Below are 72,089 nucleotides of genomic sequence, written 5' to 3'. Positions count from 1 at the left end.
GGAAATAAAAGTTTTTATTGATATCTTTTAGTTAAAATATGTTGCGGATTACCATAAAAATAATATAAAATTTAATGATAAATAATTTCATTGTTTAAGTTTCTATTATTAGAGTTCTAATTGTCAATACATTCTAGATTGGAAATAAGCATATGTTAATTTTAATCAAGAATGTATATAGATCTGTTAAAGTTTTCATAAGTTTATAATCTTTTTAATTCCTTGAATCAATAACATTCGTTTTTGAATTGTACATTTATTTAATATTAAGTTCAATTAGTTTTATGATTTGAAGCATGGAGATTATTTAGGAAAAAGTTCAAGAAATACTTAAATACTACTAAAATAATGAAGACTAGTTGAGTTATAAAGCTAAATGTGCCTTCTAGTTATAAATGAGTTTAAATTAAGGTTTGTACATATAGATGTGGGACATATTTAGAATAAATAAACAAATTAAAAAAAATCATGGGATCTTGATATCGTGTGATACACCCAAAAGATAAGATAGTGGCTATAAAGTCTAAAATGGCATTAAGATCCATTTCTTCCTTCTACTTAAAACCAAGTATTTTTAGGAACCTCTACAACTCATGATGATGATGTTTTGCAAAGGTGACCTTGGATGTGCTTTTACTACCATCCCTCTTTTCATTAAACATTTTGTATAATAAAGGGATTTAAATCGGTGGAAGTAGAATTTTGATATTAACTTATGGTTATCTCCCCATGATTATATTAGGCAAATAGTATTTAATTTAAACTAAAGTTGTTTATTGATTTAGTAAATTATCAATTTAGTCACTAGGTATCATGTTTAATTATAAGAAAAGGCTTGTTCTATTTACTTGTTTTATCTCATATTGAGATGGATGACTTGAAAGGTTGAGAAGTAGGCGAGGATAATCTAGGTCCGTAAAATTATTTTGATTTATAAAAAGATATTATCTATTATGTGATGCAATCAAATGCATTTTTAATGTGGGGCATATGCAAACATATATTTATATCTATATAACTCATTTAAGTATTTAGCAATGAGGTATTATTTATTATTGACTATTTTTCCTCGAGTGTATGATGTGAATAGAGGCCAGATGAGAATAATGAAGGGAGGGTTCACTATGGATGATCTAAATGATGATCTCTTGCATAAGCTTTATTATTGTTGTACTTTAATGGGGATAGGTTGTTCGTACTTATATGTTGGGTTACGGGTTGGATGGGAGGGTTGTGTGTGTCATCTTTTTGCTCTAAAATTACTTGAGAGATCCTTTATGTGTTTCTATTAATAACCTTAGACCCCAACATCCTTACTTCACCGACTTATGAAAATTAGGGATGCAACTAAAATTGGTGTCTGTCATCTTAATGTTTAAAAGAGTCAAGCCTCCTTGGAATGTGTTAGTATAATATATCCTTAACTAGGATTTCATCTCTACTTCACCTAAGTGGGTGACAGCCAATGAGGAAACTGTTTGGGAAAGTTGACCCTAGAAAGGGTTGCATACCCACTCTTATAGCATCATATTAGATGGGTTTTAAATTGTTTTACGAACTATGAAGTTTCTAAGCTTTCACATAGGCAAGGCCATCTGTGATGAGCCCCCGAGACACTAGGTCTAGCCCTTAGGTCTTTCTTGTCTTTCTATGTTTTATTAATCTTACCTCCCCTTCCCAATCTTATGCATTCCTTATTCATCTTAGCAACCTTATTAGTTTACTATTGTATGATTGATCCAATTAAAGTAATGATATTATTTGTCATGTTGATCATGTACCTAATGATCCATTGACCTTGTGTTGAATATAAAGCTTGCAGGTGCAAGCATGGAAAGAAAGGCAAATACATAACGCAGGATTGCAAGAGCAACTTGAGTATGAAGGAGGTACCTTTATTTGTAATAAGAAGAACCTTTATGTTATAGTATAAAATTTAGTCTTGGTAGGAATGATTATCTGCTATATTTTACTATTGCTTGTAGTTTTACAAATGCATTATGTTATGATTTAAAAATATATAATGCAATTTACTTAAGTTAATTTGGTGTAGTTTATTTATGTTTTGTTGTATCTCTAAAGTGTGTACATTATAGCCATTGCAATTCCTTTTAAATATTATATATTAAAAGTGTTAAAATTTTTATAAAAAAAATGTTTGTGTTGTGTTATGTCCACTTGGGTAAAAAGTGGGCACGGCATGAAAGAAGTGCAAATTTTAGAAGGAAAAGGGAGCAGCCATCTTAAGAGATAAGATAAAATCATTTAAGTTATAGGAGTGAAGGATGAAGAAGCGAATTTTCCAAGAAGATAATAAAGATAAGTAGGTGATGTGTTTAAGTCATAGGAGGATAGATAAGAGAACTGTAAGTCTATTGGTACCTGTAGTGTCATAAAATTGTGACCCTAGCAATTTACGACTACATTAGGGTCCTCATGCATGCGAACTCGAATCCTCTATCCTAATCAAAGACCAAAGAGTGGTTGGCTTGTGAAAATTGCTTCTTCCTTGGCCTCTGCATCACTCTGTCCACACTCTCCCCTAGAGAAAGGGGTAGGACCTTTCTAGTGCAAGCATTGTGGGTTGTGCAGTGAGTGGGAAATCTCCATGATGTCCGCCCGTGATGAAATTCAAATCCTTCAAACATGTATTTAAGGGGCATTCGTCCTCTCATTTGGATAAGTTGAATAAGTTGGATAAGTGGGAAATTCACAAGCGATCAAGCCACTAATACATTTGGACTAGATTTTCGACTGAGGTTTCCAACGGAGAAGGTATATTGTGGCCAAATTTGATTTTTTTTAGAAAAAATGCCTGCATTCATCATAATTCCAATGGAAATTACCCATTTGGTTTCGACGAAGAAGGCATTAGCAATGAGAATTTTCTTTTTCTCAAAAAAGTGCTCGAGTTCATCGTAATTCTGATGATAGCGGCCATTACAAAATAAAAAAAGAGGTGGGGAATTCATTTGTGAATTGCAATCCTGCATAGGCATCCGTGGTGACTTCAGCCCCCAAGAACATCAAACCCGTGTCGAAGGCAATCCCACGCAGGAGGTAGATTCAAATTGCCCTAGTTTTTAATTTCATGTTGCAAAAAACATACATGTGGTGGTTAATTGTCCTAGTTTAATCTCGTAAAACCATAGAACTGTGATTGAGGAGTGAGCATTCAATTTTGTATCAGCAATCCCTTCCTCCCATATACGAGCATGTTGATTGTTCACATGAGATCACATCTCTTTGCGACATCGTATCAAACAATTCACGAGCCTTGTCCATGTTTCCACATTTTGCATTCATGTCAAGCAGGACATTTGCAAGTACAACACCTAACAAAATTCCTCTATCTGTTATGCTTTGATGGATGTCCATACCTTGTTCTAAAGCTCCCATTTTTGCACAGGCAGGGAGGATGCTGGCAAAGGTTGTGGAATTTGGCTTTATGCCTTCCAATTTAATTTGCTTGAAAGTGTCTAAAGCCTTTTCGACAAATCCATTTTGTGCATATCCAGCAATCGTTGCAGTCCATGAGACAACATTTCTTTCAGGCATTCTATCAAATAGTTCACATGCCTTGTCTATGCTTCCACATTTTGCATACATGTCTACCAAGGCAGTTACAACTACAACATCTGACAAAATTTCTCTATCCTTTATGCTTCGATGAATGTCCATACCCTGTTCCAAATCTCCCATTTTGGCACAGGCAGGGAGGATAGTAGCAATGGTCGTGGAATTTGGCTTTACACCTGCCGATTGCATTTTCTTGAAAGTTTCTAAAGCCTTCTCAACAAATCCATTTTGTACAGTTGCAACTACATCTGACAAAATTCCTCTATCTTTTATGTTTTGATGGATGTCCATACCCTATTCCAAAGCTCCCATTTTGGCACAGGCTAGGAGTAGGCTGGCAAACGTAACTAAAGAAATGCAATGATCAGCTCCAAAGACATCAAACCACTACTAACAAAACCAAGAGTCTAAAATATGCTAGGGTAATAGTCTAAGCTATCCTGAAATAAAATATTTTATTTTCAATTTCAACTAAAACATAATTACTCAGCCATTTAATGTTATTGATAAGTGTTTAATTTATGAAAGAGATAAATGGTTGGCCACAAGTACATGAGTTACTAAATGCACACAAATAAGTGAATTTGATATTCAAAACTATCTACAATGAATTCAATTCTTGTCCATTAGTCATTTATGTTTGCAATAAGCATCTTTCTTTGTTTTTCTTAATCTTTATTCATAGTTATGTGCATATTTCACATTCTATAATTAGGATATCAATTGCTATGGCTAAACACTAGCATGATGTTTGTGTTGTGGTATAGATGCATGGAAACATAATTATGGGATTGTTATATTATAGAGATCATAAATCTAGATATCGCATATTAGTTATAGCTCTTCTTGGATTGAGTCTAAAGTTGACATATAGTCATAAAGCCATTATTCGCAGATCTATCCATTTCTAGTAAAGACAATTGAGAAAGTCATTTTGATATTGAGAGTTTCTTATCTGTTTACCTATTGATCATTATTAAGCCATAATATTTAGGTCTATTTATCTCTCTTGCAAAACCTATGTAAGTGTCCTAGATTGTCCCTACTAATCACTCTTCAATTCGGAAAAATGGAGTTCTAAAGATTTGTTGCACGAGATGGTGTTGAACGTATCAACAAGGCTAGCATGGAAGGAATGTTCAAGCTTCCACTTGTACAACTTACAACAAATGATTTGTTGATAGAAGAAATTCTTGAAATAGGGATACAATCGAAAGACAAGTACATACAAACCTCCTCAATTGAAAGTAAAATTTGTGTATAAAAAGAGTACATTGAATCCCAATCCATAAACACAATAGAGATACTGATGGAGACTTAATTAGATGTAGCATGTCGCACCAAAGTTGTTAGAGTAAGCTAAGCTAGTACATAATGTTTCGTAAAGCCACATTAGTATTTTACCCAGATAATTATCTACCAAAACTAACTATAGTAATCCTTTTGAGGATTAATTTCACGGTGCTAGATCTTCATTTAGTTCCACTTCTTGTTGGAGAAAAGAACAGTTATTTCTTGAGGTAGATGAATATCCCATCAACAAAGGACAAGACCCTTTCTAGAATATAACAAATTCTACTCCAACAAAAGATCATGGGGGTTTCACTAGAGATATTGAATAAGAGATAGACTTCTACTGCTGCATTAAAAGCATTGGCATGTTCTTCATTTATTGATGTAAACTCTCTGTGATGCCACCACAACCAACAAAGGTGTAAAAAGTTGTTTGCAATGCATGGATTTTTAGGATTGTCCTTTGAGAAAATAGAATTAAAGTATGGAAGCAGGATCTGCCAGCTCCTGAGGGAAAGACCATGTCAGACAATAATTTCTATTTTCTTGCCTGTGAAGAAAGACCATGTCAGACAATATCAATGAACAACAAAATAAGGAGACAATTGCTAGATTGTGGTCTAACTTGGAAAGAAAAGGTGATGGAAAATGTTATTAACCATGCAAAATTTGTAAGGGGTTAAAGACTAGAAGACATCTAATCAAAATAGCGAAGAAACATTGTAGGCTGCATGGTCACATTGAAGGTGGACATGATTATCATCCATTGGTAAGTTTTTCATTATATCATTTTGACAATTTATATACATAATAAATCACGTGATGATGAGATCATGATCATGTTTTATTTATGTATATCAATTTTATATAGGTCAAGCACCCCGAAGCACATGGTATGGATCAACACAACCCTGAGAATATGGTTTTCGAAGTGGACGAACATGGAGGTGTGAATATCGAAGCTAAAGATAATGATCACATGGAAGATGACGATCATGAGCCAGAAAACACAATTGAAGATGATGGTACAAATACATTGATCCATGACTCATTTAGTACTTGCGTAGCTGATCATGATGATGAAGATGACCTTGATGTTTTTCATGATGTCCCTCTACTTGAGAAGGCATCTGAGGCCCTTTATGAAGGCTCGCAGGTAACTCTTCTCTCCGCTATATTGTTGTTAGTGAACGTGAAGGTTATGAATGGTTTATCCAACATAACAATGTCATGTATGTTAAGGCATGTCATATATGTCATAATAAACCGTGAATCATGTTGTACCATTAATATTCTTTATTATAACAAATTATGTTTTGTTGTTGTAGATTGATAGGTGAGTTTTTGTTACCACCATCAAATATTTTACCTCGCTCATACCGAGAATTATCTATCGTTATAAAAGATATTGGAATGGAGTATCAAGCAATAGATGCTTGTCCCAATGATCATATTATATATCACAAACAACATGAATTTTGAACTGAATGCCCTGAATGTCATATCAGTAGATATCGAACAAATCAAATAACAAAAAGGGTTCCTCGCAAGGTTCTTCGCTATATTTCCATTATTCCACGTATGCAACAATTATTCAAGTGCACTAGCTTGGCACAATTTATGGATTACCATGCATGCAATGGAAGTCGAGATGACATTATTTGAATGCCTGCGGATGGTTCAACATTTATGGACATAGAGGAAAAGTGGCCACACTTTAAAGAAGAACCTCGTAATCTCAAGCTTTCATTGGTAGCGGACGGTGTCAATCCATTTGGAGAGATGAGATCTGTTTACTCAGTGTGGCCTATTTTTGTTATCAACAATAACATCCTCCATGGACGTCAATAAAGAGGGAGCACATAGTGTTGCCAATGATTGTTCCAGGCATTTTATCATTTAAATATAGTCGTCTAAATTTAATTATAAATATTGCAGTAAAATGGTCATAATAATTATGTAATGTTTTTGTTCATTTGATTAGGTAAGTACCAAGTTAAAGATATGAATGTATATATCGAGCCTCTTATCGACAAGTTGCTAGAGTTATGGAATGTTGTCACTATGTATGACGTCTCTAGACCAATAGGACAAATACAATTTCAATTCCGTGCGATGCTTCTATGGACAATACACGATGCCCCGGGGCTAACACATTTTTGTGGTATGTTATAGTGTTTAAGTTGTGCATGAACATTATAATTCAAAAAATTATTATATTTAATCCAATTATACATTATCTTGTAGGTCTTCAAACAAAGGGAAAATTTGCATGTCCTGTTTGTGGTCCAAAGATGAAATCTCGTCATTCAAAAAGTTTAGGAAAGAAGGTGTTTGATGAGTATAGGCACTTTCTCCACAAAAATCATAAGTATCGAAATACTGAAAACCATCTTTTCAATGGGAAATAAGAGAATACATCAAAGCCACGAAGAATGACACCTCACCTGTGGAAGTTGGAATATAATAGAATTAATCGTCAAGGTAATGCCATTCCATCTATTGGTTTGTCATAAAACATCTTTTCTATTTTTTTTTGTTTACTGATGATGTGATTGATGATCATGAAGGTCATGAAGGCATAAATAACCACCTTCCTAAGGGAATAAAAAGTTATCCTCAACAATTTAGTAGGTTGCCCTACTACGAGCAGTTACAAATTGTTCATTTGTTTGATAGTATGCATATTGGAAAGAATATAACAGAGACATTATGAAAAATATTGGATGGAAGGCATGACAAAGAAAAAATTGTCAAAATATGTAGTGACATTCAGGATTCCAATCATGCAATGATAAATGTCATTCAATCAAATAGCCATGGAGACCAGATTAATATAAGTGAGCTTCCTTGGTTATTAACGGACCAGCAAGCAATGCTATAAAAGAAGTCATACGAAAAATTTGATTTCCCATAGGATTTGTTGTGAACATAAACAATCTCATATCAAAGAAAAGTGAATTTGGGCCAAGGATGAAAATGCATGATTGGCATACCTTCATAAAGGTAATTCATGTTCTTGTGTTTTTAGTATGTATTTAAGTACTGAGCGTATGTGTACTTTTCATTATGTTACAAAAAAAAGAAAAGATAATTTTATAATTGTTGTAGTACATTCTACCTCTATCTCTCCCAGACAACTTCGACAATAATGTCAAGCAAGTCATATATGATCTTGGAAAATACATAAGATGGAAAATACATAAGATGAGTAGTGATATTTGTTTAGTTCGTTGTATAGATATTATATTTGTGATTTGTTTTACTTCTTATGTAATATATTTTTTTGCATCTTGAATACCTTGTAGGTGGTTGTCATGTAAAGAAATCCATAAAGACGATATAAAATATTGGAAGAGAAAAATTCCTCATTTAATGTGTGAAATGCAAAAGTGTCTACCTCCAGCTTTTTTCAATGCACAAGAACACTACCTCATACACCAAGTTGAGGAGATTGAATTGTGTGGACCTATACACACTAGGTCAATGTGGATAGTTGAGAGGCACTTGAAATTTTTGAAGGCTTTGGTTCGATAAAGAGCACATCTTGAGGGTTCTATGGTGGAGAGATATATGGTATACCAGACTATGGTGTACATTTCTGAATATCTTCCTAAGTTTGTAGCAAAGATCCATGTGGATCGCATTTGGGATCCCAACACCATTAACAAATTCGAAGGGGAGTACTTGACAGGGAAAGGTAGATTGAGGAAAGTGAGAGGTAATTATAAGATGTTATTGTAGTTAATTAATTCTTAATCTTCAAAATAAATCGATTGTAAGACATCTATTTATTTTTTGTACAGTTGGTCGAGAGTGGGATGCACTACATTTGTATATTGCAAACAATCTTGATTGGACGACAGTATGGATTGAACGTTGTCAACATTCTGGACGCACGTTAACATGGGAAGGTGTGGCTTCATTGGTTAAAGAAGCACATCGTAATGGAGATTCCAATGTTACGCAAAGGGAAACTGATTTAGCATATGGTTTAAGAGATAAATAGGTACGTATAAATTGATTAATCACCCATATGTTTATTGACTCACAATGCAATAAATTTTACATGTTTGACATATCGCAGGTCAAACACCACAACGCTATGTGCCGCAATGGTCATAAATTTTGCATAAAAAAGTTGGATGACACGAAGAAAACTTGTGATTATGGCATCACTGCAATCTTTGAGGTGACAAATATTTCATCGAGAAATGACATTCATCCTCAACAGTCTCAAAATCGATACTATGGCATTTTGGATGATATACTTGAGTGTGACTTTAATTCCTTCAAATTAGTTTTGTTCGTCGTCAAATGGTACAGGATATGATTGAATAAAAATGATCATGATAGAACTGTTATTGAACATGATAATGGTTTTATAATGCTAAATACAAGGTCATTTGAACTAGTTGGGGATGAGCCCTATGTTCTTCCAAGCCAATGTGAGCAAGTATTTTACTCAGAGGTTCCACATAAACCGGGTTGGTCATTTGTTGTTAGACATGATCCAAGAGGAAGGCCGATAAAGTATAATGTGATGGAAGAAGAAGATACCAAAGAAGTAGAAGATGAAGTGGATGATGATCATGATCGATAGTTTCACAATGACGATGAAGAAGAACAAGAAGATGATGATGATGATGATGATGATGATGATGATGATGATGATGATGGTGATGGTGATGATGGTGATGATGATGGTGAAGACGTTGATGATGATGATGATGACGACGACGATGACGATGATGATAATGATGATGATGATGATGATGATGATGATGATGATGATGATGATGATGATGATGATGATGATGATGACAGTGATGGTGATGATGGTGATGATGGTGATGATGATGGCAAAGACGTTGATGATGATGATGATGAGGACGATGACGATGATGATGATAATGATGATGATGATGATGATGATGATGATGATGACGACGATGATGATGATGATGATGATGATGATGATGATGATGATGATGATGATGATGATGATGATGATGCTGGCGATGATGACCTTGATGTTCATGATCATGAGGAATGAAATGTATGAGGAATGTGATTAGTATATTATCTATTGAATATTGACTTCTTGATAGAATTTTTTTTACATAATTAATTCATTCTGTTTTGAATTCTAATGCCATTACATAATTAATTCATGATGCACCTTTTAATATGGAGATGGAGATAGGGGTGTGATTATTTATGTGACAATTTTTAAACTGTGTTTATTTATGGAAATTGGATTGTTTATTAGCTATGTGACTATTTATGTGACCATTTAGTTGAGGATCTTGCATAGTCTACATAAAGTAAAGGTAAGGAATTACAAAATTTACAATGATTTTGATGACAACATCTTTTTATTATTTAATACTCTTTTTGTCTACAAAGTTCATGTTGTTCATGTTGTGTATGATGTAATTTCGTTAACGTTTTTTATATTTTTTCTTTGTCATAGGCCGACATGGATCCATCACATATCGCAGACAGAGATGTACCTTGTGACACTTCTACTGAGCAGGTAAACCTCATTAATTGTACAAATTAGGTAGAAGCAAACTATTACATTATTATTTTCTTTTAGTGATTTATACTAATTTTGTAATTGTTAATAATATTCTTGACACAGATGGATGTTCGGGGAAAGGGAAAGGGAGTTGCAATACCTGAGCACCTTTCTATGGATGTGGAATCATTAGGGTTAAGCAATGATGACCCTGAAGATCCCACAGACCTTGTGAAATTCTTTAAAATGCCTCTTATAAAAATTAGAAAAGAGATTGTTGCTTTGGCAGCCGTGCATCCTACCACTGATGAGATATGACAGAGGGTGGAATTATTGTATAAGACAGTAGAAAACTTACAAGTAAGCAGTAATGAAAGATTTAATTATAATAAAAGTTCAATAATGGTTTATATTTTATTCTCTTTTTATGTCATTAACTAAAATATGTACGTATTGTTTTTACAGTAATTTATCCACCCTCATGAAAGTCATTCCTATGATTAGGGTGTTGCAGGATTAGGTGATGACGATTTTCTTGTATTATCACTTGCTTGGCTTATCACTCTGAGTACCCAAAACACATCATACTTGATACTGTCAATTTTCAAAATAAAGGTTCATCCTTGCACTTTTCATATATTTAATGTTTGATATATTTAATGTATTATTCTTTAGGTGCTATCAATGTTACTGTCCAAATGTCAACGCCGCCTCATTAGAGCTCACCCTCACCTGTATTGCCGACTGCAATGTCGGCAACACGTAGCATGCAGACATCCTCTAGTGCATGTCATATTGGCCCGCCCACTATTGGTAGATCCCTCTTTTGCTCTATCTTATGTCATGTGTTTATTTCCCTTCAAGTGTTATTTCTTGAATTCTAATTCCATTTCATAGTGGATTCATTTTTTGCAGGAGGAGATGCACGTGAGGATGTGCCAGAGGCGACTACTGCTGATAACATAGCATCGTTTCCTGGATCTTCTTGTATTGCTAGTACGGGAACATTGCAGGCCACATTCGTGGTGAGCGACGAATAAATGCTTCCCTTAAAGATACAAAAGGTTCCAAGTACTTTAAAATTATTATTATATATACTCTAATTGTAATTTATTTTATGATCACTCGTTTTGGACTAATATTGATCCCATGAATTTTTTGCAGGCAATGATATTTTCTATAAACATCTTAGTGACATTGCATTGCAGATATTGGGGCCCACCATACGTAAAAGGTGGTACATCATATGTGAACTAACCCTTATCCACTTTTGATTTCATATCATTGCTAGAATACTTTTCCTTTGATCCATTTCTTGAAGTGTAATAAATGTAGCTTCAATTCATTTCTGAATCTAACAGGTTTGTTTTTGCTTTAAAAGGTGGAATGACCAAGAAAAAAGGTTAAAAGATGAATCGACAAACCAAATGGTTGAGTGGTTTGGAAATGACACCTTTGACAAAACCAAGCTCCTTGAAAAAGCTGTCACATATCTAAAGTATGTGAGGGACCAATACAGGACCCATTTGGAGAGGAACCTAAAGTACGAGCATCCCCCCATGATTCCAGAGAGGGAGTGGAAGGACATGATTTTGGATGCCAAGGAGAGAATTGAAAGGAAAAAAGGAAATACACCAGTAGATGCTAGAAGAAGGTATGGGATACTATTAAGAATGTAATTATGTACTAATTAATTACTCTTTATATTTATATAATCTAACATATTTCAAACTTTTTATAAACTGAGTGACATGTCAAAGGCAACCAAGGCAAGGCAAGAAAAGCACGGGCAACACAAACTCAGCTCTGGTGGTTACATGAAACTTGCTACATGAATTGTAAGTATCTTATGTAAACTCCCATATTGTCTCAAAATATTAATAAATTGCAAATGTTTTTTTTTAATCAAACAGTGCAAGCAAAATTCATGGTACCAAGCAAAAATGCAGGGCTCTGAATTCAATAGAGTGCCCACAGAAGATGACAAGAGAATTGCCTACCAGCAAGGCTATTCAGCCATGGCTGATCGGCTACGAGAATTGAGTGGGCATACACAACATTCGAGTGCATCCGTCACACAGGTAAATATGGTAAATGGAAGTTGTTTCAAATTGAATACTTTACCAATAATCTAATTGATGTTGAGTTCCAACATAAAGTGACTATATTTGTTTTAAATAAGCAAGCAATGATAACAATGTGCATGTCATTGGAATGCAGCTTGCTAATTCTGAAACACCACCTGCACATGAAGGTCCGAATGTGCATCCCAGTAGTGGAGGTATTCATTTGCTATTCAAATTTATTTATTTAGCTATTAATACAATTAAACATCTTAATTTGTAATTAGAGTACTAATTAATGTAACCTTTCTTGTTAATATTTTAGAGCATGTAGTCAGTGGTGAGAAAGTGGAGCATGATCTGGGTACACAACCTGAAGAACGTGATGTTCTCCACTCAGGTGAAGAGGATCGTGGTGTTCAGCATGTTGAGGTTGAGGCTACACAAAATGATGTGGCCCCATCAGGTAAAGAGCACAACAATTATGTTCTCTAAATTAATGAAATACTTGTAACAATAATAATTTTTTTGTTTTGAATTTAACCCATTTCTTTGTTATTGCAGAGGACCCCCCTTCACCTCAGTGTCCTCGTCCTCAGTATAGGACTAGGCATACATTGAGATCACGAGCAGTTGGTGGAACATCTGCAGAGGGGTGAAATGATGAAGACACCAATGTTCCACTTAGTCTTTTCATAGCTTCAAAGAAAAAACAAAGAAAGAAATGATTGTAATCTAACTTATTTGATAATGATTGATTTTTATGTGTTAGTGAATGTAATTATGTGCTAATTAATGGTTATGGATGATATGTGTTAATTAATATTGATGAATGTTGCATGTTAATTAATGTTAATCAATGTTATGTGTTAATGAAGGTTATGTGATATTAATGAATGAATGCTATATTTTATTAATGGTAGAAAGAATTAATGAATGAATGTTATAAGATGTTAACGGGGAATTTAGAGTGATGTTAGGGGGGGAGGGGCCAAATGAGCTTCCACCTTCACGTGGTTGGCCCTGTTAAGTAGAGAATATTTAACTATTCTCAAAACCAAGTGAAGCTCAACAAGGTAACACACTTTTCAATATTTCATTATGTTGCACAGTTAATCTTATTGAATAATGTAGATCGATTCTTAATTGCAGGGTCCAACAGAGCCAACACGAACAACAACACCACGAGTTGCTGGGTATAATGAACTCCCATATTGTCTTGTCTGTACACGAACAATATGAGTTGCTTCTAGTGTTGATATCCAAGGTGGGACTGCAAAAGTTATGAATATGCCTCATCCTCGTAAGTTTTTTTATTACAACTCCTAATTCTTGAGACTAAACTTTTTGTTCTTGATGTTTTTCACTAGTTGTCATAACCTCTGACTTTGATGCTTGTGCCTTAATAGAACTAGATGTTTCTTGTATGCATACTTGGTCAAGGACTACATTATGATGCTATAGGGCTACAAACTAAGATTATTTATTGTATTGAGTTGCACATTTGATATGACTTGCCTTATGACTGCTATGCACATTTATGTATATACACTATTTCTAGTCTATATATTGATATTAATTTTGATAAAATATTACAAAACTCAGAGTATTCTCCATAAGTCTAGAAAAAAGCTCAAATAAATTTCTGCAGCATTTTCTTACAATTACTTGCGATCATTTTTTTAGGAGTCTTGGTATCCATTTATAAGAGTATGGATGCATACAAGCTTTGGACCCTTCAAAAGAAAGTTTGTTACAAACAACCAGTCATTTTCAAGAGGCGGTTATAAGTCATTTTCAGCATCTGCGGCTTCCTCTTCTTGTTGTTATGTTGTAACCTCCTATAACTGCTCCCAAGCATCTTCTTTCTGTCCCATATACTTATCTTTCCACTCTTGATACACATCATCACTAGGCCAAGTAAAACTAGCAATCTTTTGTTTCATATCTTCTAGTCGCTTCCAAGTGACTCGTACATGCCCAATCTCTATTTCTATGAAACCATAATGAGATTTCACTTTTTCAATTTCCTCAATTGTTTGGAAAAATAAGAATGTGTCATCAGTACTAATAATCTGAATGATCCTTAGGGACAAATTTTGGTCCACCTCCTTTAACCAAGTCTTCTCTTCCTTTAGTTGGATAGGACCAATGAAACCTCCTGGAAACATTTCAAATTTATGATTTGAATATTCTTTCCTATAAAGTTGGGCTTTTTTTTTATACTTGCTCCTTCCACTAAAAGAATATTCATCTCTTTTATAAACTCGCATGTGGACCTTAGATTGTCATTCTCTTCTGCATCTGCATGGGAAGAACACATGAGCTCTAACTCTTTACCTCTAGGCACCCACTTATTCAGGATTGGTTCCAAAGTGGCTTCTTCTTCTCTCAATTTGATCAAAATCTCAAGAATCCTCTTCATATTTATGTATACAATGGAGGTTTTGACTGAGTCAACAAACTTCAAGATGTTGGCTTTCACCTTCTCCTCATATTTGTTTGCATACAATGTCTGAGCTTGTTTCAATTTTTCCAACTCATGTTCAACATTTTCAGGTAATTGGGAACTAGAAGGCATAGGAGAAGGGGGATATTCAATGATGGGACTAGTAGGAGGGTGTCTTGTTGGAGAGGAGGCTATCATGAGTGTAGAAGATTCGCCGGGATGATATTGATCTGCCAGTTGACTCTAGAGTCTAGCAATTATGTTGTCTCTGTTGGCTATTCCTTCTTTAGCATCATTGTAAGCTTTTAAAATAGTCTCCAACTTCAATTGGAGATTAGCCTTTTCTTGTGGCTCTTTCTCTGCCACCGCAACGCTGAATTTTGCGGTCTCTAGGACTGTTCTTGTAGCTTCCACTACCCCTGTGTCTTGGACTCTTTTAACTATCATGCCTCCTAAGAGGTTAGAATCTGATGCATCCTTCCTTCTTTTGTTTTCATCCTTCTTTAAAGACCACATGACAAGAGTGGCATTATCTTTGCTGAATGTCACTCCTTCCATAGGCTTTGTTTCTTTCCTCACTGCATCAAGCACTAAGGCATCAGCTATATCCCATTCAGGGAGAATCAACACACCAACCTTTTATACCATTTGTCTTCCTTTCTCAGGGGTGATTGCTTTGAACTCCTCCATCATTTCTTACTTAACCTCTTCTTCTACCTGAGTTGTATTTTTAAGAGGCTATTCACTTGTCCTCTGTTCACATCTATTCTTGAATTGATCAATATTTTGCTTCCATAGAAACTGTATAAAAGCTCCTGATGTGACAAAATTACTGTCAGCTAGGAATTCTTCACTAGCTTGCTTAACAGTAAGGTCCATTTATTGGCCCTTTAACTCACCATCAGTCAAATCCATTTCAGCATTAGGTGGCTCTTCGGGCATCCCCTCTTGGGTCTCCTCATAGGTATAGGCAATCTCACCGAGACTCCCTAACTGCAATAATTATTTAGCCATAGCTTGTTCATCTCCAATGTGGATAGGAGACTGAGATGGAGAATATTGAGGCTCATCAATTTCAATTTCCTTTCCCACTCTCTACTTCTTAGGGGAATCCTGGATGTCAATGACATCTTCAATTTTCCTCTTCCCTTTTGAAGTGGAAGACTCACCTATCACTGGCATTATCACAGTGTACTTTGACCTTTTATGCATTACATAGTCACCACGTGGGATATCTCTAGCAAAGGCAGGCTTAGCCAATATCATCTTAGCCTTATTAGGCTCATTTTACATTATGGCCTCCCTCTTTTCTTTTAAGGTCTGCATGAGATCTTCAAAATAAAGAATTGGGAATTTTATTTTCTCCTCAAATGGATTGAAGCTAGAAAGGGGGTCATAGCCAGTGTCAAATTGATGGATAAAATCAGGGGCTTTCTTATATGCCACCCACTTCTCCTTCCTCGGTTCTTGCTCATCTAAGCTGAATTCATTTCTAATTAGATCTTCCGGGAACTGAAATTGATGTGGCCTACCTCTACACACTGCTCTTTTTCTGAACATGCCATTGAAAAAATCCTCGAGGTCTGCACATCTTGACACTGCAGTAGATAGCCTATATGGCTTAAATAATTCTTCAAAAAATCTCCATCCACCCTTAGTGATCACAAAATGGTGAGCCATGGTAATAGTTGGGAAAATAGTCCCTTTACCTCTATTGGTTAGCTCTACTTCTTATACTCCCCCAATTTGTCTCAGGACTTCTGCAATCCCTATCTTCAATGGGACCTGATAGGGTAGTAAAAAGGGGGTGCCTCTAAATCCAAACACTCTAAAAATAGTAGACATAGGGTACAAATATATGTCTCCCCAATTGTGAACAATCTTGATATCCTCTACAAACTCCTTTGGTCTGAGAAACTCCAAAAGAGCCTTAGGAATTCTAGGGTTTTCTCTACATAGAAAAATCCTAATTTCAGATGAAAAGCATCTATCAAAATTTAAATAACTTGCATCTTCTCTATCCCAAGATAGAACAGTACTCCACAATTGCATTGGCATCTCCTCTTTATCCTTGACCTTAATCAGGTCCATCTCCTTTCCAAAATAATCAGCCCCTTTGAATAGAAACATATGCATTAACATGGAGTACCATCCAAATGGCCTATCCACCTTACCACTTTTGATTCCTACTAGCCCTTTATGAATTGCATCAGCAAGGTATGAGGCATAATCAAATGTTATTGCTAGGGAGGGGTTTAGAATTTGTGCAATCATTAACATATAATGGGTTGGCATATTCTTTTCAGCATCCTCTCCAAAAATTTGGCATAATGCCCAATACATACTGTAGTCACACAAATCTGTTGTGATCACATCTACTTCATACATACATCCATCCATCCAAAACCATGGCTTGTTATTCATCTGCAATTATGATAGTACTCCATACATCTTGCATCCCGTTTTTTCATAGTCATGTCTAAAACTAGGGGCAATGCCCTTAACCTATTGATGGAAGTGGATTCTACATTGTCTTATGATTCATTAAGTTCTTCATTCAGATAATCATCAAAATACCAAAAACATTCAAAAATGTCTCAACACAAAAACAAAAAAAAAACAAAAAAAAAAACAATTCAAAATCCAAAAACATCTAAAAACATCGAAAATCACACAAAAACATGGCAGCACCTTGTACATACTCATCCATGCAGATACCAAAAACAAGCATTGACAAAATACTCACACGATGACCATTTACCAGTCAAACCACACAATCAACATCAACACTCAAAACTGTCTTCAACAAGGATGCATCCTTCCTTACCAAAACAAGACAAAAGTGACATTTTCTTTGACAAGAAAATTATGTTAAGCTAGCAAATACTTAGTTGATTTATGAGTATAGTCATTCGTTTATCTGTATCGGGATCTTTCAGCATTGTTTTGTATTGTTTGCGCATTATTTCCAATGAAGTTCTGGGGCATGTACTAATGGTGTCTACGTGGGAAGTTCACTAAGTTACATGATCATAAACAAAAATACAGTCATAGATCACTACGGCTTGCTGACTACAGTGTATACCTTGACCATATGGGCATGAACCATTACCAAGGATCCATATTCTTTATTCTTTATGTATATACTATTTGTTTGCAGGTACAATGCTCATTCTTTGGTTCCTCCTAATCCAAATTGGATGGTTTTATCTCTTAGTACGGTATGCACTTGTCTCAGGATATGATCAGCCTAAGATCAAGGAGGATGATCCAAGTCATGCATGAACGACGATAATCCTTGTCTGTTCCGCAAGCAATACTCTGGTCGACTTGACCCTTATATCAAGTCGTTTGTATTAACTTGCTCTATTAAAATCCATGAAAGGAATACTCAGGTCATCTTGGATCATTATGTCAAGATGCTTGTATTCTCTTCCAACATTTTAAAGCTCAATGATGAAAATAGAGCACTATGGATTGTCATTTCATCTCATCTATTTATATATTGCATTCTGTTGCATATCACCCATCCATTCACTCATTCATATATAGGCTTTTTATGCACAAAAGTGACCATTAAAAGCTGGTCTTGGATACAATCACGACCGAGTACTCTGATACATCATCAATGCATCATGCAAAGTCTTACAAACCTTGCATTCCTCATGCTTATATCATCCTCACATTTAGTTGCATCTTGCATTAAACATTCATGTCATTTTTAACTTTGCATATAGTTTTCATTAATCATTTGCATCATTGTATCAATCATAAATAAGTAGATTTATTCATGGGATTAAATTGTCTTTGATTATATTAAGTCCTTTACTAAAGCATTCATATAGTGTCGATTATCCATCATCATTTTGTTATACTTTATCATTTATTATGGTATACATTCATTTATCCATTTAGTGAAAAAGTGCATTCGTTCATCCATTCCCTAAGTATCTTATTGTGCTCATTTTAGGATTCATTCGCATTGCATTCATTATATTCTTTTTAATTGCATTAAGGTGCAGTTATTAAAACATTAGTTATAGTATCATCACATTATCATTTTTACTTAAAACATATTTAAGTATTTAGAATCATAAATCCATTTGTTTCAAAAACATTGGTTCATAACATTTTATATCCATTACACATATTGCATTCATTTAACACATTATCATATAAACATTTGTACTTTACATTTTGTTTATCCATATTGCATTCATTTGACAAACATCTAGATGCATATTCACCCACAACATCATTCATTAGACCATTGCATTAACATCATCACATAAATCATCTCATCATTATATCAAAATAGGAAACACCAAAATCCTATTCATATATCATCATAAGCATACATCATCATCATGGCATTACATACATAAAAGAATTACATCAACAAAACAAAACAAATCATACATATATAAACCTGCATTCATATGTCAGTATCATCATCAAAACATGCATATAAGGAACATCTCATCAAATGCATACATGTACACACATCCATCTAAGCAATAAACTCATCATCCTGCATAAACATCCATACATAATCAACTACATATCATCAAAATATGGGATCTCCTCATATATATCATCTCATATATCAGAGTACAATGAAGTCTACAAAATCGGCTACCAAGAGCCATCCAAGATACAGTCAAAATAAACAAATGATACAATACATATATGCATGCATGAATGCTCCCTCAAATGCCACTCTGGCCAGATGCTGTCCCAACACCTCCCCCTGCTCCACCACTAGTGCTTGCACCACCTGATCCATCTCTCCATGGAGGCCTCATCGAACCACCACTCCCTCCTGCATCCCCTAATCTCTCCCTCCTCAAAGGACCCATCACACCCCCACTGCTCTGCATCCTCTGTGATCGCTCTAATCTTGCCTACTGCATCTATGAATAACTGAGAGCTCGCTGACTCACTGGCACCACCTGCTCATATAACCCCCGCCAGTACTCTATCTCCTCCTGAGCTCACCGCATCTCCCTCATCACCTCCCTTGTAGGCCCCTGCGCTCCTACTCAAACGCGGACTCTCTCCTGCAGCTTCGCCAATCTCTCCACTGCAGTATCTCTCTCCCGCAGCACCACCGTTAGCTCTGACTCCCGTGCAAATAGCTGCACATCCCTAGCTGCCACCTCTGCCTCCGAATCCTCTATCCACATCTGCAAGTGCACTATAATGTGATCCCGCAGATCTCCAGTGGCTCCCTCCCCGGTGTCCATAGTTGCCTCCCCTACACCTCCCTCTCCAGTAATCCCCTCTCCTCTGTCCATCGGGATCTCCCTCTCCATCCCCCTCCCACTCAGCTGAACTCCTCTCACTATCAGTGGTCCCTGGGATATCTGTAAAGGCAGTCCACCTCTCCCTCTCCACTGGCTCCGCATCCCCAGTCCTCCACCTCCACCTCCTCCACCTCCACCACCTCCATCTCCTCCTCCACCGCCTCCATCTCCTCCTCCTCCTCCTCCCTCTCCTCGACCTCTTGCCCTCCTCCGTCTCCGTCCCCTCTCATCCTCAAATGCTGGGATCGGCTCCGTTGGATCCGATATCCATGGAATCGGGTGCGCCTCCTGATACTGCGTGTAATCATCTGTCACCCCTGCATCAACGACCCTCGGTCGTAGGTCCCATGGCCTCGCGTGCAGTGTCTGAAACTCTGCCAATGCCTGATCATAAGGTAGCACTAGACCCCATGCATACCTCTCTCGAATCACCCGCGCATACTCTTCAGATCCGCTAAGCAGTCCCTGCTGCCGTCCAAACTGTCTCATCACTCGCCCAGGCACCTGTCTCTCCACATGGTAGGAGGTCCTCCCAATGAGGAAACGGGTCATGAAGACATAAGGTAGTGCCTTTGCGTCATCATCCCATGGCTCACACTCCAAGTATGGCCGCCATATCACTGCATCCAGGTCATCCAATGCCCGTCGCCACCACTCTAACTTCCCTAAGTGGGGCTGACTTATCATGCCACTGTACATAAACATGTACGGTTGATCCACAGCGCGGAATCTCAGATTCACTGGTCGAGTCACTAGTAGGTGCTCTCACGCCCAAATATGTAGCAGCATCATGCCCACTACTAAGGAACCCCTCCCTCGGTATACTACCTCATGGAGCTTCTGATACATGTGCGCCAACACACACGGCCCCCATGCAAATCGGGTCCCCTCGGTCATCATCATCTCGATAACCTATCCCCATCCCACTGCCAACCCATGTGACCGCCTATCTGGACACAACAGTCCTCCCACGATCCCTGACAACACTGCTGGAAGTGGCTCATACAGTGCCGCTATATCCTCCCACGCGATCGAGCCATCATCAATAAACACATCCTCATCAAAAATCCTCTGCACTACCACAGTCCCCCAGGATCTATCGTATGTGACCAGCTCTCCTCGAATCGGAATCCGTAGGATGCGCCACACATCCTCCAAGGTCACAGTCATCTCCCCCTGTGCCACCGCTCTGCTAATGCTGTAATCAATCTGTGATTCATACGAATCACGGGCATGTGCATCACCTCGTATAACCCAGTCGCAGCAATGCAGTCTATCTCCACCTGAATCAATTGGTCCCGCAACCCTTGTGTCGTAGGATGGCGCTCACGTAACTGCAACACGCGCAGATCCTCCTGCACATAGACATTCATCAATCACTATCAGTTGTTTTGTTTTCAAACTTTCTTAAGTTTAAACCTAGACTATCAACAGATACTTTGATCAAGTATCTTCGGGTCTCAACAGGTAAGCAATCATGGCCACCTAGACTTTAACGGGTATTTATCCTAACAAAATGACCTAAGTCTCATCAGGCTGCTATGGTTCAAAACAACTCCCACTTCACATCACCAACCATCCATCATTAGGCATTGGGAGATTTTCTTCATCCAAACTGAGGCATTTCTTTATCCTAAAGCAAAAGCGCTAGTTTTCAACAATAGCGCTACAACCCTAACAACAATGCTCAATCAGCTATACCATAGCGCTACAACTGCAAAAGCGCTCAAACCATTATACAATAGCGCTATTTAACACAATAGCGCTCAATTAACCCAACAATAGCGCCACTTAATCAATAGCGCTACAACTTGCATACAATAGCGCTAATGCAGAGTAAAAGTGCTCAAACAAAGGGACAATAGCGTCATTGCGGCACAATAGCGCTAGTTTATGGAGCAAAAGCGCCAAAACCAAAGTTCCAGCGCTCTTGCTCTGACTTGACTTGGACTCAGCTAAAAACCTATCAAAAATGCATAAAACTTAAGTTTTCAAATTTGCGTACCGCTGGTCTGTAGTCATCTGGGCACTGGAACCGTCGGACTCGCTCGAATCTATGCTCGGTGATCAGAATCGGCATCGTAGCTGCTGCTTGCTCCTCCAAACGTCACTATCAGAGCTCTCATTTTCAACTGGTCGTGGTCACAAATGATCCTATTTTCACCCCTTTCACCCCATTTATACCCTTCGTGGTCACCGTACCTTCTCCCCGCTCACCGCCGTGGTCCCCGTGAACTTCCCGAGCCCCCCATTTCTCCATGTTTACCCCATTTTTGTCTATTTTTCACTCGTATGGCTAACTTATTCTCTTCTACCACCCTACCAATTTTCATTCTTTTTCGAGAGATCACCCGATTTTTCAAAAAAATTTAGCTCATCTCTCGAGGGGGCATACCACCCATTAAATTTACATTTTATGGGGCATTTTCTTCACACCAGTTTTTCTTTCTTTGAAACGATGCGATAAACTGCACTGTCTCAAAGAGGGGCAAATGTAGTCACACAAATCTGTCCAGCTTAATTAAATAAATATTCGCTATTTATTTGATTAAAAATCCACTAGCTATCAGTTAATTAAATTAATATTTAATTAATTCATCTCCAAACATTCTTCTATTAATTAAATAAATTATTCAATTTATTTTAATTAATTCATTAAACCAAATACAAATCAATTAAATAAATAAAATCTATTTATTTAATTAAATTCCCCATTTTCCTATTTTAAATAAATTAAATAAAACATTTATTTAAATCATTATCCCCCACCCCACTTGCATTTTCCTACAAATGCAACTTGCACACATTTATTGAAATAAATGAATTTTTATTTTAATAAAATCCTATTTTCCCCCACCCACCAAATCCACTTGCAAAATCTAATCCCCTTCTAGATTCTTGTAAACCCTTCCTAATTAACCTAATCCATCTCCTAATTATTGTCACATTCCTAAGCAAAATGGAGTCACTTCTCAAAGACTCCAAAGTCTTTGAAAAGCATTTAATGCTTTGTGTGTTCAACAAATTAACCCCCAAAGTCTTCCAAGACCACTAATGGCTCTTACATGACCATTTATGGTTATTTCAAACTTGTCCCCCCAAACATTTATTGTTTTGACTATATTCATCCATTTCACATTTGCACAAGAATTTATCCATTGGATAAAAGCTTTATTCTTTGAATAAAGATTTTATTCATTCAACCAACCTTGACTCTAAAATCCCAAGGTCATATCAGGCATTTAATGCTTATTCCCTCCCCTCTCAACCTATCTCACATTGACACTTGTCATCCTGGGATTGGGTTGAAAGCCCTCACATGAATTTGAAATCATTCAATCCTGACCCTTGTTGAGATTGCTCAATCTCAACCATCCATTGCTCCATTTTTCCTATAAATAGAGCCCATTTCTTTATAATCCAGATCTTGAAAACTTGTATGCACTTAAGTTATAGGCATTTTAAAAGAGCATTTTAGCATAGGCAATCTAATATCTTGTTATTTTGGTTAAAATATATCATTTTAGGATCAATAGCATAGCATTAGCTTTTTATTTCACATTTAGAGCTCAATACTACAATCTCAATTCTCCATAAGCATCCATAGTGCAAAAAGTTGCTCAGAGCTACACTATTTTGGAACTTGGAGAGGAGAGAAACAAGGGAGAAGAAACTAAGAGCATGTTAGGAGGTATTTGGAGATGCCTCATTATGTTTGCTTTGATAGTTAATTTTTAGTGTCTCTCTTGGTATGCCTTTTTAGATTAATTTTTGATTGACTAACACTAACGGTTTCGTGTCTTTTGTGTTATTTATCATTTGCTAACCTTGTGCCATTTAGGAGGGCATCACATACCCTTAGCTCTCAGAGTGAATAGGTTGAGAGAGAATGGTTCCATTGTGCTGGGGCCTACAACTGTTAACGCCCCTATCTTTACAAAGAATTCTTTCAATGGGCCACTTCTAAGATGATCCCTTTGTGTGTTGTAAACCTGGGCTAACGACTCAAAGTCAATAGGTTCTAACAAATTGGAGGACTCACTGAGTTTAAACACTTTCCTAAATTCATCTTCATTTATCTCAATCAAGACTGATCCCTTTATGTTCCTGATGCATCTTGCCACAGATTCATAATTTTGTGCAATCAGAGCTAACAAATCTACATCCATAAAAACACCTGGGACCACAAGCTTTCCTACATCCTGCTCCCATATGCCATTCAAAGGAGCTGGGGAATTCCTCTGCCCAAAACCGACTTTGAAGAGTCCTAAGCTTGACAATCCTATTTCAGGGTCCCTCAACCAATTACCCTTATCATAAAGGCCTTCACCAATTTTTAGATGAGGGTTCTTAAGTACTAGCTCTTTGGCCTTAGCCCTAGCATTGGTGGACATGGTTAATTGCTCTAAAAAATCATCAAAGATATTTTGGTCCTGGTAATTCACTTTCCTTGTAAATTCTCTTCTAGGTGCCATTCTGGTCAAACAATTATACCACTAGAAGCTAGCACAGACCTCTAATGAAGTAATTCACACAGCAGTATTTGAGAACAAACCAAGAGTTATCAAGAAAAGCATAAGAAACCTGATTATTCACTTGAAGAAAATCACTCTACAACAATTCGCTCTACAACAAACTTCAATGAAACAATACTTAGCAATCAAGTTGATGCGAACTAAAAAGGGCAAGTTGGCATTTAAGTTTTTAGAAATTAACTTCGCATGCTTCGGCTTTCTTTTCATAATTAAATTCACAAAATCAAATTCAAAACTGGCTCCAATAGGTTATAATTTCTCTAAGTCTTTCCTCTATTTCACTCTTTCGCTACTTCGCAGAACATAGAACCCGTGCTCTTTTCTTTCGTGAAACAATGCTAGCCATTGGATCTCGAGAACTTACATCGCCTTTATCTCTGTTTAATCTCTTTGTTTTAGTGTCGGGCCCTACCTCCTTTTCGCCACTTCGCGGAGTTTAATAGTCATGCACTTTTCCTTCACTAGGCCGCGCCAAGCGTTAGATCAAACTCAAATCACCCAGCATTTAACTCCAACTGGGATTGTCAATCCTTTTAACTAACTGCACCTCATCTTGACGGCTAATGGTTTTTGCCATTTCGCTGAGGTTAAGCTGCGAGCATCTTCGGGTCACGAAACAACAAGAAGTGTTGGATCAATCTTGAGATGAATGCCTTTTAAGTGGGACCTTTATCTAGGAATTACTTACCCCACTTGTTATTTGGTTAATAAATGCCACATGGCAGTTGGCCATTAGCCTTGGAAACTCCTTTTGGTTCCACCCTTAATCTGCCACGTGTTCCCTTTTACTATTCCCACATAACTGCCGGTTACACCTAGGCGGGCCCTTAACCACTTTTTTAAACCACGTGTCACGTCACTCCTCCGTGTGATTTCCACCTATCTTTCGCGACTTTGCGAACATTATTCTTCATTTGGCTTGCAGCCACGAAACCATGAGAACCGTTAGATGAAAACAAACCTTATTTGCTTTTAACTTCATGCCATGCCTGTCCCTTGGGCCCATCGGCCTTTTCGCTACTTCGCAATGACTAACTTTCTAGCATCTTATCTTCATGAATTCACGTGAGCCGTTAGATCTCAAGAACTTGCTCGTTGTTTACTATTTTTATGACAACCTTTCCTGGACCCACTGCATACTGCAAACTCAGTGCCTTGTCACCGCCATGTCATCGCCAACTAGGGTTACCACATTTACTACCACTCTTAGCGGGACCCTCCACCTTTTTGCTATTTCACTAAAGGTATAGTCGTTCATCTCCCAACCACAAAACAATGAGAAGCCATCGATCTTTTTCCAACCTGATCATTCTTTAACCAAAGAAGACCGCTTATCTCTGGGACCCACCAAACCCTTTCGCCACTCCGCGAAGCTTAAAACACGTTCAGCTTGATCTCACAAAACCATGCTATCCGTCTGATCAGATGAAACTTGATCGGTGTTTAGCTTTGGTCCAAACCTATATGCCGGGTCCACCTTCGCTTTTCGCTACTTCGCGAGAACTAAGTTTCGAGCACTTTTTGGTCGTGAATCAATGCGGGCTGTTAGATCAATAGAAAATCACATGATACTTATAAGGCCCGACGGACATTAGAAAAGGCAGATTAAAAGCGAGCAAGAATAAAATATTTAAAGGGACCGCCTAGGTAAATGACAAGAGGAGAACACTTTTATGATAAATGGACCCATCGCTTAAGTGAATATAGTAATGCCAAATTAGGAACCAAAAGGGTTTTTCTTAGGTATTTAAGCGACTTAAAACCTAAACCCTGAACCCCTTAGGATTTAAAACAAATTGAAAGAACTTCCTTCCTTCGATGGCTCTTTTATATTTATTTTTTTTATAAAAATGATCATCGTCGGAATTACGACGAATACCAAGCTTTCAACCGACGACTTCTTTGACCATTGGCAGAGTCCATTGGATTGTTGAATTTCTGACAGGCATGGCATTGTCGACCAATCCGATGCCAAGTTTTTGACAATGGATTTTGTCGACACTCCGACAAAAATTCGTTGAAAATCCGACAAACGGCTGTCGGAAATCAACTCTGAATGTACTAGTGAGCGTTCAAGCATTCTTTTCTAGCATTGAGCATTCTCAAATCTCCCTTCAAGGCTAGGTGTTGCATTCAAGTCAAGGATTCAACCATTGAAGAGGAGCTTACTTTCAACATTCAATTCCACACAAGCATTTCTATCAACATTGCTACTACAACCTCCCTTGAGGTGATTTACAATTCAGTCTTTCATTTACATCTACTTGCAAGTACTTTCTTTCACTACTTGGTTAATTCCAAAACTGGGGTTTGACCTAAAGGAAAACCTCCAATCCCAACACGTTTCCCTCTCTTTTCTATGTGTAGGTTGCAGGTGTGCAACTGTACTTTTGGATTTGGGCTTCATTTGTAGAGGTGAAAAAACCCTTTTCATTTCGCGGATTTTTCAGAGGACCATGTACATTCCTGCCACGGTCTGGACAATTTTTCCTCAAATTTGCAAGGTGACTTCATCTCAACATTTTACTATCAAATCCAGGTGCACGGCCTCATCCCATATTCATATCTCAAGTTATAACCGATTCTTTGTCACTTTTGCACTACATAATTCAATCAATTTCCATTTCAAATCAAACAAAGGAAATAAGGAGATCATCATAACATCCTTAATTCATTTAGAATTCAATCTATAATCTTTGTGTGGAGATTGGATCTAGTGAATTACCCCTTATCTCCCTAATGTAATGGTGAAAAGTGCTTGAAGGATAATCAATAGTGAAACTCTCATCTATCTTTGAGGGAAAGGGTTAGTTTTCCTCTTGATCTATCACTCACCATTTTCCCACCATCACATTTTGGTGAACCCGACGTCTTCCATGCTATTTTGAGGATAAGTTATATGAGAGTTTAAGCTTTAGTTTAAGATATGTTAATATTTGTTGGAATGATATTTTTGTTTGGGTGGAAGGTTTGATATATGTAAAATGGTTTCATTGTGTTCATATTATCTTTTATATTTAAGATAAAGTTGGAAATACAAAAAGATTTCATTTATACATAGTATTAATGTAGAATGAGAAAATATTCAAAAGGATAAAGTATGGTAATTTTTATATCGTAAATGAAGTTAATGGGAACATTGGTGTTATATGATGATTATAAGAGCATAGACTATGATGTCATGTTTTACTAACAATTTTGACAAGATGTGATCTAACCTTAGACTTGAAAGAAGCAAGTTGCCGAAAACAAACCTTGTGGTGTTGAGGTTGTTAGGTCCCGGAGACAACTGAGAGGGGGGAGGGGGGGTGAATCAGTTGTCAAATAAATTCAAACCAAAACAACTTAACCAACTTAATGCTTAATACTGGTAAACTAGTTTAATATGTCAGTAGACAGTTTTAACAGTTAATTGCTATACCGGTAAGGGTTAGTGCATAAAACATAAAGACAAAGTCATCCACAACACATAACACCAATATTTGTACGTGGAAACCCTGTAAGGGGAAAAACCATGGTGGGAAACCTTACCCACAATCAGATGATACTACTATAGATAGTAAGTGTAAATAAATGGGGTCTGCACATGCAGAAAGGCCAAGCGCTTAGAGCTCACTACTCAATCACAAAATGGGAGTCACACTTACTACAATTGGATGGTTAAATCCAATAAGAATGTACTTCACAAAATAGCATCTTCATATGCTGGATTCAGTACCAATGTAGTTCTGATTGTCTTCACAAAAACCCTCCTTTAATCTTCAAATGATGTTTGTGTGTATAGCTCTGCTTATTCTCGCATATACCTTCACACAATCCTTTTTCACATTCCACATTTGATCTTACAAATAAGATCTTACATTTATACCATACCATAAGACCAATTTTAGTAGGTTGGCTCTACAAGATATTACAATAAAAAATATTTTACAAATAATACAATATCCGATGCAATAACCGGTTCAACATGTCATCTTAATGCATTTACAACAATAATTAGTCATCTCCATAGCATGTCGTGCTGATCTGGAAAAGATAAACCTGTCGATGTAACGTGGACCTATTTGCCAGTAACAACAAATTTGCAAATGCTAATGTACCAATAAACAAAACTCCAAAATAAAGTGTCCACATGATGTCTTTGACATAACCAAGTGTTTTTCATATTATTCCAAGTGCCAATGATCATTATATCTTGCCGGTGTATGAGATACCGATGACTGTGCATGAATCACTTGCTTGTCAATGAATGTTGTTGATTCTCCAAAGTGCCAGAGTTGATAAGTGTTTAGTAGGTGTTGACATCAATGACAAAACCATACCAAAATACCAACAATCTCCCCCTTTGGCATTGATGGCAACATAAGATGGAAAAACCATCAAAGTGCCAAAACAGAAATGCCAAATACCAAAAACCAACAATCTTCGAAAAGAGATCATAACTAGAAATCAAAATACAGATACAAAGAGTAATAATCTCTCTCAAACAATAGTCTCTCCCCCTAGGAGCAACATGTGTTTTCCTTGTGTTTTTCCATACCAATCTCTCCCCCTTTGACATCAAATGCCAACGTTCCTACCAAGCCAAGTTCATATACAAAATACCAATGAATTTAGTATACCAACTACTCCCCCTGAGAAGTAGCTTCCCATCAAAGACAGAATAAGATTTTTCTGTTAATTCTATCGATTGATGACAATCATCAACTTCCTAAGTCTCTACCGGTGGGGGTATGACCCCAAGCTGATCTCTAAGATATTCAAAAGTCTCCTTAGGTAGAGGTTTAGTAAAGATATCTGCAATCTGCTCTTTAGTGTTCACATAAACCAGTTTTATTTCCTTTGCTTCAACATTTTCCCTTAGAAAATTCAGTTTGATAGAAACATGTTTGGTTTTAGAATGTAATACCGAATTATTAGATATATCAATTGCTGCAGTGTTATCACAATAGATAGTAATAGGTTCATTGCATTTTACCTTTATGCCTTTCAACATTTGCTTAAGCCATAGTACCTATGTACAGCTAGTTGCTGCTACAACATATTTTGATTCTGTTGTTGATAAAGATGTACAACTTTATTTCTTACTCAACCAAGAAACTAGTTTGTTTCCAAGAAAGAATGCTTTGCCGGTGGTGCTTTTTCTATCACCCACATCTCCTACCCAATTTGCATCTGTGTATGCATATAATTCAAAGTTTTCATCTGTAGGATACCATAATCCAAGATTTATAGTACCTTGTAAGTACCGAAAAATCCTTTTTACTGCTGATTCATGATTTTCTCTAGGATTACTTTCAAATCTTGAAACAATACATACTGCATTCATAATATCAAGTCTAGATTGTGTCAAATATAGTAAACCTCCTATCGTAGATTTGTATCTAGCTGGATTAACAGGTGTAGATTCATCCCTTAGTGATAATTTGTCACTTGTTGTCATAGGTGTGCTTACCAGTTTAGAGTTCTCCATCCCAAATTTCTTTAGTAACTCTTTTAAGTACTTGGATTGACTCAAGAATATACCTTTATTAGTCTGTGAAATCTGCAATCCTAAAAAGAACTTTATTTCTCCAATCATAGACATTTCAAATTCTTGCTGCATTTTAATAGAAAATTCTTTACATAATCCATCTTCTCCTCCAAAGATTATGTCATCAACAAATACTTCTATAATCAAGATGTCATCATTAGTCACTTTATAATATAAATTGTTGTCTGCATTTCCTTTAGAAAAAACAATCTTCAAAAGATACTTATCCAATCTTGCATACCAAGCTCTTGGAGCTTGTTTTAATCCATACAAAGTTTTTCTTAACCTGCAAACCATATCTTTGTTATCTGTCAAAGAGAATCCATCAGGTTGTTCAATGCACACTTCTTCTTCAAGATCTCCATTCAAAAATACACATTTAATATCCATTTGATATACTTTGTAGTTCTTATGTGCTACAAAAGCCAAAAATAACCTGACTGCCTCAATTCTAGCTATTGGTGCAAAGGTTTCAATGTAATCAATTCCTTCTTTCTGAGAATATCCCTTACACACTAGTCTTGCTCTATTTCTAAACACCTTACCATCTTCATTAAGTTTGTTTCTGAATACCCATTTGGTTCCAATTACATTTTTATCTTTAGGCCGGGGAACTAATGTCCAAGTGTTATTTTTCTCAATTTGTTCTAATTCTTCTTCCATAGCTTTAATCCAAAATTTATCTTCACATGCCTCATTAACTGATGATGGTTCAATTTGTGAAATAAGACACACCTCTTCATTTGCGAATCTTCCTCTCGTCATAACTCCTTTAAACTTGTTTCCAATTATCTGATCTTCAGAATGATTCAGTCTTACATACCGGGGTGTCTTTGTTTGTTGTTGTTCCTCAGTTACTATGGAATCCTCAGGTGATACCAGGGTAACTAGATCTTCATTCTGTACCGGTGGATTTAGAGTAGGTTCATTTCTCAAAATTTCTATTGCCGGTTCAGAGTCTATATACCTTGAAGTTCCTCTGAATTGTTCATCAATCTTTACATTTGTACTTTCAACAATTTTCTGCAATCTTTTGTTAAAGCATCTATATGCCTTTCTCTTAGATGAATAACCAAGAAATATTCCTTCATCACTTCTAGGATCAAATTTGCCAATATACTCATCTCTTCTGATATAACATTTACTTCCAAAAATTATGAAATATTTAAGAGTAGGAGTAATACCAAACCATAGTTCATGAGGGGTCTTACCGGTTTCACCTTTGATGTGAACTTTGTTGAATGTATAGACTGTTGTACTGACTGCCTCTCTCCAATACACATGTGGTAGGTTTTCTTCTAATAACATACTTCTTGCTGCATCCAAGATAGTTCTGTTTTTCCTTTCAACAACTCCATTCTGTTGTGGTGTCCGAGGTGTTGATAGCTGTCTTCTGATTCCATTTACTTCACAAAATATATTAAACTCCTTAGATGTAAATTCTCCTTCTTGATCTGATCTAAGACATTTGATTTTCTTACCGGTTTCATTTTCTACCATTGCTTTGAACAGTTTGAACTTTCCCAGTGCTTCTGATTTTTCTTTGGGAAAAGTAACCCAACACATTCTAGAATAGTCATCAATGATTAGCATGAAATATCTATCACCTTGTAAGCTTTTAGTTCTAGCTAGACCACATAAATTAGTGTGAATTAAATCAAGAGCATTATTGGATTTTTTTGGAATACTTTTGAAACTAGCTCTAACTTTTTTTCCAAATTGACATTCCTTACATACTGCATTCTGAGGTTTGACAATTTTAGGTAAATCTCTAACTGCCTTAGTAGTACTGATTTTCACCATGCAATCAAAGTTTACATGATAGAGTCTCTTATGTCATTACCAACTTTCATCAATATGTGCAATTAAGCATGTCTTTTCACTGTTATTTAAATGAAAGATATTACCTCTAGTCTGATTACCGGTTGCAATTTCCAAACCAGTTCTATTCATGATTTTGCATTTTCCATTTTTGAATTGTAACTGAAATCCTTTCTCAACTAATTGACCAACACTCAAAAGATTATGCTTTAATCCTTCAACATAGTAAACATTGTCAGTGTTCTGCTTACCATCAAGAGATATTGTACCCTTACCTTTGATCAAACAAGCTTTATCATCTCCAAATCTCACTAAGCCTCCATTGTATTCTTGAAAGTTCAAGAATTTACCTTTGTCTCCTGTCATATGATGTGAGCATCCTGAATCAATGATCCATTCATCCTTTACTTCAACTTTAGCTGCCAAGGCCTGTACTACCGATTGAGCAGTAGGTGCTGGTTGATCTTCTGTTATAGCAACAAAAACCCATCCATTGTTTATCGGATCCTCATCAGAATCATCAGTCACACCTTCATCAGCAATGTAACAAGATTTATCTTTATTCTTCTTAAATATGTATCTCTGATATTCAGGGTTAGGCTTGTATGTTCTTCTAGCTTCTTCTCTTAGTCTAGCATGTCTATCAGGGCATCTCGAAGCCATATGACCAATCTTATTGCAATTAAAACATTTAAAAGGTGCTTTACCTTCATACTTACTTCCAACTGGACCTTTAGGTATTTTTCTTGCAAATAGTGCTTCAAGTTCTTCATTTTCTTTCCTGCTTTCTTCAAGTTCTCTTGCATAAAAGGCTTTCCAATCAGATTTTTCAAATGATGGAGCAGATGATGTTGATGCTTTAAAGGCCAAATCTATCTTTATAGTAGCAACAAGACCAAATTCTTCAATTTTAAAAGCTGAAAGTTTCCTAATCAATGTATCCCTAGTTACTGATGTATTAGGCATTGTTCTTTACTCATTTATAGCAGTGACTTTCATTTTATATGTCAGTGGCAATCCTCTTAAAACTTTTGAAACAATTTCATCCTCACTTAAGGTTCCTCCACAACATTTAATACCCAAAACAATCTCATTTACTCTTTCCGTAAAAGCAGAAATCCTTTCATCTTCTTCCATTTTCAGATGTTCATACCTGACCTGGAAGCTTTCAAGTTTTGCAATTTTGACTAGGGAATCTCCTTCATTCAGTGTTTCCAAATGATCCCAAATAGCTTTAGCAGTAGACCTATCTGATAGTCCCATGATTTGTTGATCTGATAATGCACTCAAAAGTGCTTCTCTTGCTTTGCGATCATTTTCCTCATCTTTGTCAAGTTGGGTGGATTGGGCTGACTCTGAGTAGGAGCAGTATAACCATTCTTTGTAACCTCCTAGATGTCCTTTCCAATGCAATTTAGATGTGTCTCCATTTTGATCTTCCATATGCCATAGTTAGTTCCATCAAGTTTAGGACTGTCCTTCCTGAAATAGTTAGTAGACATTGGATCTCCTCAAGCTGTTAAACTTCTGCAAAAGAGGACTAGGCTCTGATACCAATTGTTAGGTCCCGGAGACAACTGGGAAGGGGGGGTTGAATCAGTTGTCAAATAAATTCAAACCAAAACAACTTAACAAACTTAATTCTTAATACCGGTAAACCAATTTAATATGACGGTAGACAATTTTAACAGTTAATTGCTATACCGGTAAGGATTAATGCATAAAACATAAAGAAAAAGTCATCCACAACACATAACACCAATATTTGTACGTGGAAACCCTGTAAGGGGAAAAACCATGGTGGGAAACCTTACCCACAATCAGATGATACTACTACAAATAGTAAGTGTACATAAATGGGGTCTGCACATGCAGAAAGGCCAAGCGCCTAGAGCTCACTGCTTAATCACAAAATGGGAGTCACACTGACTACAGTTGGATGGTTAAATCCAATAAGAATGTACTGTACAAAATAGCATCTTCATATGTTGGATTCAGTATCGGTGTAGTTCTGATTGTCTTCACAAAAACCCTCCTTTAATCTTCAAATGATGTCTGTGTGTATAGCTCTGCTTATTCTCACACATACCTTCACACAATCCTTTTTCACATTCCACATTTGATCTTACAAATAAGATCTTACATTTATACCATACCCTAAAATCAATTTTAGTAGGTCAGCTCTACAAGATATTACAATAAAAAACATTTTACAAATAATACAATATCCGATGCAATAACTGATTCAACATGTTGGTTTAATGCATTTACAACAATAATTAATCATCTCCATAGCGTGTAGTGCTGATTTGGAAAAGATAAACCTGCTGGTGTAACCTGGACCTATTTGTCGGTAACAACAAATATGCAAATGCTAATGTACCAATAAGCAAAACTCCAAAACAAAGTGTCCACACGATGTCTTCGACATAACCAAGTGTTTTCCATATTATTCCAAGTGTCGGTGATCATTATATCTTGCCAGTGTACGAGATACCGGTGACTGTGCATGAGTCACTTGCTTGTTGGTGAATGTTGTTGATTCTCCAAAGTGCCAGAGTTGATAAGTATTTTAGTAGATGTTGACATCAATGACAAAACCATACCAAAATACCAATAGAGGTAAGTACATTTCTTGCTTTGTCTTGTTTTGGTTATTGTGAAGGAAGACTAAGAGTAAGGGTCGAGCAATATTTGTATTTCATCACTCTAGAATTATTACTTGAAGATATGTAAGTTTAATTTGAAATGGATTATTAATTGATTATATTGATAATGATGGTTATAATTTCCAAAAATTTTATTAGTTTAACAAACATAATCATATAGGTTGATACCCTATTGCAAGTGTATATCACTTGATATTTAATATTCAGATAATATAATAGAATATTCTTCATATTGGAACATGTAATGATTATTGCTTAATATATTATTTAATTATCTTAGGAAGTCAAAAATAATGAACTAAACTACATAATTGACTTGTTCCACTAATTTTATTTTTATTACTTGTATGACTAACTATAAATCATATTATCCTAATATGTTTATTTAAGATATATATTTTTTTTAAATGTGATATAAACAATAATCAAGTTTCAAATCATAAAAAAAAAATGGCACTTATTCTATTACATTTCTCTTATAATCATTCTTGCAAAGGAAATTTCTATTGATGTATAATAATAGAGTTGAAAATAAAAGAATTATGATTGGGAGTTAAAATCAAGGTAATGTTAAATTTATGTTCTTTCCTCATTTAGAGCTAAGTGAAACAAAAAGATATGAGTAAAATGTAACTATATTATATATGCGTAAAAAGATTAAATAAATGAAAGACTAATAGGGCATTAATAAGAGGTGTAGATAAGTAGACAATATGATAAGGGAGATCATCAATGATCATTAAATTGGACGTGACAAGGCTGCCAGAATTTTATGTAAATGCAAGAGATAGATTGAATTGGTGTAAATTCAAGAGGCCCAGTTTGGCAGCAGTTTGACGTATTCCCATTCCGGGGGGTATCGAGTTAAAATACTTAAAAGTTTATGAGGCTTTCCATCAAATGGATGGTATGTAAAATTTGTCGATAATTGCATTCAATGAGATGACATATTTTTGAGGCATTCTATAAAAATTAGTATAAATATCTTAAATACATCTATCTAAAGAAATGACAATAGATATCAATTGAAACTATTTTATTTACCTTCAAATTATTTTATTTTATTTTAAATTATACTTATTATATATAAAAAATATTTAAATTATATTGTATTCACATTATTTATTTTTTCTCAAATACAATCTTTTTATTTGATAATTAATATTTTGACATGTGAATGGTTGTCAAATTTAAGCTAAAAGATAAAAGTTAACGGTCATACTCCACCCCTTGCTACCATTATAGAATGCCTATCAACATTAACAATCTGTACTAATTACAATCTGTCTCTATGATGCATTCTATGAGAGAGCTTTCACATTTTGGTGTGCCTGTATCATTTGGGCAACGTGGGTGCAGGCAAAACGGTTGCGCAGTCAATCTAATTAGTTTCTGCATATCTTTCTATCATTGCAACCCAAGAAATGACGTCTCTTTGGGGCATTATATCATACCCTATTCAAAAGATTTCATTTTGGTATTTTTTTAACATCTTCCTTTTCGAGGTATATTGTTGCATTTGTATTAAAGTTTCTATTTAAATTAATAACAGTCTTAATATTCTATTGCTAGTTTCTAAACATTAAAACTTTTTTTTTTTTTAAATAGAAATTTGCACTTTGAGATGATAATTTAAGAAACATCTTTGTCAAAATAGAAATGTGGTTGATTCATTGATATTTTCTTATTTTAAAATTATATTAAATCTTTTTCAATTCATTATTAAAGTGGTACTGAAAAGAAAAGTTTTTATCAATTGATATCTTTTAGTTAAAATATGTTGTGGTTTACCATAAAAATAATATAAAATTTAATGATAAATAATTTCAATGCTTAAGTTTCTATTATTAGAGTTTTAATTGTCAATACATTCGAGATTGGAAAGAAACATATTGTGATTTTAATCAGGAATGCATATAGATCTATTAAAGTTTTCATAAGTTTATAATCTTTTTAATGTTGGAAGTGACAAACTCTGAGAGGGGGGGGTGGATCAGAGTCACTAGAGATTGCACAAAATTAAAACTTTTTAATTCATAAACAAGACAATAATTGAATTTTATAAATGCACACAGTTCTGACTAAGCTGAATGAAACAGGTGAACACATTTCAATGCTTATGACTAAATCAAAACTTCTTGCATGCTCAAATTTAACCAAGGTATACTACTTTGACAAAGAACTGTATTGCACTACAAATCAGACATTCAACTTGACATACTTTCAAAATAAAATAGATTTAATGCAGAAAATGGAACTCATAAGGGAAAGTATCAGAGCAAACTAATTGTGCACAATAACACATAACACATGATATTTCCTGAGTGGAAAACCCTCTTGGGGTAGAAAAATCACTCGAACAATCTTCTTTTATTATCTCAAAGATTTTCAACTCTGTACATCGAATTTAGAAGTCTCAAGCTCCAAGGAGCACCAACCCCTTAGTTTCATACAATTTCAAACATCTTCAGGTTACAATCACTGATAAACTTATAATTGCAATATCCCTTTGCAACTATAAACTTGTCAATGATCGAACACGCTTTCAAGAATGATTCAATAAACTCTTTTCAATCTTTGCTATAAAAATCAGAGAGAATAATTTCAACTGAGTGAATGATCTTAATCTTTTTTTTTACTTATCCATCTATCTCAATCTCTGTAATGTAATTAGAGAGAGTAAAACAAAAATATATTTCATTTACAATATGCTCTGGTTTATACCATGTTCTGTTACTATTTCTCAACACCAAAATGTGTATTTATAATGCATTATATGTCAAGTCTTCATCAGTGACCCTCGAATAGAGTCCCTAAACCCTAACTAGGGTTTCAGTTCTTCACAAAACCGTTTTCAAAACTAACTGAAAAATATTTCTAGCAGATGCATGTCCAAATACAACTTCAGTAACTGAAAAAAAATCTAACAATATTTAACATATATCTTGTCTCAAAAAGAGTCTCCATCTGTAACCCTCGAAAAGGGTTATCAAACCTTAACAAAGGTTAGAGTAAATAACAAAAAAATTGTCTTCAAGCAACCGAAAATTGAAACTGAACACTCTGCCCTTTCCTCAAATGTATATAACAGTTTCATCATGCAGAAAAGGAAAACAACAGACCGAAAGAAAGGTGGTCCATATGATTTTAAAAAAACTTTCCCTTGTTAACCAACAGAACTTTCAAAATATGAGATTTAAGAAAGATATCACCTGGTTTTTGAATGAGGGCATCTGCATAAGATCTTCACAAAATCTCAATAATAATAGCCACAAAAAACCACCATCTAAACCATCTGAACCTGTAGATCAATATATCCAAAACCCACTTGAAGCATCGTGGTAAACAGATCACTGTGACTATTTTCCATTCACTCATGGCATCAGCTTAGGGTTTTCAACGAAGAAGAACTCCAAACAACAATACAATATTGCATTGATGTTACATTAACATTTTCCCTTTTCAAAAATAGAAGAACGTTTGAAGTCCACAGCTAAAGATGAAACACATAAACCAAGGACGCCAATTCAAAGGGAAACAAGCCCACGCCACGTATTGACAAGGCAAGTTGGGCCCACAGTCTTATAAGTCAAGAGAACCCGAAAAACATGTTTAGTGCATTAAAAAAAAACTATGATAGCACCGATAGCACTAATAAAAAGAAACAATTAAAAGATTCATCCCAGACTTGTATAGAATAAGCCCTTTATGTCATCAAGGACAAATAAGGGACAACATTTAATTCCTTGAATCAATAACATTTGTTTTTGAATTGTATATTTATTTAATATTAACTTCAATTATTTTTATGATTTGAAGCATGGAGATTATTTAGGAAAAAGTTCAAGAAATACTTAAATACTACTAAAATAATGAAGACTAGTTGAGTTATAAAGCTAAATGTGCCTTCTAGTTATAAATGAGTTTAAATTAAGGTTTGTACATATAGATGTGGGACATATTTAGAATAAATAAATAAATTAAAAAAAATCATGGGATCTTGATATCGTGTGATACACCCAAAGGATAAGATAGTGGCTATAAAGTCTAAAATAGCATTGAGATCCATTTCTTCCTCTACTTAAAACCAAGTATATTTAGGAACCTCTACAACTCATGATGATCATTTTTTGCAAAGGTGGTCTTGGATGCGCTTTTACTACCATCCCTCTTTTCATTAAACACTTTGTATAATAAAGGGAATTAAATTGGTGGAAGTGGAATTTTGATATTAACTTATGGTTATCTCCCCATGATTATATTAGGCATATAGTATTTAATTTAAACTAAAGTTGTTTATTTTTTTTATAAATTATCAATTTAGTCAGTAGGTATCATGTTTAATTATAAGAAAAGACTTGTTCTAATTACTTGTTTTATCTCATATTGAGATGGATGACTTGAAAGGTTGAGAAGTAGGCGAGGATAATCTAGTTTCATAAAATTATTTTGATTTATAAAAGGATATGATCTATTATGTGATGCAATCAAATGCATTTTTAATGTGGGACATATACAAACATATATTTATATCTATATAACTCATTTAAGTATTTAGCAACGAGGTATTATTTATTATTGAGTAGTGTATGATGTGAATAGAGGCAAGATGAGAATAATGTAGGGAGGGTTCACTATGGGTGATCTAAATGATGATCTCTTGCATAAACTTTATTATTGTTGTACTTAAATGGGGATAGGTTGTTCTTACTTATATGTTGGGTTACGACTTCAATGGGAGGGCTATGTGTGTCATATTCTTGCTCTAAAATTACTTGAGAGATCCTTTATGTCTTTATATTAATAACCTTAGACCCCAACATCCTTACTTCATTGACTTGTGAAAATTAGGGATGAAACTAAAATTGATGACAGTCATCTTAATGTTTAAAACAGTCAAGCCTCCTAGAACGTGTTGGTATAATATATCCTTAACTAGGATTTCATCTCTGCTTCACATAAGTGGGTGGCAACTGACGAGGAAATTGTCTAGGGAAGTTGACCCTAAAAAGGGTTGCATACCCACTCTTATACCATAATATTAGATGGGTTTTAAATTGTTTTATGAACTACAAAATCTCTGAGCTTTCTTGTAGGCAAGGCCATCTATGATGAGCCACCGAGACACTAGTTATGCCCCTTAGGTCTTGTCTTTCTATGTTTTATTAATCTTACCACCCCTTCCCAATCTTATGCATTCCTCATTCATCTTAGCAACCTTATTAGTTGAATAATGTATGATTGATCTAATTAAAGTAATGATATGATTTGTCACATTGATCATGTACCTAATGATCCATTGACCTTGTGTTGAATATCTAGACAAGTAGATAGCTTGCAAACACATGTATGGAAAGAAAGTGATGGGGAGGGGTATGGGATAGACTAGCCTAGTCTATGCTCTTGGATCCTTCCCTTGGATCACCTGGTGTTCTCTTCACACCCTAGGGTCTCAAGGAGTTCCTTTTCTTGAGGAATCCCCTGACCTTGCCCAATCCAGCCACCAATGAGTTGCAATGTTGTTCCTAAGGTCTCACCTACTCATGAGACTCAAAACCCCTTACTATGGCTAATAAGGGCTAGGCTTGTTCCACACCTTCCAAGGTCTTAGAAAGGTTAGGTCAGGTGAATTTCATGGTTTTTCCACCCATTCATGTGCCCCCAAGAGGTTTCAAGCTTTCAACCCCTTACTGATTTCACTATTTTGTGTTTTGCCTACAAAATAGGGCTACAATGATTAGGACCAATTAGGCCTCCTACCTGATCCTTTAGGGCTCCCTCTCACCAACGATGCACAAAAAACCCAAACTCCCAAAATGGAATACCATTCATTTGGCAAGGGCTCAAGGATTTCTCTAGTTTTGGGCCTCCAAGTGGCCGTATAGTGGCTTGGGCGAATTTTGGGGTTTTTAAGGGTTTTGTGAGGGTTTTTAGGGTCTGCCTGGGTCACAGTGTATGTTTGGTGTTTTAGCTACCTTGTCTGGATTGGTGGAGGATCCTCCTTCACACCAGAAATGCTTCACACGCTCCTTTGCACCTCCTCCAAAGGGCGCACTCTTCTCTGACCAACCTTGCTCTCCAAGACCTCTGCAACTTGACCTCTCCTAGTCGGGCACTGTCCTGTCTCACCTAGGAGTGGGTCTTTATATGGCCTCCTTTAATTTTCAAGGGTCTTGCTTGCATTGAACTATGTTACAAGTTATTCACTTCCATTCCCCATGGTTTCATGGTGATTCCACAATGGGGAATGGACTTATGACTCAATTTGCACAAACCAGTCCAAAACTGGATAGTGAGAAGGCAATTTACAAACTATTTACAAACAGACACAACCTGCAAATAAAAACCTAATATAATTTCTCACAATGAAATTATTTACACCATAGAAGACACTCCACACCATTTTACATGGAAATCAATCCATTAACTTGCTTGGTTGCTTCATTCAAACTGACGGGTAACCAATTTGCAGTCTCACTCAGGTCACTTTGCTTGGGCCGTACAATGTCTGACATCCAACCCATTAACTTAGGGTTTGGAAATACTTATAATACCCTCTCCTCAGTCTATGTTCCCATATTAGGGTTGTCCACGCCAAACTAAGAATTTTGGCCTCTAGGTGGAAAAGTTGCTTGACAACTTTTAAAAGTTGTCATGCAACTTTTGAGCAACTTTCCCAATGTTGCTTTTCTTGACTCCTAGACCCACATTGGGCCAACCTAAGGACACCAACATGCTAGGAAGGACCCCTAAACACCTCAAAATCACACATACCCTCTATTTCCAAGAAATCCTCAATTTTGACTCATGACCCTAAGATCTCAACTAGGACCCTAACTAGTACCAATGAGCACTTGGCTTTTTATTTTATATACAAAGGCTTCAAAAGAAGCATAACACCAACAAAAAAAAGAAAGAGGAAGAGCTTGGAAGGGTTCTCCTACACCATACTCCCCCTCTGCACACAACTAAGGAATGGAAGAAGAGATGAGAGTCAAGTCTATGCCAAGTGTCTTGAACCTGCTCTCTTCAACCCAGGTAGCTTCAGACTCAGGTTGACCTACCCACTTAACCAAGTGTTCCATGTAGACCTAGTGTTTGGTGGACTTCTTTACTCTGGATTCCAAGATCTCCTATGCTATAGGCTTCTTCACCTATGGTAAGACATTAACATCGAGGTCCTATAGCACCTTGGTAGCACCTTGGCTTGGTTCTCAGTCTGCCCTTCTATCTCACCCTTGTACATGATCAGATCAGCAACGTTGAAGACTGGGGAAATGGCTAAGTCTGAAGGAAGTTCAACCTTATAAGCATTCTCACCATATTTTGCCAGAATTCTACAAGGTCCTACCCTCTTCATCTGCAGTTTGGTAGGCTTACCACTTTGCATCCTAGCTTTGCTCAAATGGATCATTACAAAGTCACCCACCTTGAACTGAACTTCTCTCCTTTTCTCATCCATTTTGGCCTTCATTTTTTGAGTGGATTCAAGGATGGCCTTCTTGACTTGCTCTTGGACTTCCTTGATGGTTTGAGTGAAGTCCTCTGCTTTCCCACTCTTCATTTCCAAAGTACCAAGGTCTCTCAACTCACATACTCCCCTTGGATGTCTGCCATACACAACCTCAAAGGGACTTCTTCCAGTGGTCCTATTCACACTGTCATTATATGCATACTCTACTTGAGGAATGATTAGGTCCCATGTCTGTCCATACTCCTTAGTTAGACACCTCAACAAATTGCCTAATACCTTATTGATGACTTCAGTTTGACCATCTGTTTGTGGATGGTAAGCTGAGCTAAATGAGAGGTTAGTTCCAAGTCTCCTCCATAATGTTTGCCAAAAATGGCCCATGAACTTGTTGTCCCTGTCTGAAACAATGCTTAAAGGGAGTCCATGAATCCTAACAATCTCCTTAAAGAAGAGATGTGCAACATAGCTTGCATCATGTGTAGTCCTACATGGAATGAAATGGCTCATCTTGGAAAATCTATCTACTACCACATAGATGTTGTCCATACCTGTCTTTGTCTTGGGAATTCCTACTACAAAGTCCATGCTTATACATTCCCAAGGTCTGTTTGGGACCGACAATGGTTGATAGAGACCAGCATTGCTTGATTCTCCTTTTGCTCTTTGGCATACACCACATTGCTCCACATACCTCTTTACATCTCTTGGCAACTTTGGCCAATAATAGTACCTTTGTACTAAATCCAAGGTTTTGTTGACTCCAAAGTGTCCACTTAAACGACCATTGTGTTTCTCTTGGATGAGGTTTTCCCTCATGGATCCTCGAGGCACACACAACTGATTACCCTTGAATAAGAGACCATTTTGGAGAGTGTAATCTACATACTCACCATGGAAATGGTTCTCAAACTCTTTGCAAACCTTGTAAGCTGATGAGAAGTCTTCATCTCCTTCATAGAGGTCCTTGAAACCTTCTATTCCTATACTCTGCAACTGTAACTCTTGAACTATCAACAACTTCCTGCTTAATGCATCTGCCACCTTGTTGAGTTGCCCCTTCTTATGCTTGATGGTGAAGGTGAAGGATTGGAGGTATTCCATCCATTTCAAATGCCTATTGCTAAGCTTCTCTTGAGTGTTAATGTAACTCAATTCCTAGTTGTCTGTGAACACCACAAATTCCTTTAGGAGTAGGTAATGCCTCCATTTCTTAAGTGACTGCACTAATGCATACAACTATAGGTCATAGGCTGAGTACTTCTTCTTTGCTTCATTAAGCTTCTGATTGAAAAATGCCACAGGTCTTCCCTCTTGACTCAATACACCCCCCACTGCATTTCCACTTGCATCACACTCCAATGTGAATAGCTTGTCAAAAGTAGCTAGGAGAAGGATAGGTTTTGTGGCTACTTCTTGCTTCAACAATTGAAATGCTTTGTCAGCTTGCTCAATCCATTTAAACTTAGTTTTAAGGCCTCCTTTAATGGTGTCAAGGACTGGTGCACATATGCCACTAAAGTTCCTCACAAAATTTCTATAGAATTGGGCTAAACCATGGAAACTCCTCACTTCAGTCCCTATTCTAGGTGCAGGCCAATTCAAGATTGCCTCCACTTTGCTTGGATCCATCTTCAAGGTTCCCATAGACACCACAAATCCTAAGTAGACCAGCTCTTTCTTCAAGAAGTCACACTTCTCTAGGTTGATGGATAACTTCTCCTCATGCAACCTCTCTAAGACTAACCTCAAATGCTCAAGGTGCTCCTCTTTGGTTTTGCTATAGATGAGAATGTCATCTAGGTACACCACCACAAATTTGCATGTGAAGTCTTTTAATACCTCATTCATCAACCTCATGAAGGTTCTTGGAGCATTGGTGAGTCCATGGCATCACAAGCCATTCATAGATTCCCTTTGTGGTCTTGAAAGCAGTCTTCCACTCATCACCCTCCTTAATTCTTATCTGGTGATAACCACTTTTAAGGTCTAGCTTAGTAAAATACATAGCACCTCCTAAATAGTCCATCAAATCCTCTATTCTAGGAATAGGAAACCTATACCTTATGGTGATCCTATTGATTTCCCTTGAGTCAGTGCAAAGTCTCCACTCCCTTCTTTGATGCTAGCACTACCGGGACTGCACATGGGTTGATGCTCTTCTTAATCAGTCCTTGTTCCAATAACTCCTGCACTTGCCTTGCTACTTCCTTATTCTGATCAGGTGTGAGCTTATATGCTGCTTTGTTAGGTAGGGATGCTCCGGGAACAAAGTCTATTTGATGACTTATAGACCTTCTTGGTGGGAGTGTTGCAGGTGCTCCATCACTCACTATGTCCTTATACTCTTGCAACATGTGCTTCACCTCCTTGGGTACTTCTTCCTGCAACTTGTCTTCTTCCTCCTTTGGCTTCACAAAGATGGCACACTTCACTATCTCCTCCTCATGTAGCAAGTTTAAAAACTCTTTACCAGTAGCCAATAAGACACTAGGTGTTCTTGAAGTTCCCTCTTCATTCTCTGTCAAGGACTGAATCTTGAAGGTCTTGTTGTCCTTCTTGAATGAAATGGAGTTCTCCTCTCCATCATAGATCACCTTCCTATCAAATTGCCAGGGTCTACCTAGTAATAGATGACAAGCATCCATGGGTAACACATCACAAAAGATCTTATCCTTGTATCCTCCAATAGAAAACTCTACCCAAGTATGTTCATTGACCAGCACACTCTGCTCATGATTCAACCATGTCACTTTGTATGGGTTAGTGTGGGGTATCCTTGTGAGTTTCAACTTCTTGACTGCCTCCTCTGATATTATATTATTAGTTGACCCTAAATCAACTATCACCTTGCAAACTTTACCAAGAATCTTGCATCTCACCCTAAACAATGCTCTCATATGCTTAGGTTCATTCTTGACTAGCTGTCTTATCAAGACCCTATTGAACATCAGATTTTCTCCAATCTCTGATTCAATATGGTCCACCTCAGGTGTCTTGTTGCTTGAAGAGTCTTCATGTGCATAAGCAACCCTCTTTCCACTGTTTGATGAGGTAGGCTTATTAGGGCATCTATATGTCAAGTGTCCCAATTGACCACAATTGTAACACTTCATAGTTGCAAAGTAGGAATTACCTCTGCCGGTACCTCTACCCCTACTTGGACCACCTTGTGCACCTCTTCCTCTAGAATGTCCTCCTCTGAGATTGGTTTCACAACTATGCTCAGTCAACTTGGCTTCTCCTTGGTTCCTCTGCTCATTTGCCTTGCTTTGGTAACCACCTCGGTGATTCACTTGATCTCTACCTCTGCCTCTACCCCTATTATTAGAGTCTCCTGTCCTTTTGTTCCTCTCTTCTACCTTGATAGCAAGTTTGATGACATTTTTGAATAGTAGTAGGAGTCCATAGGCTTATCTCCTCTTGTATGTTCCACTTTAGACCGCTTAGATACCTAGCCACCTTAATAGATTCATCTTCTTGGACTTTGGATCTAAGACAAAGTTTTTGGAATTCTTCAGTGTAGGAGGTCACATCAAGGTCTTTTTTCTTTAATCCCTGCCTCTTCTTATGAAGTTGGACTTCATAATCCTCTGGTAAGTAGTTCTCTTTAATCTTACTCACCATGGCCTTCCAATTTGCAATAGGTAGCTTCCCCATGCTAACTCTCTCTTCTTGCAGGTACTTCCACCATGTCAAAGTTGCTCCCCTTAATCTTGATTTGGAAACTTTAACCTTTTGAGCTTTTGTCACTCCCTCACACTCAAAGTGGTTTTCCATGCCCTCAATCCATTCCATGACACTGTCTATGTCCATTCTTCCACTGAAATGTGGCAATCCTTCAAAAGCCTTGGTGTTCAAAGCCTTAATAGCCTTTACAAATGGTTCTTCATTGAACAAGGGATCTGGTTCAAGGATAATGTCATCTATGTCTATAGTTTTCTTGCCTTTATCTTTGGTGTCTTCACCCCAAGGTCTTTGTGTCCTCTGATCCACCACTTCCTGCAGCTTATCCCTTATCTCACTCATAGCTTCTTCAAGGAGTCTATTTTTCTCCTTCTGCTCTTCTACCTCTCTAGCCAGCTCTGCATCAGTGACCATTCTACTCTCCCCTACTGATTCACCAGTATATAGAGACATACACAGTCCAACAAATCTTTAACTTGCTCTGATACCAATCTGATGGGGAGGGGTATGGGATAGACTAGCCTAGTCTATGCTCTTGGATCCTTCCCTTGGATCACCTGGTGTTCTCTTCACACCCTAGGGTCTCTATGACTTCCTTTTCTTCAGGAATCCCCTGACCTTGCCCAATCCACCCACCAATGAGTTGCAATGCTTCTCCTAAGGTCTCACCTACTCATGAGACTCAAGACCCCTTACTATGGCTAATAAGGTCTAGGCTTGTTCCACACCTTCCAAAGTCTTATCAAGGTTAGGTTAGGTCAATTTCATGGTTTTTCCACCCATTCATGTGCCCCCAAAAGGTTTCAAGCTTTCAATCCCTTACCGATTTCACTATTTTGTGTTTTGCCTACAAAATAGGGCTACAAGGACTAGGACCAATTAGGCCTCCTACCCAGTCCTTTAGGGCTCCCTCTCACCAACGATGCACAAACAACCCAAACTCCCAAAATGGACTACCATTCATTTGGCAAGGGCTCAAGGATTTCTTTGGTTTTGGGCCCCCAAGTGGCGGTACAGTGCCTTGGGCAAATTTTGGGGTTTTTAAGGGTTTTGTGAGGGTTTTTAGGGTCTGCCTGGGTCACAGTGTATGTTTTGTGTTTTAGCCACATTGTCTAGATTGGTGGAGGGTCCTCCTTCACACCAGTGATGCTTCACACACTCCTCTGCACCTCCTCCAAAGGGTGCACTCTTCTCTGACCAACCTTGCTCTCCAAGACCTCTGCAACTTGACCTCTCCTAGCCGGGCACTGTCCAGTCTCACCTAGGAGTGGGTCTTTATATGGCCTCATTGCATTTTAAAGGGCCCTTCTTGCATTGAACTATGGTACAGGGTCTTCACTTCCATTCCCCATGGTTTCATGGTGATTCCACAATGGGGAATGGAGTTATGACTCCATTTGCACAAACCAATCCAAAACTAGACAGTGAGAAGGCAATTTACAAAATATTTACAAACACACACAACCTGCAAATAGAAACCTAATCTAATTGCTCATAATGAAATTATTTACACCATAGAAGACACTCCACACCATTTTACATGGAAATCAATCCATTAACTTGCTCAGTTGCTTCATTCAAACTGACGGGTAACCAATTTGCAGTCTCACTCAGGTCACTTTGCTTGGGCCGTACAATGTCTGACATCCAACCCATTAACTTAGGGTTTGGAAATACTTATAATACCCTCTCCTCAGTCTATGTGCCCATATTAGGGTTGTCCACGCCAAACTAAGAATTTTGGCCTCTAGGTGGAAAAGTTGCTTGACAACTTTTAAAAGTTGTCATGCAACTTTTGCAACTTTTGAGCAACTTTCCCAATGTTGCTTTTCTTGACTCCTAGACCCACATTGGGCCAACCTAAGGAAACCACCATGCTATGAAGGACCCCTAAACGCCTCAAAAGTACACATACCCTCTATTTCCAAGAAATCCTCAATTTTGACTCATGACCCTAAGATCTCAACTAGGACCCTAACTAGGACCAATGAGCACTTGGCTCTTTATTTTATATACAAAGGCTTCAAAAGAAGCATAACACCAACAAAACAAAGAAAGAGGAAGAGCTTGGAAGGGTACTCCTGCACCAGAAAGACAAATACATAACGAAGGATTGCAAGAGAAACTTGAGTATGAAGGAGGTACCTTTATTTGTAATAAGAAAAACCTTTATGTTATAGTATAAAATTTAATCTTGGTAGGAATGATTACCTCCTATATTCTACTACTGCTTGTAGTTTTACAAATGCATTATGTTATGATTTAAAAATATATAATGCAATTTAGTTAAGTTTGGTGTAGTTTATTTATGTTTTGTTGTATCTCTTAAGTGTGTACATTATAGACATTGCAATTCCTTTTAAATATATATTTAAAGTGTTAAAAGTTAAAAAAAATAAAAAAAAATTGTGTTGTGTTATGTCCACTTGGGTAAAAAGTGAGCATGACATGAATGAAGTGCAATTTAAGAAGGAAAAGTGAGCAGCCATCTTAAGAGATAACAGAAGATCAATTAATCTATAGGAGTGGATGATGAAGAAGCAAATTTTGCAAGAAGATAATAAAGATAAGTAGGTTATGTGTTTAAGTCATAGGAGGATAGATAAGAGAACTGTAAGTCTATTGGTACCTTTGTTAAAAGTATACATTGAATAAAAGTGGTATTCCTTCTAGCTGTAAGGCTTGAGGGCCTTGTTACCAACTCTTACTACATGATTTTTAAAAATATTTTTTGAATAGTATAAATTTCAAATTTCAAATTTATGTATTATTGCAAATTGGGTTAATATGAGTATAACAAAATTATATTTTATAATGTTATAAGAATACTTGTAAATTATAACACATTTGTTTACACATCTAAAAATTCAAGTTTCTTTTTTGAAGGTCAGTATTGAGACAAAGAGTTGTATTGAAAATTCTCAAGAATGTAGATTTAGTGATGAGTCGTCTCTCTAATTAATTGAGTTGTACACAATTTGATCTTTATAATTTATAAAATCTCTTAAAGTACCATATTTTTCTCTTAGTAGGTAGTAAAACTTGTCCCAGATTAAATTATACATTGGACATCTAAATACAAAATGTTTTGCTAATAATTGTTCATTATTGCAAAGTCTACAAACACATAGATCTCCTAGGATAAAGTGATTTGATATCATACAAAAAAAATGAGAGTATAACTATAAGTAACCTAAAAGAAATCTCAAATCAAAGGTAAGCCCAATGTACTTGGGAGGAATAATGTGTGCATCTTCTACATGAATAAATATTTAAAATAGTGATACATTTATTTGGCAATGGCTTTGTGTATTTTATCCAAGTTTTTTTTATATAGACTTTATAAATCTCATCCCTGAACCTATAGATAAACATCGCTTATCAATATATAGTGAGAATTTATAGAAAATATATTAGAACGAAGATGATCAATACAAACACCAAATTCATATAAGAAATACACACATTGAGCGAACCAACTATTTTTTATCCCACACTAGTACATTTGGGTCAAGATTTTGACGGCCAATCGTCGGATTTCCGACCACATTTCGTCGCACTACTGACAAAAACGGCCGTCAAAAACTTTATGTCGGAAGTTTCGACTATCCTCATGGTCGTCGCAATTTCGACATTACCACAACCTTTCTGATGGCCACCATGCATGCTCATTTCGCGAATGAATACCGTCGCCATCTTGGGCTGTCATCGGAATTCCGACACCAAAGTATAAAATTCCGACAGAGGAGTGCCGTCGGATGCACAACATCCTTGTCGGGCGTTTCATTAGTGGTCATCGAAATTCTGACGACGAGAGATGATGTGGGTCGAACGGCTTTTCCGTCGGTGCATGAAAGCATTGAACGAGTTCTACTTTTAAAAATTACATGAAACATTTTTAATTTATTTGATTCAGTGTTATTTGCAAAAAATGATTATCAATGATGTTTCCTTTCTCCAAGAATTGTCTTGGACCTTTCCATCAGATAATATGTAACATCGAATGACTAAATTTTTTCTTTACAATTGCTTATTTAATTTAAGTATTATCTCAGCATGAATTAAAATTTATATCTGTACGAAAGCAGAACATACAAGTTGAAGAGTCTCTTGCATGCAAATTTCCTAAAAGAAAGAAAGCAGACATTATCTTGAATGACATGGAAACAAGCTCATTTGCTGCCTAGAAGAGAGCAATTGGAGAATGGTAGAGGAAAGTGTTTAAGGGTGATAAATAGATAGATAGTATGCAATACAAACAAACAATGTCTAGAGTGTCTGATGTGATGCCTCTAATTTATGTTCGGAGGGTCTAACTGGTTTTGGAGTTCCTGTGAAACCTATTGCGCCATGCTTGGAGGAAATCAATGTGTTCGTGCAAGGAGCACCTTTTTTCTATTATGAGAATGATACTTTTGCACCTAGGGATATTTGGAAGTCAATATCCAAAGATTTCTATAGTGTGGAACAAGAGTTGACGGACTCGAAGTATAATTGTCAGCTTTCAAAAGACCAAGAGGTTATGTACACAATCTCCCAATCAAAGAGCAACCACAAGAATTACCTCTCCCCACAATGACTATTCAGGAAGCACTTCCTCAAATAAAGGACTATTGGCCTCCATGGGATCAAAGAAAAAATTAAAGCATAGACTCTAGACGATGTGGTGGTGTCCTCCATGAAGAACTCTACACTATAATTGAAAATTCACAAGGGAAACTGCAAGATAGTGAAGAGAAATACAATCTTGAAAAGTGGGAAGAATGGATCTTGGTTTGGGTGGGGCCAACTCAAGTGGCTCCTCTAGAGGTTGACAAGATAGAAATCATATTAGGATTTCAAAAAGATCACACTCGTGGAACTTCGTGTGTGAGTGATCGATTGCAGTGTTTGGGTAATGCATTCCAAATAGATACAGTCTTGATGGCATGCAACTGTATAGATATCTTTGATGCCAAGAATATCTTTGATATAGATTAAAAAAAATGGGATTAAACCAGGGCTCAAGGACCCATCTACACAATAGCAATCATATGACAAGAGTAACCACTGCCATGAGATATGAAACTTAAAACAATGTGACAAAGATATTACTATGTATAACTTGAGAGCATTCAGAATTATACCCTTATTTGATCCAAGGGGTTATATGGAGGGGAAGATAGTGAGAAAGTATGTTTATCTGACTAGAGATTTTTTTGGAAAATTTTGCCAAAAAATCTCAATTTAGAGAAAGTGATTATTGTACTACCTTACTTTGTTTTGTCTTAGCTTGAAAAAAAAAGTCTAGTTTAGATTATTTTCCTATAAAGAAAAATGCTCTAACAATATTGTTATCAAATGCAAATATTTAGAAGCTATTCCATATGATATTCTTGATAAAACCATTTCTTTTATAGAATCTAGAAAGGTAAATATTTTAAGATTTGACTATGGATATAGCCACCCAAGATCTAGAGGTCTAATGGAAAGCACAACAAAATGAGAAGATCAATATGACCCAAATAAACTATATTTCTATCAATGAATGCAAGTTTACAATATGAATGAATGAGATTATAAATAGAACCCCTTGATTATATAGGTCAAGATGAGACATGTACGATATCATCATATTATGAAAGTATCTTAATCTTATGATATGAGACATAAAGTGATAAGTATCCTATGTATACCTTAAGTAAACTTAAATGATAAGGCATAAAAATGACCTAATAGTGGAAGTAGCTAGGTAATATCCCTATTACACCAACAATTATTGCTACTTGTTCTTTGATTCATCTCATTGATATGGCTCAAATTGAAATAATTCATTTCATCAATCAGAACAAATATATTCAAAATTTTACTAAGCAATAAAACAAGTCTCGTGATCCTTACTTTCCTTAAACTGGCCCCTTTGGTTGCTAGCCCTTTAGTCACAAGCATTACTCTCACAAAAAATACAAACTCATTTTTTGTAAGTGATCCTTTAATCATCATCATTTTCATGCTCTGAACACACTTACCTTTGCAAGTGCAAGTATCCCAAGCCTCGATCCAAAACTATAATCTACTATATTTGTAACAAGCTTTGCCACATCACTTCAAATTGCTCTTGTAAGAACACAATTTTTAAATTAGTCTACATGACTAATGCAATATCATGGAGGGGTGTAGTAGAAGAAGACATATATCTCTATAAATAATATGAATTTTTTGAATCTGTTCTCAAAGATCAATGATGAAAATAATGAAGATGGGGTTTTTAGTATGATATATGAATTAACTGAACTACATACTATAAGAATGAATAGGTCTCAAGAAGATCAAGGAAGTAGAAGACAGAGGATCTCCCTATACTAGTAACACATTTAGAGGAAGGTAAATCACAATATTCTTTTAAAACTTTTATAGTGACTCTACAAGCTAGTACTAGACCTTTCCTAATTTCTTTCAAATTAGTAAACTAATGAAGATATGACTGTTCTTTAGGGAACATCTAAGAACCAGTAGGAAACACCAACACATATATATCCATATAAATTGAGAAACAACAGCTCATCTAGGCTTTCGTAGTTATTTCTCAGTTATGGACAGCAATAGTATATGTACAGGTTTAAAGTTTAAACCTTGGCCATGGAAGTATTTTGATTTAAAGTTTAAGCAATAGTATATGTACAGGTTTAAAGCTCGGTCAACTTCAGTTGCTGGTGTCATCTCACTCCAGCTGAAGGAGGGAGCTATAGGGCTACAGATAGCATTATAGACCATACACTCCAAACACCATACTAAAAAACCAACCAAATAGTCGGGGACTTACTAGACGCAGAGCGGACGGACCAGAGCTTAGATACATGCACGAGACTAAGGCACTTTCCCTCCACACCGACCACCAGCCCTTGACTCCGCCTTTGCCTTTGCTGGCTCAGATGCTTCTTCCTTCGCAGAAAGGCACCAATCAATGATATTGGGACGAATGAGAGGCGGGATTTATGAAATGACTTGGTCTTTTCTTTTTTTTTTAAGTAATGCACGCGGTCATCGGAATTTCAACGAATGCAGGCACTTTTTCTTAAAAAACCCTAATGTCATTGCCAATTTCTTCTACGTCGAAACCAAATGTTGAATTATCGTCGGAATTCTGATGAAATCGGGCATTTTAAAAAAAAAAAATCAAGTTTGATCACAATATACCTTCTCCATCGGAAACCTCTGTCGAAATTTTAAGCTAAATGTATTAGTGCCAACATGTTCGCATAACTTGAAATATGGTTGAAGAGCCTTGAATAACTATCTATTATGTTCAATTATTGTATTTGTCATGCATATTAATCTATGAAGTAATGCTAGTACATGAAATCAAATTAAAATGTGAAGATGATGAATGAAAAATTCAGCTAAGATAATAACTTGTGGAACTAACAATTATTCTTCTTACTAAAAGTAGAAATCCTCCTCTTTGAGAGGATGTTGAATTGTCTGAAAATGAAATGCTTATACCTCTTTGTGAATTTTTGCTTGCCTCCACATGGAATTATGATTTCATGGTATAGAATGATGATCTCCTCTTCAATGCTTGAAATATTGACTCTATTGCTTCTCGAAAGCTTGAAGGAGGATTGAAAATGCTCAATTTCTCTTTAATTATTGATCTCTTGAATGCTCGAATGCTTGATAATGATTGTGTATGATTGTCAAATGAGAGGGGATATCCCTCTTATATACTTGCCCGTAGGATTAATTGACTAATTTTTTAACATGAGCTGACATAGGGGGATTTTTCTACTTCAAATTTGAGGTAGGAGAGGGAGAGGGGTCCAAGATAGGTCCCCATTAAGGAGGACCAGAGCTCCACACCTTGGTCATGCCCTAATTTGGGGCAAGATCGAGGTGCAGGAAGGGTATATTAATGAATTGTATGAAGTTTTTGGTATGTATTAGCATAATTAGGTCTTGGATTAGGCTAAGAGGTGCAAACACTAAGGCTAAGACCCAAAAGCAGTCAAAAATTGTAAGGGGTGCAATTTTAGGACGTTACAGATAGACACACCAGCTATCAGGCAACATATAAGAAAGCCTAAACTAGAACTAGCTCAGTTTGTATTAGGTATATAGGTAGCTACAGTTTGTCACCAAGAAGAAGAAAGAACATAAACATAGAGACACTCTAAAGATATTAAGTCTTCCTATGAAGTGTCTCATGAGCTTGAGGTTTGTGCTGATGAGCTAGATATCAACACATGTGATGTATGATGGTTCTCCCCTGTCCCTAAATGTAATGATGTTGAATAGGAGGCATTCATCCAATATGAAAAATGTTTCTTTTGACATTAGGGATAGGGTTTCTGATCTCAAATGTTTTACTTGGGACCAACATACCAAGATCAATGAGGTTGGTCAACACATGTTGACCATGCAAATATTCCTTTTGTTGTTCAACTTGACAGCTTGCTCGAGCTTCACAGTTTCCACTTTGATATGTCTAAGGAGCCCCCTTATGCAGATCAAGATAGGGATATGGTATACTTGTCATCCCCATGTGATTTTGTGGCCTTTTCTTTTGTTTTCAACTCATACTAGGAGCACAATAGCTATGATAGTAGTGACTCTCCCTTTGTGTGAAGAGGTTTCCTTCTCTTCTGCAAGAATTGGATCTAATAATGGCCTACCCCTAATGCATCTTCTTTTTGTTGTTGAGCATACATTTATTGTGCCTCCATGTGTTTCAGAGGCTTGTTTTATGGAGATTCCCTATGAAAACAAAGTAAATGGTTAGTTTTCTTCTCACCACATCAACAACTTGTATGCTTTGTTGTATGCATACAAGATACTTCAATTGTTGCAGTTGGCTGGTGACTGCAACTATGGCAGAAAGGAGATCAACTCCTTTAAAAGGTTCCTCTTTGACAAAGGCAAAAGGCATCATCTGCCACTTATTTTAGCAATGTAAATATTAGTCATTTTTTCAGTTTTCCAAGTGCATGTGCATAGGCTATTATCCAGAATGGTAAAATTTTGATATTTTGCGGGATTATAGGGGCAAAGAAGTATCTATTTTTTTCATGCCTTGACTCTATGCCCAATGGAATCATTTTAGAGACACCTGGTCTTTCCCTAAGCAGGCTTAGGGTCCCCTCCGAGTCACCAAAAAGTTGACCCTTTTGTGTCAACCCCCCTGAAGATAACCGATCTGAGTTTTGCTTATGCATACTAAATTGGCAGTAAGCAGTCAGGGGTCTTTTCATCTTTTTGGGCATGCCAAAAACTTTTGTCACAAAAGTTTGCACCCTTATTGAACACTTGTTCTCAACAACCTTGTGAAACATGAAACTGACCTCCAAGTGTGAGGTTGAGTCTCTGGAGAAGGCTGACTTCCTTTCCAATCCAAATGCAGAGTGTTGGACCAACCCAACATTGGTTTTAAACTAATCTATGGATTTTGACAGGGAAAAGGGAGAGAGAGAGAAGGGTTGCTTGAAAGAAGGGAAAGAGGTTTGCACCTAGACTGAAATGTGATCTCCCTGGTTATGACTGGACAAAACACTAATAAAACTTTCCCAGGTATGCAAATATTTCTATCCTGATTAGCCACCTAAATGCGAGTGAAGATTGGAATTATATGAAATGAGGAGAGGAACTAAGCTCAATTCCTCTCCTCATTTCATAGAATTCCAAGCTTCACTCGCACTTAGGTGGCTGATTACGATAAAAATATGTGTATACTCGAGGCAGTTTTATTGATGTTTTGTGCAACTATAGGTAGGGAAGATCATCATTTCAGTCTAGTTGCAAACCTCTTTCCCTTCTTTCAAGCAAATCTTCTCTCTCTCCCTTTTCCCTATCAGATCATAGATTAGTTTTACTAGTGTTGGGTTGGTCCAACACTCTACATTTGGATTGAAGAGGAAGTCGGCCTTATCAAGGATGAAATTTTTTGTGACAACAATAACCTCTACATTCATCAAAATATATAAAAATAATAGGAAAATATGTAAACTAAGCTATAGGTTCTAATACTAAAAGAATGTTGTAATTTTAAAAGGGTCACTAAAACATGTAGATAGTTAAGTATAATTATTGAAGGATCACTAGTGCATGTGGAGATTCATGTTAGTATTTTATAAATTTATAGAAACTATCGTGTGCATCTAGAATTTATTTTAATTATTTTTCCCAACACTTTCTAATCTTTTGCAACTCCAACATTAACTTCAAAAGGTTAATTTGACATCAATTTTTACTACTAGCCTAATTTCATTTCAATCTCATCTCTCATCCTTATTTTATGAAATTTGATTATAAGTAGGGTTTTACAGTACTATTATTTATAAGGATAAACAATATTTAGTAAATATAATAACACATAAGTAGTTTGAATAACACCTCTAACATATTAATGGAACTTATTTTGATTCTACATTTTGGTAATCATTTTTTTGAGTCTCATACCCTCCAACTAAAATGATTCCTTGGGAAAGCCTCTAATTAAGGACCAACACTAAAATGTTTTGCTTGTGACTAGTGATCTTGCGGATATGTAAGAACAAAGTAGGGTTGTCATTGCAATGGACTAGCAGGTATGTGGATAGGGATGCAAATTCCTATTTTATAATGTTAATCTAATAATTAGAACTTCTACAACAATGTTCACTCTCTTTTATATAAAATAAATTAATATTATTATAAATTGCTTCAATTTTTTTTCAATTTTAATGGGATATAATAGAATTATGTCAAATTTAATGGTAGTAATATAGAGAAACCTTAATACCTTTCTCAATGAATAAGTAGATTAAAAGTCAAATTTCAAGTTTCTTTTTTTTATTTAATAAATCGAGTATTTATCACTTTTACATGTGTAAAAACTGATACTTGAACTAGTGAGTTTAACATTTTGAAAGTAAGAGTTTCTAGTTTAAAGATCCAAAAGGTTTTTAATCTCAAAAAGTTAAAACATACTAAACATTTTTTACAACTTTTGTTTAAATTTTTGGACTTCCTATTAACATTGAAAACAAAAGTATTACTTTTCTTAAATGTAGTTTACAAATTTTTTGGTAAGAAATGTATTATTTGTCAACTAAATCTACACTACACAAATTATATTGACAAAAGAATTACATTAATTAAATGTGTAAAAAGTATAGGATATGATTCAAGAATTCTTCTAGGCAATGCAATCATCAACTATTAAAACCAATTTATTATTATGGAATTATCAACCTACAAGTAATACATTTCCTTACAATCTTAACAATTATAATCAATGAAGAGTTTAAATTACAATGGAACATTTTGAACCAATATTTTCATAATATGGTCTCTTGTATCTTTCATGGAATTAGTGAAGCCATCCCTCTCTCTATAACATAATTGAAACCCTCTTGATATAGAAATTGCGTGATCCTTACTACATGTTGGTATGTCATCTGAATTGAAATATTCCCAGGTTAGTTCTTTGAGTAATTTCTCCTTTAAAGAATTAAGATAATCCAAGGCCTCCTCTTCTGTCGATTGAGGATTACCTCTCATATAACATACTACACTTGAAGCTTTCTCACCCCTAGCAGCTTCAACTTGTATGATATCACACATTATAATTTTAATTTAGTTCTTTGTCCATAAAAGAAAAGGGATTTATACAAAAATATTTGAGTTAGTATTTTTTCTATCATACCTTGAAACTATTAATATCACTGCTTAATCGAAAAGTCACTGCTAAAATATCCATGAACCTTGAAGGAAAATTAGTTTTTAGAAGAAGCCTTTCAAGAAGTAGTGCATCCAATGTTAAGTGAGGTTGTAGAATAAGTATTCCACCAGCAATAATTTTTCCATTCTCTAAATACTCCTCAAAAGTTGGTATATGACCAATAGAAATCCACTCTGCCTCTTTCATGAAAGAATCCAAGAATATCTCCCACTACATTACATATTCATCATTTATAAACTTTTATTTTTTCTACATGAAAGGAAATTTTCCAACACTTTAAAAGATTAATATAGTATTTACAAGTACTTACAACTTTTCTCACATAGTCAATTGTATCTCGACCTTGGGTCTTTGTTGCCTCTTGTGCCAAATCATTCATCATTTCATAAAAAGTCATGAAGACAACTTTCATATACTCAGGAAGGCAATCTATAGCAGATGGATCCCATCTAACATAATAAAAACATATAATGATATTATTAAAAAGAATATTTATTTCTAAAATATCCTTACTATCAATAACCATTTCAATTAACATTGTAGGGCTACTTTTAGATATTATTTTTCACCTTTTAACTGTATTTGTGAAGAGTTTGAGCTCCTTGAGTGTCCCATATGTGTTATATATATCATACATAATTGTTGCAAGAGAACAAATTTTTGCAAAGCCAATTTTAAAAGCATAATACTTTGGTTCTATACACCCTCCCGCAACCCAAAAGTAAAATTCCACATATCACTTGCGAATAAAATCTAATTGAGGCACATTTTGTCATAACCCTCTTTTTGGACCTTGATATGACTTGTTATTAATAATAATAATAATAATAATAATATTATTATTATTATTATTATTATTATTATTATTATTATTACTACTACTACTACTATTATAATATTAATTTTATGAGTAATGTTAGAAAGAAAAGATAAATTGAAATGAGGTTGAAGTTTTTAAATAAAAAGGAATTTAAGTGGTGACACACACATGAGGTCATAATTTATTTGAAAATTGCTTATTTTCTCAATATCCTAATTGAGCACATGGTGTAGGAGAAATAAGAAGATTCTAGAAAAGAAATTTAAAATTTAAAATATTAAAGAATAAATATTATATTTAGCAAATATATGACATGGGAGTTACAAAATTATTCTATGACAAGAATAACTCTATTCATGGCATTTTTATGACAAAGGAGTTACAAAATGCATTTTTGGGGGAGAATTCAAATTTGAATTTCAAATGCATGGTCAAGTGTAACCCCCACTATGACAACAATCATTTTGCATGAAATTAATTTTGAAAATTCTTATTTTCTCAATATGTTAATTTAGCACATGTCGTAGGAGGAAATAGAAGCTTCTAGAGGTAAAATTCAAATTGCATATTCTTGCATGTAACTCCTCCACCAAGTGATCAATCAATTTTGCATGAAACCAATTTTAGAAAAGAACCTCCATTTTCAATTAATTATCTTGATAGTGGAATTGGTGCATCTTTTCTATATAATGTATGCATATCTTTCAAAAAAAGAGTTCATAGTTTGGGAATGAAAAGAAATTTTCTAGAGTTCTTGTTCTTGTTGGTAGAAGTAGAATTTGGTAGTCACTTGTATAGTAGGTTTCTTTTAAGTTTGGTTGAAGAATTTTTCATGAAGCTACAAGAAAGGATCTAAGAAGGATAGCTGGAAGATTGGACTTAGCATCAAGCTTCGACAATCCAGGTTCTCGTTGTTGGGAATATGAAGCCTAATGGTCACATGACCATTCCACTTCTCCAGACTCCTCATTTCATATCTGATATGTTTATATAAATGGCTGTGTGCAGTCCATACAAAATGTACTGTGTAATGGATATTGTTTAATGAATAAGTTTCCTTGTGTTTCTGGTGGATGTAGCCACTTAGTGGTGAACCACATTAAACTCCTGTTATGAATTGTTATGTTTTTATATCTACTTTATTTTCATTTAGTATGTTTTCTCTGCTTATTAAAACTAACAATTGGTATCAGAGCCATGTTGGCTTGAGCAGAGATGGAGGAAGAAGGAGAAGGTAAATCTTATAACTTCTATGGTAGTTTTATGTTCCATGTAAAACTATGCTTCAAGCGCCGTGTACATTGGTGGGATGGCTGGAAGAAAGAGGGGGACTCAATTGACAAGGAGAATCCAGCGAAAGGAAAGGATGTTGGGATTCTTATCTGCTCTCCCCTAGAGCCAGCCTTGGCACTTATTGGCCAAACTGTTAATGGTCGGGAAGTTGTTGGCATTCGTGTGGTGAAGGTTGAACCCCATGATGCATTGGTTGGAATTTCCTAGCAGAAAGATGTTGGAAAAGAGGTTGTTGTTGAAGAGGATGAACTCAAGAGATTGCAGAAGGAAGGGTGTGTGCCATTGGAGACCCAAGCTAAATTTGTTGTTGACTCCCAGGATGAGGAGGGTGCAGATTGGAGTGAGGTAGCAGGGCAAGGAAGCTTGGAAGAAATGGTGGCTTCAGAGAGCTCTGTAGATGGCATGGTCTTGGTAAAAATAAAGAGAAACTCATATGATGATGACAACCTTTGCACAGATAATTTCATAGAAGCTTATGAGCCTATGGACCTGGATGAAGAAGTGCAAGATAAAAGGTAGTTTTCTAGTTTGAAACAGAAGCGTCCATTAACAGGAGCTCAGGATAATGGGTATCGCTCCAAACATTTTCAGGCGTCACAAGGAGAGAAGGAAGATAAGGTTCACCACCCTAATTGGATGGATGTGGATGATAGTGTCACCGTGGATAATGAGCAGCCCAAAGTTGAGAAGAGCTGTGTGAAGGAGAAACTTGAATCCAAGGTTTAGAGTAATGCCAAGATGGAGATTCCCCCTTCTCCAGAAGTGGCCATGGCAACCGTAGAAACTGAAGAGCCAAGGCAAACAAGGGCATGGCATAGAACGCAATTCAAGGCCTTCATTGTTGTTGGTTCCCTCTGTGCTCACGGTAAAGGGGACTTGGTTGCTTCCCACGATTGCTCCCAGTCTTCATTGATCGGTGCCAAGGAGGATTCTTGGTTTTATGTGACGAGAATAGAGCGTATCTACATTTCTAGGTTCGACAACTTGGCAACCTCACGTCTTTTTGAGGTTACTTCTTCGATGCTTTCACAACATATGTTGAAATCGATGGTGCGAGCCTTCTTCAGGCCTGGCAGTAATAGTCACAACTTTGACACCCTCATTGACCTACATAGTTCTTTGGGCGACAAGCTACTTGGGGTTTTCGACACCACCAAGGGCATCATGACAAAAGAACACGAGCAATATTTAAGGGATACTTTCCCTGAGGTTGAGGGAGAGTTGGAGCGTGTGAGGGCGTGTAAGGATGAAGATAATTTGATCACAAAATTATAGGCTTTTGAGGAGAGTGTACTTGTGGTACAACTAGATGTGGTGCTCCTTCTCAGGAGAGTGAAGGGAATTCAGACTCGAGATTCCAGTCCGGTGGAGAAAGAAGTGACTTTGGTTCATCTGCGGAAGTTCACTTACCGCCCCCTCAAGGCTGCAAGCCAATCATTTGATGATGTGCAGACGCTCGGGCAAGGCGGTTTTAGAGCCATTTACAAAGGTCAACCTGGACATTACGGGAAGGAAATCACAGTAAATAAGCTTGATTTTACTTCTTTGCAGAGTGAGCGGGAATTTTCAACTAGGCGTTTCAATAGTTCCTTCATAATGGTGCTTGGGGAAAACATGGATAACAAGAAGACTACGGTAATGGATGCTATAACAAAGAATTTACATGAAAGATCACCATCTAAGATGGTTCATTTGGAGAAGAATAACGGTGTGAGTATGATAGAGGTTAGTAACGATAAAGATCCAAGTGTGGGCTGCGTTTATGCTTGCAATGATTTCGTGAAGGCGTTACTATATGCCAGTGTTGTGATAGAAATTGTGAGACTGGAGGAGGACAATCTGTGGTCTGATAATAACAGACGTTTCTTTGCCCACAAACAGACAGGTGTTAATTTTGTACCTGTTGTTCAAATTCCACCGCCACCCACTTCTGGGTAGAATGCTTATCAATTACAAAAGGAGGTTTCTCTCTCAGATTGGCAGTGGCAGCTATATACCCACCATCAAGACCATGAGGTTGACGAAGAGGTAGGTCGAATTACTCGCTTTCTCAAGACAGGGAAATATGAAGAGCGCGTAGGCACTGGGGCTCCTATCTATATGGTTTCCGTTTCAGAGTATCTCGTCGCTGAGGTTCTCCAGTTGGCTAATAGAAATGATAAAGAGTTGTGTAAGTTGTTGGTTTTTGTGACAATTGCCAACAAAGGCGTATTTCCCTATATTTATAATTCCTATGGTAGGTATGTTTGTAATAATTCCTATGGTAGGTATGAGAATTCTGATAGCAAATCATACTTCGGGGCCCTGGCACACCTAACGGCAGGGGAAGATATAATCAATTTTGGCAGGAATACTATGATTGTTCTAAAACTAGAATTTTTTTGTTGGTATTATTGCCCTGGCCTCATCACTCATGGTATTAGAGAAAGATGACATGTCTTCCATTTTTCTATCACGGGGGAGTACTGATGATCTGAAGGATTCATTTCAGGATGAAGGGTTCATTTTAGAACCAGTTAATGATTTTTTCAATGTTTTAGATATATTGGGAGTTAATTGTAATGTCATTCAGTCTGATGTGCTTTGGAGAAAATTAATCCGAAGTGTATGTGAGCAGAAGATCGCGAAGCTAAAATCTAGCAGGCTAGTTGTAATGTGAATTTCGAAAATGAAAGCAGGGATGCCAGTGCATGGCTGTGCTAGTTGGCCTTCACGGGGGAGATTGTTGGGAATATGAAGCCCAATGGTCACATGACCATTCCACTTCTCCAGACTCCTCATTTCATATTTGATATGTTTATATAAATGGTTGTGTGCAGTCCATACAAAATGTACTGTGTAATGGATATTGTTTAATGAATAAGTTTCCTTGCATTTCTGGTGGACGTAGCCACTTAGTGGTGAACCACGTTAAACTCCTGTTATGAATTGTTATGTGTTTATATCTGCTTTAGTTTCATTTAGTATGTTTTCTCTGCTTATTAAAACTAACACTCGTCCCTTGCATTCTCTCATTTACATGTGAAAATTTTGTAATTTTTTTTATATATAGATTTTGTCTCTCTGGAATCTTCATTTATATAAAAAAAAAAAGTGCTCATCTTAATTGTTTAGAAAGATTAATCAAAAGAAAATCTACTTTCATTATAAATAAAAATAACTAAATAAAAAAAAATAATACACAGATAAAAGTTCTTTTTCAGAAAAATGCATATGAATATTCTTTTTATATATTTAATTTGTTTTAGAGAAAAAGAAAAAAAAATCAAATCTTTGCTTTTGCTTTCTTGAATTTTAAAATCTAGAAAAGATCTTTGTAAAAAAAAAAATCTTATTTTCCATATGTAATTATCTCCATGTGAGTAAACTTATCTTTCTGTGAATATATGTTGATCATCTGTGTATAAATCCTTAATTTGTTTATTTTATTACTTTCATGTGAATAAACTTATTTCTGTGAGCATATGATTACTTGTGTATAAATATTACTTCTCTTATTTATTATTTTTCCGTGAATAAATATTCTCTGTTAATATAAATTTATTCATTTGTGTATAGATCTTGTTTTACTCTTTTTGTGAGCATAAAGCATAAAATTGTTCCTTTGCGTAAACACCTGTGAATATAATCTTTCCTTCCATGTAAATAAATTTTACTCTCTCTGCGAATTAATTTAATTATTTTTCTGTGAACATATACTTGTTCATCTATTCAGAAAAATTTGCAGCTCCCTGGGAACATGTGTTTTTCTTTCTCCTTGAATAATATCACTTCTCTGAGAAACTTAAAAAAAAAAATTTACCCATCTCAGAATGCATCAGAGATAAAATTATTTATTTACTTATTTATTTTCTTTCACTTATTGTTCTATGTGAATTAATTATATCTTTTAGTGAATATATTATTTAATTCCCAAGTCTATCTCTGTTTTTTTTTTTTTTATAAACTCAGATCAAATCAATATATATAGATAAATACATTAAAAAAATATGTAAGTATCCATGTTATATCAATTGTTATAGCTGTTGTTATTTTTATAATTTTGTTTTTAATTTAGTTATTAATAAATTATTAATATAATTGATATATTATATATAGTTGACTATAATAAGTTTAGGATATAAAATAATATTGGTATATGTTGTCTTAAAATTGGTACTAATTGATTATAAATAACATCTTGTTAATGTTAAATTGATTTGCTTTGATTCGAGTTGAGTGAATTAAATTATAATTTAATAATTGTTGAATGAATGAATTTTGGCCTTATTAAAAGTAAAATACAATTAGGATTTACAATTAAAATTTATTTTATGTATATATACTAAGGGGTTTATTTAGTTAAAATTTATTCATTAGAATTTGGTAATTAAAATTTATTTATGTCAATATAGTTGAAATTTAATTTGTAACCTACTCTTATAAGAAGAGATTTATTCTTTAGTGTATAGTAAAGTTTGTTTATTAAAGAAAAAATTAAGAGGTGATTAATCCCTTAGGGGGGAAAATGATATTTCACTAATGATACACTTATTCTATAGTATTGGTTTTTTCTTCTTCAAGTGTCTCTATTTAGTCTCAAATTGTACCTAGTAGTAAGTAGATTTTCCCAAGACATTTAATACATTTCAAATATCTAAGTTCTTTATTTATTTATTTTTAATTTTTGGACTCCAAACTATCTTTTGTATATTTCAATTAGTACAAGCATCAAATGTTAAAGGAATTTACCTAACAAGTAGATGTGTTTAGATTCATAGTAACCCTTTTAGGTATTTCAACAATATGAGTTAATGTTAGACAAATTTTTGCCTCAATTTGAAAGGTTGATTATTTGATTTGTTTCTTTATTAGATTCCAAGATATGAGTATATAAGGCATTGCGAATAGTCACTTCTTTTAATAGTTAAAATCATTTACCTTCTAGCTAAAAGAAACATAAGACTAGTAAAAAGGAAAATTTACACTTAATAATACAAGTAATTAGTAAGGATAAATTTAATTGACATTAAAATTAGAGGTAAATTGCATAGTTAAATATTCATATGGTAATAGTATTAATTAGGATGCAAAGAGAGTTTATTCAAAACTGAAATTGTTTTAGCAAATGAGTTTCAAGAAACCTATTCCGTGATCACTTAGAAAATTAAATAACAATTCTAATTGAGGCTAATTTAAGGAGAAAACATTAGCTCCCTTTGAAGTATTTGAAATTGATAAAGAACTATTATTTGTAGAATGTATCCAACAATAAAGTTAACGTTACTTCAAGTGGAAGGAGTAATTAGTTATCACTTTATAATCTTGCAAAGGTATTAGTTCAAAAGCAACTAGAAATTTATTGATTGGAATTGTTTATTAGGAAACTTAGTATTATTTACTTGGTTAACTAGCAAGTGTTTACACTCTTGTCTAATCTCTTTTTCAAACAATTAGTAACTAAGAATAATGTGGTTAATTTGAAGCTTATTGTTGAATAGTTGTTTCCTTTTCCCTTCAACAAGTGAGTATTAAATTCATTTCCAAAATATAATTATTTGATAATTTAAATTCTATTTCAAGCAATTTAGTACCTTTCAAGTATTAGGATTCACATTTAAAGTAGTGTTATCATTTGTAGATGAAATTTGTATTACTTCATATGGGAGAATTAGTTGGGATTATTATTAAGTACTTTTCACTTGAAACAAGTAGGTGTTAAAATTCATTTCCAAATTCTTGCTATTCAATCATTTAATTTTTTTCAAGCAAACCAGTACTAGGATTCATACTTATTGCATAATGGTTTATCCAAAACAATTATATCTTGCAAGTAATTCAAATCTTTTTCATAAGTTATCTTTGAAAGTATCATGGTTTCCAAGCAATTAGTAATTTCATGTATTTAGTTTAAGTTTTCGAATTTTTAATTATCATAACTTTCCTTCGGAGAAAATACTATTCCAAGTAGTTGATGTTTATGTTCCTCTCAATTACGTAAAATTCATAGTTTAGTTTTTAAATTCAAGCGATAATTCCTTGTATATAATAGTCTCTTTTTCATAATTGTATTGGTATATTGCTTCTTTTAGGATTCATGAATTCAAAGTTAAATTCCTAGTTAGATAACTAAACAAGAGGAGTTGGAACCAAAAATTAGTGGCGTTCGGTATCTATGGTGCCTCTGGGTCACACTTACGGGTATTGTCGTCGTGTTGAACTACTACACTTAACGCCTAATAAAGCTGCAATAACGACATCTATGGCATCATCCCTCTAAATCGCCAAGGAGAAATAAGGGCCATTTGGAAGATAAAATCCAAGGGACAGGTAATCCCCCTTGGATCGATAATCTAAAAAGATTAATTTTTAAATGAATTTACATCTGCTCAATTAAACCTTAGAAAACCCCATTAGGGTTTGGCGATGTGTGATAATTTGGAATTTATCTATCTTGATGATTTTTTTTCAAAGTATGATAATGGATTAAGGGTGACGTATTTAATAGAAAATAGGACCTAGTTGTTTTAGGCCACAAGCATGAGGTCACCTTGAGCCTTTTTTCTATAGAGCTACCATTGTGGGTAGCAACCGCAGAGAAACTGTCTGGGACATTGACCCTAGAAAGGGTTGCGTACCCACCAAACAATTTACATTAAACCATAGTTAGAAATCAGAACTACATACTTTACGCCTTGATCCCGTGTTGAAACGGGTATGTAGGCAGTCTAGGGACGGAGTTGTCCCTTATACTCAAGCATTCGGGGATGGGGGTTAGGATTTGGTTATGGGTGAGTAGTTGGTTCTTGAAGCTCCTTGATCTTTTAAATCAAATGGTGCAAATAATAATTGAAATGTTAAAATTAATTCAATGCATACTCAGAAGGAATCCTGTATGGATTCGCTTGACTTCTCGAGGCTTTAGGCTGAATTTCGAGGCAGAACTCAAGCTTGTTAATGTAATTATTTTTTTATACTCCTAAGGATGACGACCTCGGTGCACTCCTAGTAGGGGAGTGTAGTCTTTAGAGAGTGGCTCAGGACCCGGATGGTCCTAATGAGTCTAAAGTCTCTGGCCAGAGCATATCCTATTATTATGAATAGATGCCTATCCCGGATTGGATAGATGAAACCTCTTGTCCTGTATGGACATATTCCTAACCCGTATGGTTAGATGCCTAACACGTATGGTTAGATGCCTAGTCCCGTATGGATAGATGCCTAACCCATATGGTTAGATGCCCATCCCAGTTGGATGGATGCCTATCTCATTTGGATAGATGTACCTGAGTATGTGATTGAATCAAAAATAAATAAGAATAAGTAAGAATAAGAAATCAATATTTTTATACATTAAAAAAAAAAAAAATCAGTTGAGTTTTTGGATTAAGTGGGTTACTACACATTTGACTCCATCCACCACCTGAACAAACAAGAAAATTATATAAACTTATTTTAGCGGTGTCATATGTACTCTCTATTAACTTATCTTTTAGTTTCATCACCATTTTTTTCTATGATTGATGGATCAATTAGAACACAAAAAATAGGACCTCACATGTGCACACTTGGGTGCTCTACCAAGATTGTTATAAGACTCGCTAATAAGTTTCAACATCTTCCTAGGCACCGTTTGGTGCATGGGTCTCTTAGTATGTCTCTAAAACTATACTATTTTCCAAACAAACTAGGGAACAAGGCTACAACCTCCCATCTTCTTGGTAGGGTGATCTATCACTAAACAATCAACCCACTTTTTCTCATATTTTTATTGTTTCTGGACATTAACTGCAATCCAATTTTAATTAGTTTAAATATAAGCCAAAAAAAAACTATAGTTACTTTGTCGATACATATTTAAATAACCTTGAGAGTACTTCAAGTTCTCTTTGTTGCATAGATTGCACCATATTGAAGTTTAACTTCGCCAAATCTAAAATCTTCTTGTTATTCATGCATGTCATCCTGTACATGAAAACATGGTGGTGTCATACTTAAAAAAAATATTTTAAAAACTTAAAATGAAATACTATGAGACATTGCTTGGAAATCCTCTTGTCATACCATGAAGTGTTTGTTCCATACATGTCAATATAATTCCTTGCTTCCAATCTAGGCATATTAGTGTGCCAACCATACTCCAAATTGAGTTTTATCTGGTGCACAATATATAAAAAAAATTAGCATAACTAAGAAAAAGAATTAACAAATGTTGAAAAGAAAAATTATTAACATGTATGTATTGAATACCTCTTGTAAAAGATTGGCATCATCAATTTTTGGCATAAATTGTTTTAAATATATAGATGCAAAGACTTTAGCCTCATCCATGACTTTCTCCTCGGGAAATGCAATGAGTGAAGCACAAAATAAATTTAATATTGATTTTATCTCCTCTTTTGACTAAGTATATGAACTCAAGAACTGCCCATCTTTCTCTTTAAAATTCTCTAGCACACTTTCAATTATTTTTTTGAAATATCATTTCTATATTTACAAAAATCTAATAAAAATATAAAAACATTATTAGTAGGTTAATAATGAAGTATAAATATTATCCATTGATAGAGAATATACATTATCTAATACATCATTTACGAGATCATAAATCCTTGGCTAAAACCTTTTTAACTAGAGTCAAAAAGAGCACAGTCCTAATTGCACCATTTATGATGTGAGTTTGGATACTTGACCAAATAATCAATAAAAATTCAAATTCAAAATCACTAAAAAATATAAATAAATAAATTATATCTTTGCAATAGTCGTCCACGATGGTTTGTAAGTTGCACTTTCCTCTGGTGGCTTTGCTAATGAAAATGAGTGCAAAACAAAAACATAAAAGTAATTAAAAACTATTCATTCCTGAAACAGTTCTCAAGTAATAGAATTTCTTGCAACTGTTACAAGTGGAAGACCACTCTTCCATCACCATTGGTTATGTTGCACCAGCTGTGTATGTCAATTTAAACAAAATCTAATAAAAGGAGGTGCAACACTTAGCCATTAGAGTATATAAGTAAAAGAAAGAGGATCCTAGAAAAAAATTATGGTTTCTTTCTACATTTTTTTTATAGGTATGAAGTGGTGCAATAGTTACATGCTTCTTTTGTAAATATGGATGATATTCGATGGTATCTAAAATAAGTACATAAATGTTATTAAATTTTAAAAAGCTAGAGGTCAAATCTACAATTGTAGGATCAGTCACATACTACTAAAAATGACTTTTGATATTAAAACAATCAAATAGAATGAACAATAGAATGTATATTAAAACAACTTGAAGTCTCCAATGAAACTGCGAGCTAGGTTCCTAATTGAGCTCTGTTTAAAGATATTTACTGTTCTTTAGACTCTCGTAAGATTAATTTTGACTTTAACAAGTAAAATCTCTGTTAATTTGGCAGTAGAGAATCTGCCACCCAGACTTTTTATAGTTTTTTAATGATCTTAGACTGTATATGTTAGGTTTGGAAGGATACTATATGTTTGTTATGGTCTGCTTGTCTGGTTGCTCTCCTTCTTGAATTCTCAGAAGGCTCACAGATGCTTCCAACAAGCTTTTTGATAAGATAAAAAAAATAGAATGTATAGAAATTGTTACATACACAACATCAATACCCAATACAACAGCTAAACTATAAATAATCATAACTAACAAAAAAAAAAAATTTATTCATTCTTAACTTTTATCATTAATTAAAAGTATCAAAATTTAGCAATAAAATCAAATTAAATTTTACTTCCTTTAAACTAATTGGCATTTAGAGTGATGATTAGGGGAAGAGCACCAATATATAACATAGTTCCAATAACCATCACCTTATTGTCATGTTGACCCTCCAATAGTCGTCATGGTGAAAACACCATTAATAAATTTGTTTTGTACCAATAGCCAATCATTTTTTGTAATTAATTGGCCCATTTTTGCACCACTATTGGAACATTTGTCCCATTTGTGCACCACTATTAGGACATTTGTCAACAAGTAATAGCAATTTTAAGTTGACAGTTACTGGAACATCTTTAGTTAGGTACCAGGCGACACTTTGAAATGTGTACTTTTTTTACCTTTGTGTGCATAACTGACTCCACAGCGTGCATCGTTAGTACCCAGAAGCCAGATCAATAACTATAAGCAGTTAAGTCGCATACAAAGACAACTAAAAGAAAAAATCAAAATCTAATGTACCGTTTAAAATCTGTGAGTGTACGAAATTAGCTATGACGACTACTGGTGCTCTTCCCCTAAAATTGAACAAAAAAAACCATATCTCGGACTTGAGTGCACAGGATTCTTAGATGTTCTCCAAACATGTAAATATCAATATCATGCAAAAACAGAAAAGTTTAACGTTATCCTGAAAGATCACCTGAAGAGACGCCATATCTATGCAAGCGAAGAATTTTGAGTGCCAAGGCTGTGGTGTTCAGATCTGCGTTAAAGCTCTTCTCGTTCCAATGCCTGCAACCCTTTAACTCAGCGCATATATATACATCGCTTAAGGATTCTCTGTTGAAGATTGATATAAGAAAGCAAACCTGTAAACATTATCAAGAGCTTCTTTTATTTCCTTTTGAAAATGGCGATCGATTCCAAGACGTTCAACGCTGTCCACCATGGAAAGTCGTTGGAGGAGAGAAGAATTCGGGGTTGACATTCCATTGAAAATCTCCTTCACTTCGTTAATCAGTGTCTCAGCTCGTTCAGCATAAAAAGGAGACTGTACCCAAACACAGATAACATCAATCAAACGAAAGAAATTACAGAAAAACAAAGAGCAAAGCTTTGAAGTAGAAAGTATAAGAGTTGCCTCATAAGAATTTTTAAGGGAGCGTATGAAATCATGGTCCCACAAGTTTGGGTGATAATTTGCAGCGCGGCGCTCAGTAGATTTAGAAGTGGTCGAAGCCTTGATAAGCATTATATCAATCCTATTCCTCTTTGGTTTTGGAAGGACATTTTTAGCAAAAGACTTGGTGGGCTTTTGTGTGGATGGGCGGTTGAAGGCAAGAGAGCTCACAGTCAAACAGGAAACTGAAATGGCAGCCATTGTTTCCAATTTGGGAAAGATATTTGATATCTGAGAAGAGGCTATTCAAGGTTATGCTTAAATAGCATTGAATGAAAAATTCTGCTTAATAAAAATACAATAGTTGTTTAGTATATTTAAGTTTCTCTTGACCTGTAAAAGTTGGTGTAGTGTATTTAATACAATAGTTGTTTAGTATATTTAGGTTTCTCTTCACCTTTAAAAAATTTAGTGTGCTGTATTTAATATAGTGGTTGTTTAGTATATTTAGGTTTATTTTCGTCTACAATGATATATATATATATATATGTATGTGTATGTGTATGTGTATGTATATCTATATATACATATATGTGTACATATATGTATGTATATATATATATATACATACATACATACATATATAGATACATACACATATATAGATATGTATACATATATATATATGTGTGTGTGTATGTGTATCTATATATGTATGTATGTATGTATGTATGTGTATACATGTATACACATACATACATACATACATACATATACATATATATATATACACATATATATGTATATACATGTATATACATACATACATATACATACATATATATATGTGTATATATATGTATGTATGTACATATATGTATGTATGTACATATATATATATATATTTATTTATTTTCAAAGTTATTCAATATCAAAATAGAGGCCAGGGGTCTTTTACACATAGTGTAGGATTCATTTGGCCTAAAAAATGTTATAGATAAAATTTGTTCACTAGATCCATGTTCAAAATCATATTTTGTAAGCATGCTTTTTAATCTTTGGTTTTGGTGAAATACAAACCACTATTGTTTTTATAAAGCCTTTTGGACACTATAGAATAGCTAAACAATGGTACCAAGATGATAACAAAGATATTAAAGTTTTATAAAATAAGATTGTAAGTTCCAAAGTGTTGAGTTGATGATTCGATTTATGAAATGGCTGGACATGCAAGGTGGGTGGTTGAATAGTAGGGGCGGGAAATGTAGGGTGGGGACCCCTACAATTCTATGGCCCTATTATTCTAAGGGCGTGGGAGGGAATTAAATATCGATCTCCCCAGGAAAAGAAAATTATGTCAAATTTTTCTTATTCTCCCAATCCTCTACAAATTTAAGAGAATAGCATGTTATGTTTTTAGGAAACTTGCATGTCAGGTGATTCGGACCCTAAAAACCGCTCAAATAAGGAAACTAAAAGTTCTCTAACCTTGCCATTTTTTTACATTATATTAGAGTATGTAAAATAAATAACAACCCAAGATCTAGCACATAAAATAAAAAAAGTATAAAATTAA

The 72,089-nt window shown here is 35.5% G+C and overlaps 1 pseudogene; it reads right to left on the bottom strand.

Moving 5' to 3' along the window:
• Positions 1-49,440: 49,440 nt before the first annotated feature.
• On the bottom strand, positions 49,441-70,774 carry LOC131067926 (alpha pinene synthase, chloroplastic-like; annotated as a pseudogene).
• Positions 70,775-72,089: the final 1,315 nt, after the last annotated feature.

Source organism: Cryptomeria japonica, chromosome 6 (assembly GCF_030272615.1).
Source record: "Cryptomeria japonica chromosome 6, Sugi_1.0, whole genome shotgun sequence".
NCBI lineage: Eukaryota > Viridiplantae > Streptophyta > Pinopsida > Cupressales > Cupressaceae > Cryptomeria > Cryptomeria japonica.
The sequence above is the reverse complement of the archived record's forward strand: the minus strand, read 5'-3'. Positions and strand labels throughout refer to the sequence as shown.